This window comes from Lycium barbarum, chromosome 5 (genome assembly GCF_019175385.1).
Source record: "Lycium barbarum isolate Lr01 chromosome 5, ASM1917538v2, whole genome shotgun sequence".
NCBI classification, from domain to species: Eukaryota; Viridiplantae; Streptophyta; class Magnoliopsida; order Solanales; family Solanaceae; genus Lycium; species Lycium barbarum.
In genome coordinates this window covers 111144630-111216718 of record NC_083341.1, presented here as the reverse complement: position 1 = coordinate 111216718, position 72089 = coordinate 111144630, and the positions used below count along the sequence as shown (strand labels likewise).

The following is a 72089-nucleotide window of genomic DNA, read 5'->3' as shown; positions in this document are numbered from 1 at the left end:
GGGGTTCTCACCGGCACCACCCTGGGAGACCCGAGGAGTCCATTTACTATCAACGATTCCAAAACTAACATCCGATATCGGCCATGAAATCCACGATTCAGGGATGAACATCGGACTCTCATGTCACTCAAGCAAAAGAGTTCTCTCAAATATCAATTTTACTCAGTCAACGATTCTGGGATGAATATCAGACATCAGACTCTCATGTCACCCAAGTAAAACTGAGCCCAGCTCATCAAGTGGTTCATCAGTGTCATCAATACCACAACAATGTATCATGAAAATGAGAGTGCGTGCAATGCATGAATCACACCAATAATCATGATCCATATCACAAGTACCAACAATGGGTACACCAGCAATATATTCGAATCACAAATATCGACAGTGAGTATGCCAATAATATAACCGAATCACAAATACCAACAGAGGGTACGCCAACAATATATCCAAGTACAAATACCAATAATGGGTATGCCAACTATATCATAATCAAGATGATAAAACAGAATCAGCATCTACCAACGGCTCATAGCATCAAGCCGGCAAAATAGAAAAATCAAATCACACATAATGGGATGTCTAGCCCCAAACACGCAACAGGGCCCAACCTAAGGCAATATCCAACCCGACTTCATACCCGAAGGTTCACATGCTGTCTCTGACAATATAATCTAAATATATGCTTTGTTATACGAAGTCTCACTAAGGGTAAGCCATAACCTACCTGGATAGCCAAACCGCAACACCAATAACTCACTCATTTGCCTTGCCTTTCCGCTAAACCTCAGAACCAAAGTAGTTTAAGCATAATCGAATTCTAGATTAGAAATCATGAAGAATGATACTAATATTGCTACTATTTAAATTAGGTCAATTCTAGCCTTAGAAATTGGGGAAATGGGCCCACAAGGGCAAAACGGGAAATTCGAAAGCAAAATGCCAAATTAAGTACTAGATGATCATAACCCAATCACTAATTGCTGATTTAACTCAAGGATTAGCCTAATTTCTGATTTCAAGCAAAACCCCCAAATTGGATATAAACCCTAACTCTTTGATTCAGAAATTCAACACTAAAAAAGAAGGATATATGATGAACAAGCTTAGATTCATTAAAATCTAACATGAGCATCACCAATTTATCATTAATAAGCCTAGGGACAATGTTCTTGAAACCCCTCTTTCAACTCCCATCACCATGGGTTTATTAAGGGAAGGGGAAAATCTAAGATGATTATGGTTAAAGGAAGAGTAAAGGAACAAGTAAGATTTATCTCCAAGAATGTCTCCAAATTATCTCCAAGAATTGTTCCCCATGGCTCTAATTTTGAAAATCGAAAATAATGAGGGTCTAAGGGATTTTAACACTCTATTAATTTTACTAACTACCCGTCACCCGCTTCAGCGGTCAAGCCTAAAATGCTTGGACCACTAGCGGCAGGGTTACCGCTGTTGTGATGCTGGTGTCGCCAAAGCAGGCACAAGACACCAGAAAACTTCCCAAGTTCCACAATTCGGTCCGATTTTTTGACTAGTTCCCGAGGCCATCTGCTCACATACCATACACATAGACACACATAAAAACGTGCTAGGAACGCGCCCATGGCCTCGAAATTCCCAACGAAAATAGGGGTCTCATTGACCGAGTCAACCCCCGATGCCAAAATTCTAATTTCCCAACCCAAGTCCCGAAATGCATCTGAGTGCATTGGGAAACAAACTAAATACACACCCAAGTACTAAACGACTATCCGGACCTCTCAAAATTGATGGAATTCCGAAAAGGGTCCGTTTACGCAAAAGTCAACTTTGGGTCAACCATTGTTCACTTTCAGCCTATATTTTACCAAAGTTGCCTGAATTCGGTCTAGACACCTCGGAAAGTATGCCAAAAGTCCCCATGGGTCAAAATTGAGCTATTCAATGCTGTAGAGAGGGCAAAAATGTCGAAAAGAATATAACGACCAAGCGGGTCGTTACATCAGATACCAATTTAACCGCCGCTCGTCCTCGAGCGAAGAAAGAAAAGGAGCGGGAAAATACCTGAATCAGCGAACAACTGAGGGTATCGGCTACGCACGTCAAACTTGGTCTCCCACGTTGCCTCCTCAACAGGACGGTGCTTCCATTGCACCTTCATCGAAGCAATCTATTTCGACCTCAACTTTCGAACCTGCCTATCCAAGATCACGATATGCTCCCCCTCATAAGTCAAATTCTCATCAAGAAATATAGAATCCCAACGAACAATGTGGGTACCGTCGGCATGGTACTTCTTCAGCATCGAGACATGAAAAATCGGATGAACTCCGGCCAATCCTGGCGGCAATGCCAACTCATAAGCTACATCGTCGATACAGTCCACAATCTCAAACGAACCAATATACTTGTGGATCAACTTGCCCCTCTTACCAAACTCATTATACCCTTCATGGGTGAAACCTTTAACAGAACCTGGGCACCAATAGCAAACTTCAAATCCCGGACCTTCTGGTCCGCATACATCTTTTGCCGACTTTGAGCTGCCAAAAGCTTGGCCTGAATGACTCTCACTCAATCAAGGGACTCTCTCAACAAATCCATACTGCAAGGCCGAGCCTCGATCCCATGAAACCAACCAATCGGAGATCTACATATCCTACCATATAAGGCCTCAAAAGGCCCCATACAAATACTCGAATGGTAACTGTTATTGTACGCAAACTCTACCAAGGGCAAGTGCTAATCCCAATGACTTCCAAAATTAATAATACACGCTCTCAACCTGACCTCGAGCACCTGAATGGCCCGCTCAGACTGGCCATCAGTCTGGGGATGAAAAATTATACTAAGATCCAATCGGGTACCCAACTCCTCATGAAACGGCCTCCAGAAACGGGAAGTGAAAATCACACCCCGATCAGATATAACAAAAATAGGAACCCCATGCAATCTCACAATACCCTGAATGTACATCTTGGCTAACATCTTCGTGGTATAGGAAACTTGAACTGGAACAAAGTGAGCGGACTTAGTCAACCGATCAACTATCACCCAAATAGAATCAAACTTGCCAAGGGTCTTCGGAAGACCCGTGACAAAATCCATAGTAATCCTCACCCCCTTTCACTCGGGAATGGGCATCCTCTGAAGCACCCCACCGGGTCGCTGGTGCTCATACTTTACTTGCTGACAATTTCCACACTTAGCCACAAAATCAACTATATCTCTCTTCATCCGACGCCATCAGTAGTGTTGTCTCAAGTCACGGTACATCTTAGTCACCACCGAATGAATGGAATAGCGAGAGTTATGAGCCTCAGACAAGATCAACTGGACCAAATCACCAACACGAGGAACACATATGCGTCCTTTAATCCTCAGAATGCCCTCAGAATCAATCACGGCCTCCTTGGCTTCACTAACAATTCCAAATCATGGGTAGGGTAATTCTTCTCGTGAACCTTTAACTGACGGGAAGTATAAGCTATCACTCTACCCTTCTGCATCAACACCGCACCCAAACCCATATGAGAAGCATCACAATAGACAGTGAAATCCTTACCCTCTACGGGTAATGCTAAGATCGGGGCTGTAGTCAAAAGAAGCTTGAGCTTTTGAAAGCTCTTCTCACAATCATCCGTCCACTGGAAGGGAATATTCTTCGGGCTCAATCTGGTCAAGGACGAAGAAATGGCAGCAAAGCCCTTCATAAAGCGACGGTAATAACTGGCTAAACCCACAAACTACAAATCTTAGTAACAGTAGTGGGCCTCGCCCAACCCCTCACAGCTTCAATCTTCTTTGGATCAACCCTAATCCCGTCCTTGGACACTACATGACCAAAGCATGCTATAGATTCCAACCAGAACTCACACTTAGAAAACTTAGCTAACAGGTTATGTTTCTTCAACAAACCAAGAACAGAACGAAGATGGCTCTCATGGACCTCTCTACTCTTGGAATACCCCAAGATGTCATCAATGAACACAATCACAAAAGAATCAAGAAATGGTCTAAAGATGCCATTCATAAAGGTCATAAGTGCAGCCGGGGCATTGGTAAGCCCAAAAGGCATCACTAGAAACTCATAGTGGCCATATCTCGTCCGAAATGCTGTCTCCGGAATATCCTCCGCCTTGATCTTCAACTGGTGATAGCCAGAACGCAAATCAATCTTCAAAAACACCGAAGCACCTTGAAGCTGGTCAAACAGATCATCAATACAAGGTATAGGGCAATTGTTTCTGAATAGTGACCTTGTTCAACTGACGGTAATCAAGACACATCCTCATGGTTCCATCTTTCTTCTTCACAAATAACATCGGGGCACCTCAAAGGGAGACTCTCGGTCTAATGAACCCCTTTCTTAACTAATCCTGTAACTGCTCCTTAAGCTCCCTTAACTCAGCAGGTGCCATCTGATACGGTGGAATGGAAATAGGACGAGTGTCCAGATCCACGTCGATACAAAAATCAATATCACGATCGGGTGGCATACCCGACCAATCTAACGGGAATACCTCTAAGAACTCGCTCACAATAGGGATAGACTCAAGGGGTGGAGATGCAACCATCGTATCACGAACATGAGTTAAATAAGCAAGACACCCCTTACTTACTAACTTCTTCACCCGAATGAAGGAAATGGTCTTCTTCGGAGCGAGACTAGGAGTACCTCTCCACTCAAGTCTAGGAATGCCCGGCATGGCTAAGGTGACTATGTTGGCATGACAGTCTAAGATCGCATGATAAGGAGAAAGCCAGGATATCCCCAATATAATATCAAAGTCGACCATATCAAGAATCATCAAATCTACCTAAGTGTCATACCCTATAAAAGTAAACAAACAAGACCGATAGAGTCGATCAACAATCACAGAATCTCCAACCGGAGTAGACACATGAGCAAGTATATCTATGATATCACAAGGAAAATCCCAACCAACGGCATAAAATGCAGATACATACGAATAGGTGGATCCAGTATCAAATAACACAGATGCTGCTCTATGACGAACATAAATAGTACATGAAATCACAACATCTGAGGCCTCTGCCTCCGGCCTACCAAGAATTAAGTAACAATGGGCTCCACCACGCCCAGCCTGAGATCCCCCTCTCTTACCCTGAGTACCACCTCTAGCTGGTTGGGAATCACCTCTAGAACCATGGGAAGTACCACGGCCTGACTGAGCACCGCCTCTCTAAGAAGTCCCACCTCGACCACTAGATAATACATGAGTCCTCGGCGGCTGATAATCTCACCTGGGTCGAGGAAATTTCCTAGGAACATGCCTAACCTCTCCATAGGAAAAATACGTAAGAGGAGTCGAGTGCTGAAACACGGAACCTGAAGACCCGGATGAAGCAGCCCTTTCTGCTGGTCTGGAGAACGAACTCTCAGAAGCTCTTTGCCTGGGTGGTTCACTAGCGGAAGCCTATAACGCAGAATGCACAGGGCAGCCGGAATATGGCTGAGGTGGCCTCCAAAAGCGTCTGGCACGCCTCGAAACATGACCTCCAAAATTGCAGTCTGTCATGGCCTCTTGTCAGTACCACCAAAAGCACGGGCTTTAGCACCCTTAACCATAAAAGTATGCTCGATAATGGATTGGAAGGAAGCCCCCATAGACTCCATCCAAAGATAAGGAATTTGTAGAGAGCCCACTAGTCCTCCCACGAAATGCCTGATCCTATCAGCCTCAGTAGGGATGAACGGAAACATGCCACATAGGACTCCAAAGATGTGCCCCTATGCTCGAGGTGTTAAAATTTCTCCCTACGCGCCTCTCTCAAGGAAGGTCCGGGGCATATACTTCTCAGGGAAGGCCCGGTAGAACTGAGTCCAAGTCAGAGGAGGAGAACCTTTAGGTCTACACGCCACGAAATACCTCAACCATATCTTCGCGTCGCCGCCAAATTGGTAGGACACATAATCAACTCTATAGGTCTCCACTATCCCCATACGATGCAACAACTCATGCATATAAAGAATAAACTCATAGGCATCCTTAGACGAAGTACCAGAGAACCTCGGTGGCTCTAACTTCCTAAATCTCCCAACTAGGCCCTGATCAGCAGCACTCATAACAGCGCCCTCCGTGGGCCTAATTTTCTTACCAGAGGCGGGTATCACATCAATACGAGGAGCCATAGTTGCGGCAGGATGTGCTGCCCGTGTAGGCCCCTGCTTAGGGGTCTACGCCCCAACCCTAGTCTGTGAACGCCCCGCCGAGCGTAGTAGCACCGGCTATCGCCTTGTCGGCTTCCACCCTTTTGATGTACAGTATGTAGCAGTCGTGTCAGCTTGTACTGTTATTTTATATATATATATATGGTTATATATATATATATATATATATATATATATATATATGGTTATATGCATAGATGATTGATAGTCCTTAAAGTTGTTCTGATATGAGTCAGCATGGTTCAGCTATGAGTCTTATGGGCCACCCACATATCCAGTAAGGTACATGTATGAGAGTAGGGGTGTTTGGTCAGTAGTGGCCAGGCACTCATCACGACTCAGCGGATGGGTCGTGACAGAAATGGTATCAGAGAAGTTCCGTCCTAGGGTTATCTACAGACCGTATCTAGTAGAGTCTTTTTTATGGGTGTGTTGTGCATCACACTTATAAGCAGGAGGCTACAGAACATTTAGAATGTTACCGTTCTTTCTATTCTAGATCGTGCGATAAAGCTATGAGATAAGAAATGCCCTTCTAATGATTTGTTCTGATTTCAGCAATGCCTCCCAAGAAGGCTACAGCCGCCCAGAAGGACAAGAGAGTGGCTGGTGAGGCCACTAGCCGCACACAGCGAGCTACCAGAGCTCGAAGTGAGTCTTAGAGTGAGAGCCCGTCTCAGACCTCACATACCCCCGCCTCCAGCACCTGCCCCAGTGCCCCCAATTCCTCAGCCAAATGCACCGGGCAAGGATGTGCGGGATGTTGTACAGCTATTGACTAGATTGGTAGCCGCGCAGCTCAACGGCAAGGAGTTGGCGTCGACCAGGCAGATCGAGCTGGCGGTGCGAGGGTTAATACTTTCCTCGGTTTAGACCCTTAGGAGTTCTCAGTATTAAAGCAGAATATGGTCCCTCAGGACTTTATTGACGGTATACAGAGGACCTTGAGGGTTATGCACGCTGATGAGGTCAAGTCCATGGAATTGGCTTCTTATAGGTTGCGTGACATCGCAATGCAATGGTACCAGACATGGGAGCTATATAGGGAAGAGAATGCCCCTCCAGCAGTATGGCAGGAGTTTTCATATGCTTTTATTTGTCATTATTTACCCCCAGAAGTGCGACGAGCTCGAGCAGACAGATTCTTGCATCGTGAGCAGGGTAATATGAATGTTCAGGAGTACTGTATATACTTCGATTCATTGGCCAAGTATGCCCCCGCCATGGTGGCCGATATGGAGGATAGAGTCCATCATTTTGTGGCTGGTCTAGGGCCGCATCTGATTGATCAATGCACGACAGCTGCATTACAGCTAGGCATGGATATTTCCCGCATACAGGCGTATGCGCAGAATTTAGAGGATCGCAAGCGCTAGCGGAGAATGGTCCATGAGCATGATCGGTGCCATAGCAAGAGGACCAGATCTTTAGAGATGGCTGGTGAGTTTTGGGGAGGACAGAGGCAGCAACATTCTCAGTATCTCTTTCATTCAGCAGAGAGTGCACCTTCGTGATTTTCAGGTCAGACGTTTGATCGGTCTTCTTATTATGGAGTGGGCCAGAGTTCTAGGGCATTAGGTTCCCAGCATAGACCAGATTCAGGCCAGATGAGGCCACCTTTACCGCGGTGTGCTCAGTGCGGTAGACCACACTTGGGGCAGTGACGATTTGGATCAGATGGCAGTTATACTTGTGGCCAACCAAGCCATAAGATGCGGGAGTGCCCGATGAGGGATGGTATAGGTATTGTTCAGCCTACAGGGTCTGTAGCTAGTTCTTCTTCATCTGTATGCCCTTCAGGGCAAGGTTCTCAGACCCCAGCCGGGCGAGGTAGAGAAAGAGGTGGAGCATCTAGCTCGAATGGTCCTCAGAACCGCATTTATGCACTAACTGGTAGACAGGATCGTGAGTCGTCTCCTGACATTGTTACAGGTATAATATTAGTTTCCTTCTATGATGTATACACATTGATTGACCCCGGCTCTACTTTATCTTATATTACTCTGTTTGTTGCTAGCAAATTCGGGATAGAGCTTGAGTCTATTAAACTTTTTGAGGTGTCTACGCCTGTTGGTGACCCAGTAATAGCTAGGCGAGTATATCAGGGTTGTGTAGTTATAGTGTGTAATCGTCATACCATAGCAGATTTGATCGAGTTGGATATGATCAATTTTGATGTCATTATGGGTGTGGATTGGTTAGCTTCCTGCTATGCTAATGTCGATTGTAGAACGAAGGTGGTCCGGTTCCAATTTCCCAGCAAACCAGTTTTAGAGTGGCAAGGCAACGCTGCTTCGCCGAGGGGTAGGTTTATTTCCTACCTTAAGGCAAGGAAGATGATCAGAAAATGGTACATTAATCACTTAGTCCGGGTCCAGGATGTACAAGAAGCGCCCCCGACCTTTCAGTTTGTCCCTATGGTTAATGAGTTTCCAGAGGTATTTCCAGATGAGCTTTCAGGTATCCTGCCGGAGCGGGAGACCGATTTTTCTAATGATCTATTGCTAGATACTCAACCAATATCCATTCCTCTTTATAGAATGGCACCCGCTAAGTTGAAGGAATTGAAGGAGAAACTGAGGGATTTACTCGAGAAGGGCTTTATTAGGCCCAGTACATCGCCGTGGGGAGCGCTAGTATTATTTGTAAGGAAGAAGGATGGCTCTTTGCGAATGTGCATTGATTATAGATAGTTGAATAAAGTGACCATAAAGAATAAGTATCCACTTCCAAGCATTGATGACTTATTTGATCAGCTGCGGGGTGCCAGGTATTTTTTGAAGATAGATTTGAGATCGAGATATCATCAGGTTAGGGTTAAGGAGGAGGACATTCCGAAGACAGCATTCAAGACTAGATATGGGCATTATGAGTTCCGTATTATGTCATTCGGATTGACTAATGCTCTAGCTTTGTTTACGGACTTGATGAATCGTGTATTCTTACCCTTTCTAGATTTGTTTGTGATCGTATTCATAGATGATATTCTGGTTTATTCATCGTCAGAAGCCGAACATGCAAACCACCTACGAGCGGTGCTTAGAGTCCTTCAAGATAAAGAACTATATGCGAAGTTTTCTAAGTGTGAGTTCTGGTTGAACTCTGTGGCTTTTTTTGGTCACATTATCTCAGATGAAGGTATTAAGGTTGATACTCAAAAGATAGAAGTTGTGAAGAATTGGCCGAGACCCACGACACCAATGAAAGTATGTAGTTTCTTAGGTCTGGCAGGATATTAGAGGAGGTTCGTAGAGGGAATTTCCTCTCTTTCAGCCCCACTTACCAAGCTGACCCAGAAATCAGCTAAGTTTCAGTAGAAGGATGCATGTGAGAGGAGTTTTCAGACATTGAAGGATAAGATGACCTCAGCACCGGTCTTGACTCTTCCAGAAGGAACAGACGGTTATGTGATTTATTGTAATGCCTCAAGTGTTGGGCTAAGCTGTGTATTAATGCAGCATGGCAAGGTTATTGCTTATGCTTCTAGGCAGCTGAAAAAGTATGAGCAGAATTATCCAACTCATGATCTTGAGTTAGCTGTGGTGATCCACGCCTTGAAAATTTGGAGGCACTACTTATACGGTGTTCATATTGATATTTATACCGATCATAAGAGCCTCCATTATATCTTTAGGCAGAAGGATCTGAATTTATGACAGAGGCGATGGCTAGAGTTGCTGAAAGATTATGACATTGATATTCTGTACCATCCTGGAAAGGCCAACGTAGTTGCAGATGCTCTCAATCGTAAATCCATGGGTATTTTATCATATGTGCGGCCAGAGAAAAAAAAGATAGCCTGTGACGTTAGTCAGCTAGCCAGTTTGGGAGTTCGGGTGATAGACACATGTGATGGAGGATTTACAGTTTAAGATACAGCGATGTCATCTTTGATATCCGAGATAAAGGAGCAGCAATACGAAGATCTTGTTTTAGTGCATTACCGGGATACATCTTTTCAGAAAGAAAAGACACCCTTTGTGATTACAGAAGATGGAGTACTCAGGTATCAAGATAGGTTATGTGTCCCTAATATTGTGGGTCTCCGTCAGCAAGTTATGGGGGAAGATCACTATTTTCGCTATTCTATTCACCCAGGCTAGACAAAAATGTACCATGATCTCAAGGAAGTTTATTGGTGGGATGGTATGAAAAGAGACATAGCAGAATTTTTCACTCAGTGTCCAAATTGTCAACAACTCAAAATAGAGCACCAGAAGCCCGGAGGATTGTTGCAGGCTATAGAGATTCCGACATGGAAGTGGGAGGTCATTAATATGGATTTTATTACAAGTTTGCCCCATACTCAGCAGAAGTACATTTCAATATGGGTCATAGTTGATAGGCTTACAAAGTCAACCCACTTTTTTCCTGTCAGAACTACCTATTCGGCCTGAAGACTATGCGAGGCTCTATCTTAAGGAGATTATACGACTTCATGGTGTTCCTACAACTATTATTTCAGATAGAGGAGCGCAATATACAGCTAACTTCTGAAAATCTTTCTAGAGTGGATTAGGGACTCAGGTGAGTCTTAGTACTGCATTTCATCCGCAGACAGATGGGCAAGCGGAGCATACTATGCAGACACTTAAGGACATGCTGAGAGCTTGTGTAATTGACTTTCGAGGTAGCTGGGATGATCATTTACCTCTTATCGAGTTGCATATAATAATAGTTATCATTCCAGTATCTAGATGGATCTTTACGAGGCTTTATACAGGCGGAGATGTAGGTCACCTATAGGATGGTTTGATGTTAGAGAGAATCATCTAGTCAGCCCGAATTTGATACAGCAAGCAGTCGACAAAGTGAAAACCATCCAAGAAAGATTATTAGCAGCGCAGAGTCCACAAAAATCCTATGCAGATAACCGACGTCGCAAGCTAGAGTTCGAGGTAGGAGATTGGGTTTTCTTGAAGGTATCTCCTATGAAAGGGGTGATGAGGTTTGGCAAGAAAGGTAAGCTAAGCCCTCGGTACATCGGACCATATAAGATTATTCGTACAGTGGGTAAAGTAGAATATGAGTTAGAATTACCTTCTGAGTTAGAGTCCGCACATCCAGTGTTTCGTGTGTCCATGCTCCGTAAATGCAAGGAGATCCCTAAAGAGTTGTACCAGGGGAGGATATCCAGGTGACTGAGAAATTATCGTATGAGGAGATCCCTGTGGCTATATTAGATAGACAAGTCTGTCAGTTATGAACTAAGGATGTGGCTTCTATTAAAGCACTCTGGAGAAATAATAATGTCGAGGAGATGACTTGGGAGGTGGAAGAGGAGATGAAGACTAAGTACCCGCACTTGTTTCCGTTGTCCCAGGAGGCCTAGGTTGAGACATCATAACCCCCAGGTATTGAATTTACCTATAGCTATTGTGATTGGTCGTGTGGGGCCATATTGTCGAATATATATTAGTATACGGCCCTGTGTTTGGCATCATCTTGGTTTGTTGTGTATAGGTTGGATTAATATATTTACAAAGGAAACTCAGGCAAAATTTTCGTAGAATTACTAAGAGTTTTAACATTCGAGGACGAATGTTTCTAGCGGGGGATGTTACACCTCGTGGTTTGGCCGTTGAGTACCGTAGGTGTCAACTGCTTAATTGTGAACACTGGAGTGACATACGTCTATTTCATGGTTACAAGGTTTTATGATCATGTATGAGAAGTATTAGAAGGATTGGAGGTCAAACGGGCGGAAGATGAAAAAATTAGGCGAACTGGGCAGAATTGCCCTTCGCGTTCGCGAGATGGCCTTGCGTTCACGATGGCCATGGAAATTCTAGACCATCGCATTCGTGAAGGTCCATTATTAAGTCGGTTCCACCGACTTTGATCTCCTATATAAAGGGGAAAACCCCTATTTTTCACCAGATTTTTCCCCAAAAAACTTAGAAATAAGAAGAGGGTGTGAGGATATCATAAATTGTTTGATTTTCAAGTGGCGGAATATTAGTTTGGGTTCGGATAACGCGTAGTTGTGATTTGTAGTATTGTTTTGCGGTGGATTCGGTTTGGATTCTAGACGAACACTGAAGATATTGCTGTCCTAGTAACAATAAGGTATGAATCTCTCCTTATTAATTTTACTTTAGGTTTATTTACAGAGATAGAGGGATGAAATGGTCGTATAATAAAGTAGTTGGTTGAGAAATCGGATGAACATCTTATGGGACGTTTTATGGAGTATTTTAGTATCGATGATGATGTTGTGATATTAGTATTATTGTTGTTGTTGTTGGTTATTGTGATTTCGGGCAAGGGGTATAAACAGGGGAAATGCTGCCCGAATTTCAGTAGATTCTAAATAGGTTTCATTTGAAGGCTTAAGACAAGTATATAAAGATAAGCCTAACAATAGTATAAATTCCCTTGATTGTAGATTTGCGAGTTCGAGAAGTAAAAGTTGGGCGAATAGATAAGCTTCAAGATATGTTAAGGCTTTCCCTTTCTTTCTTTTTGGCATGATCTTATGATACGAGCGAACATAGAGTAATCGAGTCTCCATATTACTCTACTCTTAGAAGTACTAGGAGTATCTCAGTTATTGATGATCTTGTACACTTGGTTATGATTGTTCCTTCTGTTCATGGGTCCTGAGTTTTGTATCATGATAATGTTAGTTCATATTTATGCATTACATTCATTACATACATGTATATTGACCCGTGACCAGAAGGCGATATATATGCGTATATCATATATATATATAGGGTATGGAAAAAGGGCGAGGTGTTATATACGCATTACCACCTGATCAACTGGTGCACAGTGATGATGATTAAGATGCCCGAAGGGGCCATTATGCTATTATGCCCAAAGGGGCCATTATGCTATTATGCCCGAAGGGGCCTATATGATATATGGATCGGGCCGTACGTTCCTTGGCATTATGACCTATGCATATCATACGCCCGCAGAGCCATTTTCAGTAAGCAGAGATATACAGATATGTTCAGATAGTCAGACATATAGATGCATTCATACAAATATGTTCGGTCAGTCAGATTAGCTTATGAGTTTCATATTCTCTTTATGACTCCTAAATGTATGTTACTCTTATGCCTTACATACTCAGTACATTATCCGTACTGACTCCCCTATTGGTCGGGGGGCTGCGTTTATGCCCGCAGGTACAGATAGACAGAGAGACGATCCAGCTCAGCAGAGCCTCTTCCCAGCTTTTGTTGGAGCGCTCCACTCGATCATGAGTTGCGGTATGTTTTGGTATGTTATGTTTGATGTATCTGTATATAGGTACGGCGAGGCCCCGTCCCGTCCCTTCTACAGTTGATGCTTCAGTAGAGGTCTGTAGACAGTTGAGTACAGTTAGTTAGACTTGATGTAGCCTTGTCGGCTTCCACCCTTTTGATGTATAGCATGTAGTAGTCGTGTCGGCTTGCACTGTTATTTTCTATATATATATATGCACAAATAATTGATAGTCCTTAAAGTTGTTCGGATATGAGTCAACATGCTTTAGCTATGAGTCTTATGGGCCGCCACCCATTTGTCCAATAAGGTACTAGTATGAAAGTAGGGGTGTTTGGTCAGTAGTGGCAAGGCACTCGTCACGACTCAGCGGATGGGTCGTGATACTTACCTTCCTACCTTGGTAAGCAAACCCTTAACCCAACAATGTATAAATACGTAAAAGAAGGAAATGAAGTAGCAGAATAGTACAAATATGTAAGTCTCGCGATATAGATATATAAGTAGTAGAATAGTCAGGAATAACAACAACACCTCCAGGGTCTAGTCTGAATAACACAAGAGCATCTAACAGGGAAATAATACAATCCGAAATACTAATACATAAGGTGTCTATGTCTCTGAATAGAATAGGACACAACGATAGAAAAGTCTTTAAGGCAGCGGACGACCATGCTCACCCTGGAGACTCGAAAAGGAAGCTAAAGTGACTATCAGCCACGCGTCACAAAAGTGGATCCAACCTGATACTCTGCATTCATAAAAGAATGCAGTAAGTGCAGGTCAGTACAAACAACAATACTGGTAGGCATTATTGGCCGATAAGCATAGCTAACACAACTCCGATAATAAAGCAGATAAGCAAATAAACCAACAAGTATAAGTAAAAAAAAATCAGAATCAAGTACCCGTCTTCGCCTATGTAAAGCATCTGATCCCAAGTGTGCCAAGTCTAAACATACACAATCCAATCCAATCATCGCAATACACAACAAACATCTCAACCAAGTCATAATGTAGTGCAATGTAGTAGTGTATGAATGCAATGCAATGCTATGCAAAGGAGGTGTACACATGTACTCCAGACGGAAATATTAACATCTCGGTAGCACAACCCAGTGTGACTCGTGAAGTCTAAGTGTCACCCGTCCTGGATATTTGCCCAACAGACAAATGGGACCCTGAATCTTTGCCCACGGGGGGTTCTCACCGGCACCACCCTGGGGGGCCCGCAGAGTCCATGCACTATCAACGATTCCAAAACTAACATCGAATATCGGCTATGCAATCCACGATTCCGGGATGAACATCAGACATCAGACTCTCACGTCACTCAAGTGAAAGAGTTCTCTCAAATATCAATTTCACTCAATCAACGATTCCGGGATGAACATCGGACATCAGACTCTCACGTCACTCAAGTAAAACTGAGCCTAGCTCATCAAGTGTTTCATCAATGTCATCAATACCACAACAATGTATCATGAAAATGAGAGTGTGTGCAATGCATGAATCACATCAATAATCATGCTCAATATCACAAGTACCAACAATGGGTACACTAATAATATATCTGAATCACAAATACCGACTGTGGGTATGCCAATAATATAACCGAATCACAAGTACCAATAGAGGGTACGCCAATAATATATCCGAGTATAAATACCAACAATGGGTATGCCAACTATATCATAATCAAGATTATAAAACAGAATCAACATCTACCAATGGCTCATGGCATCAAGCCGGCATAATAGAACAATCAAATCACACATAACGAGGTGGCTAGCCCCAAACACGCTACAGGGCCCAAACTAAGGCAATATCTAACCCGACTTCATACCCGAAGGTTCACATGCTGTCTCCGACAATATAATCTAAATATGCGCTTCGCTATACGAAGTCTCACCAAGGGTAATTCATAACCTACCTGGATGGCCGAACCGCAACACCAACAACTCACTCTTTTGCCTTGCCTTTCCGCTGAACCTCAGAACCAAAGTAGTCTAAGCATAATCGAATTCTGGATTAGAAATCATGAAAATGATACTTCAACAACAACATTTACGAACACGCGTTTTTATATTAGACATCTCTAAAAACGCGCTACGAACGCGCTCGTAGCCTCGGAATTTCCATCGGGGGTCTCGTTGATCGAGTCAACCCTCGATGCCTTAATTTTAATTTTCCAACCCAAGTCCCGAAATGCATCCAAATGCATTGGGAAAAGAACCAAATACATACCCAAGTACTAAACTACCATCCGGACCTCTCGGAATCGATGAAATTTTGAAAAGGGTTCGTTTATCCAAAAGTCAACTTTGGGTCATATCAGTTTTTGGTCTAGACACCTCGGGAAGCGTGTCAACGGTCTCCTCGGGTCAAAATTAAGTTATTCAATGCTTGGGAGAGGGCGTAAATATCGAAAAGACTATAACAATTAAGGGGGTCGTTGCAAAAAACTAACCCATTTCTGATGCAAGTCCCCAGGACATTGGAAAACGATCCATTTTCTAACCTTGCTTCATGTGCAGGAAACGCTTCGCTAAAGAAGGACCAGACCACTGTTGAGATTCGGCTTTCGGAGTATATGACCAGCCACGAGGGCTGTGAAAGATTTTTTAACTGTTACCGAGGACAAAAACCATGAAGGCTAAGAAGATCAGAATACCATAAGAGTGAATATCCAGCCAAAAGGGCTATCAAAGGATCGAAACGCCATAAGGGCAAACACATGGCCATAAGGGCCCACAAAGAATCAAAAAGCCATAATGGAAAAATTACTGGCCAATGGGGTCGCAGTAAAACAACACGACATACCTAACCAAGAGGGTCGCAGCCGACATAAAGGACGAAAGAAATACATATCAGGCCAAAAGAGTCATGACAAAGACAAAAGGTGTTACACCTCGTGGTTTTGTACTTTGAGAATCGATGTGTGTCTGTGGTTCTAGTCTTGGATATGGGGGTTATCAAGGTTAAATGAGATTAGACGGGTTTATCATATATTTATAAAGGGTTAATTTCATGTTTAGTAAGTATTGGAGGGATTAAGGGTTGGACAAATCGACGAGAATATGTTTCGGGGAAAAGTTGGTTTTACGGTTGGATATGCGGACCGTATATCTGGCCGACCTCCACCGTAAATTGATTCCAGAAAGGGTGAACCACTGGTGGGATTCTACAATCTAATTATACGGACCGTATAATTTTCACGGTCCGTAAATTTGGCCGTAAATCCGGGTCGGCCCAGATTTTTTTTAAGTTATATATATCCGACCCTTGTCCATTTTATTTCATTTTCAACATTTCCAAAATTCTTGAGAGCTCTAGAACCTTCTCCCAAATATATTCAACCAAACCCAAGTGAAATCAAAGATCAAGAGGCAAAAATCAAGGGATTCAAGTGTTGGGATGCTTACAAAGGTTTGTAGAATCCAAGAATTCCTTTGATGTTGAAGTTGGGGTTTCGTTTAAGTGGGTAACTTGATCCAAAGCTCATACTTATATGATAAAAGGTTAGTTTTCATATTTATTTCATGTTATTAAGAATGCTTGGTTGTTGAACAACTTGAGTGAGGGAAGAAAGTGGAAGAGGAAGTTCAAATATGGATTTGATGATATTTTGAGTAGTAAATTAACTTGAGTTATAATTGTTAGAATGTTTTGAGTATAATATTTTTATGAAGAGTAATAACAATGACAAGGGAGTGTTGTATACAAGTGTAGAATGGGTTGGGTTGAAGTTGTTGATATAAATTGATTATGAGAATGAGTTTTGAGACATAATTGAATATAACTACTTGATTATGATATTGTGGATGTTGTTATTGTTGTTTGGGAGTTGTTTTGTAATATGGTGGAAGTCGATAAAATAGAGGAAGTGCTGCCCAAATTTCGTTAGGTCGTCAATCATTCTAGTTTGAACTTAGAAGTGTTTTTAAGACTTAACCTTGGTATGAATCCTATTAAATGTAGATTTTCTGGACTTGTGAGAAGAACGTTAAGTAGTTAAGAAGATGTAAAGGTATGTAAGGATAACCTTTCTTTCTAAAGGCATGATTTCCTTATTGTGAGCCTTTACATGATATCCACAATATTCCTATTTCTATAAATGCTAGAAGCTCATAATTCTCAAAATTCTCATGACATTGTTGACAATGTTCAGTGTGATGATAATGATAACAATTATGATGATGATTTCAATTCTAGAGATACCATTTAGGATATCTGCAATGTCTTATTCCTAGAAATGCTAGAGGTTCATGATTTTCAAGATTCTTCAAAATACTATTAATAAAAGCTCTTTATAGTGATGATGATGATGATGATAGTGATTCCACAATAGAAATCGGGGGTTTACTGACTTTATGTCACCTTGATAGAGTTGTGATGTTTCTCTCAGATACTAATGTAAGTCATGTATGTATGTAGCTATTATGTGACACCGAGCTTATATAGCCGGGTATGCTATCTATTGCGGGCGCACCACTGCATTTGGGTATGAACAACACCGAGCCTTGTTATGGCCGGGTACGGATGACACCGAACCTACATGGTCGGGTATGGTATCATTATATTAACATGTATATGTGTGGAAGGTTTCCTTTAGAGAAAGATTAAGTAAGTATTATGAACGTCTCAAGAGGTACAAGTGGCTCTTCTATCTTATGTTATACTTCTTATTTTTATCATGTTACTACAATTGCCTTACATACTCGGTACATTGTTCGTACTGACGACTTTTTGTTTATGGACGCTGCGTTCAAGCCTGTAGGTGAACAAGGAGACAGACTCGACCCTTAGGCCGCTTCATCAGAGATTGCCTAGAAGAGCTCCATTTGATTCGGAGCTGCAATAGTTGGTATTATTCTTTTGATGTACATATATGGGCATAGCGGGGTCCTGTCCCATCTTTATGATTTTTCATACTCTTTGTACAGGCTTGTAGACAGATGTGTACAGCTAGATGTCTCTCAGCTTTGTCGATTCGTATTTTGTATATCATTTTGATAGCCTTATCGGCTTGTATATATATGGGCATAGTTAATGATGTTTATATAGATGTGCCTAAGTTCGATGGATCTTATGTCATTTGGTTCCTGATAATTATGAGTTAGCTATGTGGCTCACCTAAATATAATTATGAAAGTATGAAAAGAGGTGCTCGGTTGGCTAGCTCCGGGTGCCCGTCATGGCCCTCCGGTTAGATCGTAACAAAAGTGGTATCAGAGCAGTTCGTCCTAGGATGTGTCTACGAGTTGTGTCCAGTAGAGTCTTTTTTATAGGTGTGAAGCACGCCACACTTATAAACAGGAGGCTGCGGTAATTTAGGAATGAATGACCTTCTTCTTCATCATAGATTGTGCGCTAGAGCCATGATATAAGAATTTTCCTTTTCTTAACCGTGCGTTATGTTTTCAGCGATGCCCGTAAAGAGAAAATCTACAGCAGCCCAAAAGGGCAAGACAGTGGCAGGTAGAAGAACCGAGCGGGTACTACTGACAGATATAGAGGAGGGTGAGTCTCATAATGAGGTTCGGTCCTCTTACTCACCACTTGCTTCAAAGGAGCATGAAGGAGCCTCAGCTCCAGCTCCAACACCCCCAATTCCTCCACCAGATACCTCAGGCCAAGAGGTGAGAGAGGCCATCCAATTGCTGACTCAGTTAGTTGCTGCTCAGGCCCAGCGGCAAGGTATGGGACATGGTGATAGGGTTGTCTGTGCCAGAGCCCATGATTTTATTAATTTGAACCCTCTAGAATATTTTGGGTTGGTAAAAATCGGATAAGGATCCGCAGAGCTTCATAGATGGAATGTTGAGAACATTACGGTTGATGCATGCTTCGGATGTTGAATCGGTAGAGTTGGCCTCTTATAGACTATGGGATGTTGCGGTTCATTGGTATACTGTTTAGATATCTTCTAGAGGAGTCAACGTACCTCCACCGGTATGGCAAGAGTTTGTAGGTGCTTTTCTCTGACACTATTTACCGCCAGAGGTGTGTCAGGCCATAGCTGACACGTTCTTGAATCTTAGACAGGGAAGTATGAGTGCTCTAGAGTATAGCCTCCGTTTTAATTCTTTGGCCAGGTATGCTCCATCCATGGTAGCCGATATGGGAGATCGTGTTCATCAGTTTGTGAATGGTTTAGGACCACATTTGATGGATAAGTGCTTGACAGCCTCACTGCAGCAAGGTATGGATATTTCTCGCATTCAGGCCCATGCCCAGAATTTGGAAGAACGACAACAATAGAAAAAGAGTGAGCGTGAGCATGATAGGGTTATAGTAAGAGGGATAGATCCTCGGGTTAGGCTAGTGAGTTTAGAAGAGGACAGAGGCAGCAGTATTCTAGGCACTCCGGCCATTCAGTGACTAGTGCACCTCCACGATTTACGGGCCAGAGATTTGATAGACCTATTCACTTCGGACCTATTCACTTCGGACCTGGTCAGAGTTCTAAAACTTTGGGTTCTCAGTACCGGGGTGAGTCAGGCCAGGAAAGACCACCCTTACTGCGATGTACCCAATGTAGTAAGCTACATTAGGGACAGTGCCGATTGGGTTCAGATGTTTGCTATGCCTGCAGTCAGCCAGGCCATATCATGCGTGACTGTCCGTCGATAGATGGCAGGGGTAAAGTCCAGCCCGAAGGGTCAGCAGCTGGTTCTTCATCATCTATATGCCCTCTGGGGCAAGGCTTATATACACCATCTATTCATGGTAGAGGTAGAAGAGGAGCGCCCAGTTCTAGTGGTCCTCAGCACCGTATTTATGCTCTGGCTGGGGACATGATCTTGAGTCTTCCCCCGATGTTGTCACAGGTATATTATCGGTGTTTTCTCATGATGTTTATGCGTTGATTAATCCAGGTTCTACATTGTCATATATTACTCCTTATATTGCTGATCCTATTGGGGTGAAACCTGAGCCAATTAAGCCTTTTGAAGTGTCTACACCCATCGGTGACCCAGTGATAGCTAGTCGGGTATATAGAAATTGTGTGGTTGTGATTTGTGACCATCATACTATGGTTGACCTACATGAGTTGAAAATGGTAGATTTTAATGTCATTATGGCATGGATTGGTTGGCTTCTTGCTATGCCAATGTTGATTGTAGAACAAAAATTGTTCGTTTTCAATTTTTGGGAGAACCAGTTTTAGAGTGGAAGGGTAATACAACTTCTCCGAGAGGTAGGTTTATTTCCTATCTCAAAGCAAGGAAGATGATTGCTAAAGGCTATATTTATCACTTAGTCCGGGTTCAGGATATATTGCCAGAGTCGACAACTCTCCAATCTGTCCCTGTGATAATTGAGTTTCCGGATGTATTCCCAGATGAGCTTCCAGGCCTTCCACCAGAGTGAGAGATTGATTTTGCTATTGATGTGCTACCGGATACTAAACCCATATATATTCCTCCTTATAGACTGGCTCCTGCAGAATTGAAGGAGTTAAAGGATCAATTGAAGGGTTTTCTTGAAAAAGGCTTTATTAGGCCTAGTTCGTCGCCGTGGGGAGCACCTGTATTGTTTGTAAGAAAGAAGGATGGCTCCTTGCGAATGTGTATTGATTACTGGCAGCTGAATAAGGTAACGATCAAGAATAAATATCTGCTCCAAACAATTGATGATTTATTTGACCAGTTGCAGGGTGCCAAATGGTTCTCGAAGATAGACTTGAGATCGGGATTCCACCAGGTGAGGGTTAGGGAGAACCATATTCCTAAGACAGCCTTTAGAACTAGAAATGGTCATTTCAAGTTTCGGGTAATGTTGTTTGGATTGACTAATGCACCGGCAGTGTTCATGGATTTAATGAACAATGTGTTCAGGCCTTTCCTGGGCTTGTTTGTGATTGTGTTCATCGATGACATTCTGGTATACTCACGATCCGAGGCGGAAAATGCAGATCATTTACGTACTGTTCTTAGAATTCTTCAGGCTCGGAATCTATATGCAAAATTTTCAAAATGTGAGTTTTGGATGAATTCTGTGACTTTTCTGGGGCATGTTATTTCAGTTGATGGTATTTGGGTGGATATCCAGAAGATTGAAGCTGTAAAGACTTGGCCGAGACCTACAACACCTACGGAGGTTCGTAGCTCAATGTCCAAACTTTCAGCAGCTAAAGATTGAGCATCAAAAGCCCAGTGGATTGCTGCAAGCTATGGAAATCCCGACCTGAAAATGGGAAGTGATTAATATGGATTTTATTGCAGGCTTGCCTCATTCTCACCGTAAGTATGATTCTATATGGGTAATTGTGGATAGACTGACCAAGTCAGCTCATTTTCTACCAGTCAAAACTACCTACGCAGTCGATGGTTACGCAAAGCTTTATATTAGAGAAATAGTACGACTCCATGGTGTTCCAGTATCTATTATTCTGATAGAGGGACACAGTTTACGGCTAATTTCTGGAAATCCTTCCAAGAAGGTTTGGGGACTCAGGTGAGTCTTAGTACAACATTTCATCCACAGACTGATGGACAAGCTGAGTGCACCATTTAGACCCTTGAGGATATGTTACGGGCATGTGTGTTAAGATTTTGGAGGTGGTTGGGATGATCACTTACCGCTTATAGAGTTCGCATATAACAATAGTTATTATTCCAACATCCAAATGGCTCTGTATGAGGCTTTATATGGGCAAAAGTGTAGATCACCAGTTGGGTGGTTTGAAGTGGGAGAAACTAAGTTAACAGGGCCAGACTTGATCCAACAAGCCATGGAAAAGATCAAGCTTATTTAGGCTCGATTATTGGCAGCTCAGAGTCGTCAAAAATCTTATGCAGATAATCGCCGACGAGACCTAGAGTTCCAAGTAAATGATTGGGTATTCTTGAAGGTGTCACCTATGAAAGGTGTGATGAGATTTGGTAAAAAGGGGAAGCTTAGTCCCTGGTATTTTAGGCCTTACAAGATTGTATGCAAGATAGGCCAGGTAGCTTATAAGTTAGATCTACCATCGGACTTGGAGTCAGTCCACCCAGTGTTTCATGTATCGATGCTTCGAAAATGCATTGAAGATCCTTCCAGAATTATGTCTGTGGATGATGTCCATGTCACCAAGAAACTATCTTACAAAGAAATTCCTATTGCAATTCTAGATAGGCAAGTTCAGAGACTCAGAACTAAGGATGTAGCTTCAATCAAAGTTCTATGGAGAAATAATAATAGAGAAGAAATGACTTGGGAAACTGAGGAAGATATGAAGTTCAGATATCTGTAGCGGGTCGTATTTTTTCTGATTCGTATTTGCACTTTCCTCATTTAAAAAGCAAAGTGTCCCAGAGAAGTACGGTTGTCAATCGTACCGGGAAAAAGGAAAAAATATGTTAATCGTAGCAGAAAAAAGGAAAAAATATACTTCTACGTGGATGGTGCTATAAATGGACTTTATTTTAGAGTCGCCGCCTAATTTTTAGGAAATTAAGAAAACCAGTTCGAAAAGGGTTCATTCAAAACGGTTAGACTTTAAAAGAATTCTAATCTAACCAAAGTTCGGGTAAGGGTTCGGGTGATCCCCCGAGGAAGGTGTTAGGCACCCCGATATTAAAGATCCGTAAAATACGATTGACCTATGGGTTCTAATAATATGCCTTTGTAGATATGAATTGTTTATAGTGAAAAGATTATTTCAGCTTATATTTCCACAAAACATTGGTCATTAATGTGAGTTATATCATGTTTCAAGAAACGAACGTGGTAAAACTTTGTCCAAAATTGGGCGTTTGGGGTGTCAGACCAGACCACTTAGGTTAATACCCAAAGGCTCTTAGCCTAAGTAGAACCCTACGTAAGTCCACCCAAAATAGTTTTGAAAATATTTTTTAAGTATGGAAAATAGTTTTAGGCATACTATTATAGTCCATATACTAATCGTATTATATATATATATATATATATATATATATATATATATATATATATATATATATATATATATATAGTCCATTTTATTATCTTTTTTGTCAAGTTTTATTTTTTTAGTCTAAGTCTAAATAATCACGATTAGTCCCTTAAGTTCTGAACATTAGTCCAAATAAGTCCATATGTCACAAGTCCATAGGTTTCATACATGTTCAATTTGGTCCTTAATTTCACAAACATGGGCAGTTTTTAGTCCTTCTAATCGAATCAGTCCCAAAGTTTATTTTATTAAACTTTCACTCCCCAATAACCCCCCCCCCCCCCCCCCCCTCCCAAACCTCAAAGTTTTTAAAACATTTAAATGGACCCCCCTTTCCCCAATTTAAAATAAAGACTAAGTATTATAAATACACATATAACTAAATAAAATAATTATTTAGGCTAGTTAAAGTTTAAAACCCGTAAATTTAACTATTAGCTTCAAAATAAACCTAATATTGATATAGTTCCGGGGAATATTTAAAAATGTAAAAATGCGGTTAAAAATGAGGCGCAATTCATACGTCGTCTTAATCAATAATTTTTCCGAGTTAGACGAAGCAAGATATGTATTTTCTTTTTGAATTATATTTATGAAAGTAACTAACTCGTAATTTTCTTGCAAGTATCAATTTTTACAGAATAATAATCAAATGTCAATTTTTTTTAGCAATTTTCTTAGGATTTTTGAAATTTAAATTTTTAGGAGCATCCTTGCTCCGTCTTTGACTCGGGAATTTTGAAAATTAAAATACGTGTCTTGTGAGGTAAAAATTAGGTGTCAACAATTGCCCCTTCGGAGTTCGAGGATGGCAAGGCCATCCTTGAGTTACGAATTTTGACAAACCTAATTTTTACCGAATAATAGAAATTACAGCTCTCTTTGCGCAAAATTATGGTCGGACCCCGGTTTCTAGGTTTCCTACATATCTCAGGTTACATGAGAATTCATGCCATTTGTAGTTCTGACTCTATGAGGACTATAAAGGAAGGAATTTTCGTTAAACTACCTCGAGGTGTTTCGAGATAATTATAGGAATATGGCCGATCTTCGAAACTTGAGTAGCCTACATATCCTTGGCTTTGGAATCAGGCCAATTGTAGTTCGACTCGATAGCCCGAAAAAGTAATATCCCTTTATGTGGGAATCCTTTTGGTTATTTCCGGTTGAAAAATATGAACCGAAGGCGGTTTTTGGAAAGGATCTATTAGCTTTGATGCTTGAAGTGATTTCCAATCCCGGGTGTAGAAAGCTTGACTTTCGTACATGATTTCTGACCAGTTGCCCAAGAAAAAGTTCCACGTATAGTCCACATGTTTTGAATCTGGCTTTTGCTTCCATCTTCGGTAGCTTCTAGCTCATTTCCAAATGCTGAGTCCTGTGTGTTGAAAATCTTGATTTATATGTAGTCATACCTGAGTGACATTTTACCATGTTGTTGACATTGAAGCCATTCTTCGATATTATGTTCGCCTTTTTGCAAATGCTTGTCCGTCTTCTTTCTTTTCTCTTGTAAGTGTGTGTTTTTTGTGTATATTTTGAAAAAATGATCTACTATGGATAATAATCACGATACTTTGACCGGCTCTTTTCTCGTCATTTTCAGATGTTTTCATTGTTCAATGATAACTTCCGTTGGGATCTGGGTCTAGCTATACCGCACTTTTGCAAAACCTACACACCCCAGTCCGGTTGTCGTTTTCTTAAGCAAGATGCTACTAATGAAAATTATGTTTTCAAGTGCAGGGTCATTTTTTATTCTCATGACATCTGCCACCCCTGAAAATTTGGACTCACAACATTTTCACATACTGCGATAACTATCGCAAATCTGGTGTCGACTGTATTGTTATCCTCATACGAAGTCTGCGGTATACCAGTTCAGGACTACGTCAGTTATAGTAAAAATACCCAAATGTAGACTACAAAAAGGGAAAGGAATATTCTATCTTATTGAAAGCAGTAAAGGGATACTTATGTTTTTCTACCCAATCATATTAAGCAAGTCTTCATTGTCTTCTTCATCTTTATCTTCTATCATTGTCTTCCCGCGACAATCCAAACATGGCATTCATTCACGAGGTATTCCAATTCAAGATTGAAATCCACACATTCCTCAATGTCGTGGCCAGGGCATCCATGATAATATACGCAAACCCTCTCTCTTAGAGATCCTGGGCGACCCTGATAGGTTTGTGGCACTGCTCTTATCTTCTTCACGCTACACAGTAGGGAGTGAATCCTGACATATGGCTCCTCGAATTTAGAGAAGTCTCTCCTCTAGAACCTAACCTTTGATATCTTTTCTGGATAATTTCTTCCTTGGTTATGGGTCAGGAAAGGGTGGGTCCCCCATAGTTGGATAATTTTTCCTTGGTCAATCCATTGGATAAGCTTTCTTTCCAATGCTCCACACTCATTGGCTGTATGTCCTGACTGACTTGGTAGAGGCATCTCCTGCAGATCATAGAAGGAGCACACGGTGGCAACAGATTTGGGTTTTGTGCATATATTCCAAAACTCCCCAAGGTCTCCAAGATTTCTTGTTTGGACATTTCTACTGGCGTACCCCAATTGTGTGATCTTGTGCCCTTAAGAACAATCGTGCACGAAACTGGAGGTTACTCGAACTGAGATTCGCGCGGGTCTTCATAGACTTTCAGATTGGGGATAAGCAGTTCATCATTTCCATAAGGTATGGGGTCAAGCCCTTCTTGTTGACTGAGCGGGACATAATCCCCAAGTGGTGCTTCTGGTGCCTTTCCCCATTTTATCCAATTGGCAGGGTGTTGCTTTGTTAGTTCCTCAACATAAGCTAGGAGAGTTTCTACTTCTTTCATTTTCTCAATGGCCGCCTTAGCGGTTTGGACAGCTTTTTTCATTCTATCGTCCCGTTTTCGGTTTCTCTCACTTGTAGCTTCCACGTTCTCATCATCACTGATTAGGTTGACGTAAGGAGAAGTCGCACTCATGCTGTCTGGAGTCTCCATTTCCTATTAGCAAATCAACCTTTTAAAAGTGAAGCTAAATTTGGTTTTAGGGATTATTTTCTTGGTTTTCCTTTTAGGTAGTGACCGGAATATGGACCAATCAAGAGTTTCGACAATATATATGATTTTCACACAGAGCAGTTATATCAAATAAGAATTTAGGCAATACATAATTCGCTTTCCTATACCCCGTTGCTCCGAGGCTACTAGCGTATGAAGCAGAATTGTGTCATATGTAAAACAAATGTATTGTTCCAAAAAATAAAAAAACCTAGTGCTTTTCATTAATAATATTTTCCCAAGTGGGATTACAAGGCTTTTAAGGTAAATGCAATAATCAGAAAAAGTCCCTCCTCGGACAGAAATCTCCTCTCTATTACCTCGTGCCTTCTTGGCCCTTCGAAGGGCGGTTAGAATGGATACATGGGATGGCATCAATGCTGTCCCAATCCATTGACCCCTCTGATCGTCGGTCAACGACGTTCCTGTATCTATGGCTCCTTTAACAAAAGTGTCAAGCCATTCTAAGCTTTTCAATGAGGCGTCTGCCTCGTCTGTCAAACTCTTAATTATCTATTGGTCATATTTTATTTTTGCTTGATGATCCATTTCTCTTTCTTCCATTCGTCGTTTCATTCTTCTAACCTGAATTGCATTCGCGGCTTCCTATCCCCGGGAAATTTATACTGATATGGTTCTGGAGTAGCAGTACCAGCTTGCTCATCCCTAAGCTTCTCGTAGTAGTTTTCATCATGACTTGGATTGTTTGAATCCTCATCCAACTTATCTTCCCTTATCATATTCTTCCAATCTTTCTGGGCATCTTTTATACCTTCGATACGACCTTCTTCATAATCTCGTACAAACTCTCCCATATTACCCACATTTGGAATAACTTGTCTCATACCAAACTGTATAAGTACTCTCAATGGTTGATAGGACCCGATTCCCCTAATGTCCATAAGCGGTAAATAAGGACGCCTATGGCTCTTAACACAAACAGTCCTGGAATGAAAATCAGGTACTGTCCACCTGATATGTTGTTCTCCAAGTCTGTAAAAGATGTGAGCCCATCCTCTTTTATCTTGAACCCCACAAGGCAAAGTGGCGACTCCCAAATCATCCTCTCTCAGGGTCGGATCTCGGCAGGAAGATAAACCACTACTATCTAAATGCTTAAGTATCCACCATTGAACTAAGAAGTTGTAACCTTGGAAGTAGTAATAATGGTTGCGGCACTTTCTGTTACACCTTGGAAAATTCCCCGTTAATGTACAGTGAATAGGATAGGGAATAGCACGACGTATACGATGAGTTGATAAGTACGAGATAGAATTTGATGATACAAATCGAGATTCAAAGACATTTGACCAAAAGGAAGAAGTTTGACAAAGAAAGTAAAGGATATGTTATGTGTCGGGTAGGAATTTTAAGCGACGAGTTAATGATGGCGTAATGACGTCTTAGAGAAGAGTAATAATGTCCCTTAGATTGGTATTGAGGTGTTAAACAAGTGTCAAGAAGGTTCCATAAGGATCGGAGATCAAACGAGTCGACGAGAACAAGTCTCGGATAGCTGGACATTATACGGCCAGACATACTAGCCGTATAAAATACACAGACCGTATGTCCAGCCGTAGGTTCAGCCCAGAATGGAACACTTCACTGGACCAAACATACGGTCAGTGAAAAATATACGGACCGTATGTTGGTCCGTATGTTCTGGTCGGGACAGATTGTGAATTAATATAAGGGACCTCTCTCTCATTTCATTTTCATTTCATTTTCATTCCACAAGTCAAGAAACCTCTAGAATATTCTCTCCACTCTTCATCCACAAGAATACAAAGGAAATTGATGATCAACTTCATCAAACCAACAAGAATCAAGAGTGTGAAACCCATTAAAGTCATCCAAGCCAACAAATCCCAAGAGAAGTGAAATAGGGTTTTGGTGCTAGAAGAGTATTTCCATTCAAGGCTTGTTTATACACTATCTAAGGTAAGTTTCATGGTATTTTCATGATGTTTGAAGTATTGATAAGTTGAAACACTTGGATTGTAGAAGAGTATAGAAAATGGGTCATAAATGAGTGAATAGTGTCATTGTTGAACAATAGTTGGATTGAATTATGAATATTGGTATGTGGTGATTGTAAACATGTTATGAATGACCTATAGACCATGGAATAAGTATTATATATGAGACAACGCGATAATTATCTATGACCATAATTGTGGAGAAATTGAAGGGAAATGGTGAATTGTGGTAAATGTAAATAAATGATGAATGTTGTTATGAACGTTTGGGAGTTGATATAGAATATGGGGAAAGTAGTATAAACAAGGGAAATGCTGCTCAATTTTCTCTAGAAATAGTAACACGTTCTTATAGTCGATTAACTAACGTTAATGTGAATTCTCTTGAAGGTAGAAGCATACATATTGGAGAGGAACGTTCAAGCGATAGAGTAGCTAGACGAAAAGGTATGTGAGGCTAGTCCTTTCTTTCTATGGCATGAATCTTATGGTATGAATTTCCTCCTTCTCCAAGAATTTCCTATCTTCAAGAAAACTAATAGTCTATGTTCATGAATAGCTATATGAGATGAGAGATACATTATGAGTCCAATGATGATGATGATAAACTTGAGTCTAAAGACTCTAGAGTTCATGATATGACGTTCCTATAGCGCTAATGATGTCGTATGTTGTATACACTCACCTCATACATTATTCCCTTCGAGGTGAGGCAGAATACCATTAAGTTAAGTATGTCATGTATTGTATACACTCACCTTATGTATTGTTCCTTTAAGGTGAGGCAGAGTACCATAAAGTCGATGATGTTATGCATTGTACACACTCACCTTATATACTACTTCCTTCAAGGTGAGGCAAAATTCTTGTGAATGCTTCATAATGAAATCAGGGGATCACGACCTTACGTCACCCCGATAAAGATAGTTGTCCTGGAGTCTTCATGCATGTATTATGATGAGCATATTATGATAAGCATACTATGATGAGCATAATATAATGAGCATATGATGATGATATTACACCGTACCTATATAGTCGGGCAGATATACACACCACTATAGTGGGCAGCTTATACCCCGGACGCGGGAGGCCTGGACGCAGGTTTCTTATTATTACACCGTACCTACATGGACGGGCAGCTTATACTTATACATTTATGCATATATGATATGATGATGAGTGTAAGTAAGACAGCATGATTTATTTCTTTTATGATTCACAGTCAGTTACAGATTGCTCCTCGTTTGATGCATCCTCATTTCATTAATGTTTCATTATTGTTTATGCCTCTCATACTCAGTACAATGTTCGTACTGACATCCGTTTTCTTTGGACGCTGTGTTCATGCCCACATGTAGGCAGGGAGGTGATCCTGATCCAGACTCATAGGAGCTAGAAGCTGATTTGAGAGCACTCCATTGTCCGGAGGTGATTATGATTATTCTTTTGTGTATATGTATTTTGGGAAAGATGGGGTCTTGTCCCGTCCTTATGTCTAGCACTCCAGTAGAGGCTCGTAGATACGCAGTGTGGGTTATATGGTCTCACGAGATTGCTACTTTGTATATATATTATTTTGATGGCCGAGAGGCATATGTATATGAAAGTATTTATGTTTTCAAATGAAAGATGTTTTTCTTATAATTTGAGTGTGAATTTGATAAAAGAGCGTTTAATGAGCATGATAAGTAGTAGAACGAGTGGTGCTCGGTGGTTAGCCCCGGGTACCCGTCACGGCCCCTAGTCGGGTCGTGACACTTTCCCAAAGCCCAATATATATCTGATAGGATAATAGGGATAATGTCAAAATATTTGGTAAGCCCATTTATTGTAACTCCTCTAAGAACAGCGTGGGCAGCAAAGGAAACCCGGGTGTCAATAGCTAGGGAGGCATTTTGTGGAAATACCATGGTTCCCAATAGGCAGGTGATAAAGGCTAATGTTTGGTTAGCTTCCCAGGACTAGAGTGAAGAAAACTCAAGGATGTGGTTTTCATACCCTTGTTTGGATGAATACCTCCCATATAACTCTCTAAAGGCTATAGTGGGTCCCTGTGCCCAATCGACTTTGTTGACAACAAACATGTCTATGATTTCTTTTGGGGTAGGTTTGTGAGGGATAAGCATATTTTGAGCCAACTCCTTTTTGAGTCTATTAGCACTTCCTACGCTTTCCAAGACATCTTTAATCTCTTCTAAAGTGGGAGTCATCTGTATTTCTCCAAATCTGAACACCATTCTGTTGTTGTCCCAATAACCAGTAATAATCTCTAGCAAACCCGGATCCCCAGTCATATCCATCAACGAAGGTAGATGCCCTATACAACCCTTTATCTCTTTCTCCTGATCATTATTCAAACCTTCCCACCACATCACTAAACCTGGTGGTGGACCCACAACCATATCAAACTGCATATCAGGAGACATCTACAAGACAAAACACTGTTAGTTCCCCGCCTCCAGGAATAGTAATTTATTTCACACATGGCATAATAATGCTTCCAAATAGAAAATAGTGGGATGCAGTGTCTTCAGGTTTTTACACCATCTGCACACAGTAAGGTGTCTTTCCTGTCCGATTCAGGTAGGTCTGAGATACCCAAATCGGTCTATGATTAGCATGCGCTATATCAGTAAGGATTTGGCTTCGCTCTACGCTAATTATTCTAAAGTGGTTTTCCAAGCGAATGACACTAGTTACCCAAGCGGACAAGTTGGGGGTGGGCTCTCTAAGGCTGTGGGATGACCGTATGCCCACTCGACCTTAGAGACCTCCAAAGAATATAGTTAAAGGTTTTTTAGTGAAGGTATGACCGCAGCTCATCCCGCGTCGTCACCCTTAGAAAAAAAAAAGTAAAATAAATGCCAGTAGTGGTGGAGTATGCATGCATAAATGACAGTTATATTTTGCGAAAATTTAAACACATAAACAATTTATATCACTTAAACAATTTATATCATACAAACACATAAATTATTGGAACCCTTATGGTTAGAACCTTAAATTACCCCCAGCAGAGTTACCATCTGCAGCGGGTCATATTTTTTCCTATTCGTATTTGCACTTGCCTCATTTAAAAAGGAAAGTGTCCCGGAGAAGTACGATTGTCAATTGTACCGGGAAAAAGGAAAAAATATACTTCTATATGGATGGTGCTCTAAATGGACTTTATTTTAGAGTCGCCACCTAATTTTTAGGAAATTAGGAAAACCATTTCGAAAAGGGTTCATTCAAAATGGTTAAATTTTAAAAGAATCCTAATCTAACCAAAGTTCTGGTAAGGGTTTTGGTGATCCCCTAGGGAAGGTGTTAGGCACCCCAGTATTAAAGATCCATAAAATACGGTTGACCTACGGGTTCTAATATTATGCCTTTGTAGATATGAATTGTTTATAGTGAAAAAATTATTTCAGCTTATATTTCCACAAAAATTTGGTCATTCATGCGAGTTATATCATGTTTCAAGAAACGAAAGTGGTAAAACTTTGCCCAAATTTGAGCGTTTGGGGTGTCAGACCAGAACACTTAGGCTAATACCCGAAGGCTCTTAGCCTAAGTAGAACCCTACGTAAGTCCACCCAAAATAGTTTTGAAAATATTTTTTAAGCATGGAAAATATTTTTTGGAAAAAATAGTTTTAAGCATACTATTATAGTCCACATACTAATCGTATTCTATATATATAGTCCATTTTATTATATTTTTTGTCAAGTTTTATTTTTTTAGTCTAAATATAAATAATCACAATTAGCCCCAAAAGTTCTGAACATTAGTCCAAATCAGTCCATATGTCACAAGTCCACAGGTTTCATACATGTTCAATTTGGTCCTTAATTTTAAAAAAAATCGGCAGTTTTAATCCTTCTAATCAAATCAGTCCCAAATTTGCATTAATGCCTCAAAATTAGTCTTAAATTTTATAGAAAATTAATTTTTCGGCGACTTTAAAATACGCGATAATCCTATAAGGGCTCCAATTTGCATATTTCATCAATTTTCCAAATAAATAATAAAAGATATGGAGTGGGCCTACTAAGCCCAACAGAATAAATGCATATAAAATTTATTCGCTCCAAGTTATGCTCCATTTTTGCTCCAAATTGGGTTGACTCGATCTAGATACATTAGTGGGCCTCAACGAACGGGTTTGGATGGACAAGGATACAAACAGGTATACATAACATTAGTATACGCCCACAAATTAAACTAAGTACAAAATTAAAAGGCTATAATAATTATTACAATGCAAAAATGAACTACAACTTTATTGGGCCAAGCCCGTATGAATATAACTCAAAACTTTCACAAATATCACAAAGGAAGGCCCAAAACAGTGATAACAGCTCAGGTATGAAAATCGCAAGTAACAGGCCCAAGCAACAGGCCCAAACTCGTTTTCTCCTCAAATTTTCTAAGTGTCAAAGTGTGATATACATAATACACCTGTGATATACTACTCAATTTCTTCTCAATTTTTTTCTAAGTGTCAAACCTATGATATACGCGATATACTATTAGTATACCATTGAAGAGCAAAACCCTTTAAGGGGCATACCCTCCATATACACTTGATATACGCTACATTTTCTATTAACATTAACTCTAATACACCACATTCGGGTCACTTAACAAGTTCAAATCTCTTAAAAGAAATTCCTCACTTTTTAAAGCCAAGAATTTAACTATCCGTCAAGGCTAACAAACAAGCAAGAGTTCTATAATATGCAACCTCAATGCCACAGGAAAATTCAACTAATCACAGAAACAAGGAAATCAAGCAGTCTCAAGCAATGTAGATGTTTGGCAATGCAAGGCACATCCAGAGTCAAAATTCATAAAACAGTCTTAGCATAATCAAGGGGAGCATGACACACTTTTAGGTGATAAAGCAATCAGTATTAACAATGAGAGGATAAAGAAGAAAAGCAGCACATGTTTAAGAGGTGTAGAAGAAAGAAAACAGGCTAAGACCATAATCATACACTCATGATCTTAGTTCTTAAATTTTTAGAGGGGAATCAACCACTCTGTGTGTTAGGGTCACAAAAGCAAGTTTTAGGACCCAAAGTCATTTTGCACCAATTTCAAGCTTAAGCAAGTCGAAATATCCAGTGTTACAGGGTGCAAATTTACCATAGTTCCTCAGGTCGCTATGCCCTAGTTTAAGTTCATTCATAGGTCAGAAAGGTTCAGCTAATTACAAAACATTATCTCAGCATATAAGTAGTCCCATAGAAAACTTTGTAGAGCTTTTAAAAATAACAATTTTAACTTAGCTTTATGCCCATAACTAAGCAGATAGGTCCAAACACATATGTAAGATCAAGCAGGATCCTAATAGGACCTAAAGAGTAATCAAAACAGGACCAACAGGTCCACCAGAAAGTAAAAGGGAGCATGAAGCTACCTTAGGTGTAAACATAACTCAACTGCAACCACAACAAGTCTCAAACAGTAGGAAACGCACATGGGAACCATCACAGGTCTATGGGAGCCTAAACTATGACTAAAGAAGGTTCATGACACTGTCCTAAATTCAAAACACCCTATTAAACATGTCTAGGTTACAAGCAACCAAATAGAGGTGGGGAGACATATATATGAACCCTAGAAATCTATAAACAAACTACCAAGACAAGTGCAAATAGACAGATGCTACACTTATTTTTTTAAAGCAGTCTTTTGTTTCAGTTTTAGCATTGCACTAAGTTCAACAAGATCCAATTTTATCAGGTTCATCAAGCTTAGTTAAACTCCACATGGCCATAGTATAATCTCAACTGGTCATAGTAGTCCTCTCAGTTCATAGCCAGTTTCAAAAATCATTAGCAAATTCTCAAAACAATTTTAACTTAGTCTAGTTCACAGAGAAGTTAAAGGAACCATTATAGGATCAATAGGATCACATCAAGTAGACAACAAGGAATTCTAGGCAAAGGATAACCAAAACAAGGTGAAACAATCCAAAAGAAAGAGATAAGAGCATGGTATTGTCCCATGTGCAAGCTATAAGTCAACTTAGGGTCATATTGAATATAACAACTGGACAGTTTTAAATAAGAGCAATGGCAGATTCAATGAGTCTAAAATAAGATAGGATCAAAAGGGGTACATAATACTATCTTAGGTCTTTGATGGAGTTCAAAATATTATATGGTCCAAACAGTGAGCCAAGATCACAAGTAGAGGTCAAATAGGTACAGACAGTAGTTATAATCAAACATTATCAAAGGGGAAAACTCAAAAAGAGGCACTTAGTATTTCAGGGGTTCCAAGGCTATTAAAGAGGGCATGGCACTATCCTAGGTCATTCCATAGCATTTTGGTCATGGTTTTGTTTCAAACAAGCAAATAGGGACATGGGAAGAATATGAGGCAATCTCAAGTTTTACAAGTGAACAACAAAGAAGTGTATTATAAGAGCAAGTATCACATCAGTTTTCTAAAACAGCTTTAGTCATAGTTTAGAATCCCTATACTTAGTCTATTAGGTGATAATGTTAGGCAAAGGGAAACAAGTAGACTGTAAGCAATGCAAGTATCAAATGCAAGTCACAAGTGACAAACCAACATGAAAATTACAAGCAAATAGCCAATATGAGACAAGAAGTGATCTATAAATCACTAGCCAATCAAGACTATCTTCATGCTAGCCACCCCCAGACCCTATTATTCCAGTTGCAAGTCAAGAAAAGAAACAATTTATTTCAAATACTAGACCCTCCTTCTTTAACAGTTTGCAAGTCAATCACCAAGTGCACATAAAGAGTAAACCAACTGAGAGTTAACAGACAAGCCACAGCCTCTTTCAAACATTTTCACTAAACAAATAACCAAGTTACAATCTCAAAATCTGTTTATCCAATTTTTTAAAAAAATCATTTTTTATCTCTTTTAGACAGTCACACAAAGTTCAAATAGGGTAGAATAACACATTGATCAATAAATAGGTTTAAGAAACATAAAATCCAAATCCTCTCATTTTAACACAACTAGCTAAACAAAATAGAGAAAATCTGAATCATTCTGAGGGTTTTAAACTTGACAAAGCTCTTTTCTTTCCAAAATAGCACAGAAACTTCAAAACACATCATGCTTGGTATAAAACAAGAAGAGCAAATATTCAAGATCATTTTTTAGAACAGCTTTTCACTCAAGGGATATTCAAAACCATTTTAAAACTAGTTTGCAAGTAATAAGCATATGGAAAGCACAAAGGCAAATTCTCAAATCCATTTTTTGAATTTTAAAGACAGTCATAATAGACTAGCAAGAGGTCAAACAAACAGGCCACAAAGAAACACTTTGAAAGCCATTATTTATCTCAGTTTTACCTCCAAAGCCTCCTTCAAGTCCTAAACCTTATTTTAAGTTGGAATCTCATGAGAACAGTCACAAATAAAGAGAAAAAAAATAGAACTAGTTTTATTCTTAACTTAATTTTAAAACAGCATGACAGCCTCCTAAACCTTCAAATCCTCAAAACAAGATCCATAACATAACCAGTAACAATTAAGATATTAACTTCAAAACAAACCTAATATTCAAAACAAGACTAATTTTGGGTCGTAGGGTTAAGTTAGAAATTGGGTCAATACTTATAAATTTTTGGGCAAAGAGTTGGATTCTTTTGATAAAAAAATGGACTGAAAAAAAAAAACGGATGCAAATTTCAGTTTGGTGTAAACTTGGTTTTGATAAATGGCTCTGGACCAACTCAGATTCAGATTTGGGGAAAATTTTGGGCCAGAACCCGAATTTGAAAGGACAAAAAGTTAAAAGGAATTTTATTTGGGCCATGGTAAGGAAAGTGGTTTTGGACATGAATAGGACTTGATTTATATGAGCTTCAAATAAAAAATAAAAAATGGATTAAGAGATATATATATATATATATATATATATATATATATATATATATACACACACACACATACATACAAATCGAAGATATACTCCATATTTTCATTATATATGTGTAAAAACCTGTAAATACTAAACTCATTTTGTTAGGACTAGACTAGTAGCGACTCTATTTGGGAGAAATCTCGGGTGTGTCCTAGTTCGGCAACAAAGTGAGTTGAACATTTACGTGGATATATATATATATATATATATATATATATATATATATATACACACACACACATACATACAAATCGAAGATATACTCCATATTTTCATTATATATGTGTAAAAACCTGTAAATACTAAACTCATTTTGTTAGGACTAGACTAGTAGCGACTCTATTTGGGAGAAATCTCGGGTGTGTCCTAGTTCGGCAACAAAGTGAGTTGAACATTTACGTGGACTTTTTTGAAACCAAAACCCCTTTTATAAGGGAATTTTTTGTTTTGTGTTTTCCTTCTCCTTTTGTTTTGTGTTTTCTCTGCTTTTTTGTTCTTTATTTATCGGCTTGGGGATAGTTTGATATATGTTTTCGTGTTCGGCTTCATTTTCTGAGCTTCTTCGTGTCTCTATTGAGTGTTGAATTTATTGTTACTATTGCTTTTTGCTAATTAATTTTAATAGACAATGTGATGCTACTTCGCTGTTAGATTGAAACCAATATTTCACAATTTTGAAATAGATAAATGGGATTAACTGAGTTCTCTTCACATATTTGTTACCATGAAGGTGCTTAGTGATGTGCCTTAAACAACTCAAAATTGCCATTTTGGGAATTCAATTTACCTTTTTGTATACAACTTAATATATTCAATCAGTTATTAGACAATGCCATGTGTTGTAAGCTGATTATCCCTCTCATATAGTTAATGAGATCAGAACTTTTAGCTTCATTTCCATTGGAAGAAGTTGCAAATTCATTTTAGTAGTTTCTGTAGAATAGACCGTGTATACTTTTTGATTTTTATCTATTTGGTGTTCGTGAAGTTATATATGCCACTGAAGAATCCGTAATTCTGAAATTTGAGTGGACTCTTCAGTAATTGTTGCGAAGTTTTTGCCATTTGTCGCGCTATTTATTGTACTAAAAATTATTTAAATGAGAAAAAAACATGCCTTTCTGGAATGTGTAGCAGTGGAACCTGCTTTTGTCTTGTTGTTTTTCTACTTGGCAATGTTTTCCGTGAGAGGCTTTTAATAAGTTCATTAGAAGTAAATTGAAAATAAGAGAGGGAGTAAGGTAGCAGCTCAAGAGAGCATAAGATGTTGCAAGTTGCAACTGCAATAAAGTTTTATTTGAAGCAAACCATTGGCGTTATACAGTAACTCGTCCTTATCAGGCTAAGATTTTTCTTAAAATGTTCTAACTTAGGAATATAGTTTCTAAAAACTGTTGAATGTAGGTATAAATGTGTACAGGAGAAATGGGATGGGAAGAGGAGTATATTTTAAAAACTTATTGCTTCACTGGTCAAAGTTTTTATTACCAAGCAAGAACCCATGTACAACAACTCATGGAAAAAAAAACTGATAGTTCAATATTTGTGCATTTAATCATCCACTCTTTACATTGTAGAATCACAAATAGTCTATTAAACTACTTGCATTGGCAGTAATGTCCTGTTTATTTCATCCCTTAGTTTAATACACCAACTAATTTAAACAATGGTTTAGACACCAGCAAGTTTAGTTTATTGCAAGTTGTGTAAAACACCACCTGATTTAGACAATGGTTTTTCAAAATTTTAAAAACTTCATTAACCAACAACCCTTGGATTCATGTTAATTTCCTGGAACTTACTTGTTACAACCCATTTAGCCTAGGCCGTGCGGACACTTACCTTCCCACCTCGGTAAGCGAACCCTCACCCAACAATGAACCAATACATAAAAGGATGAAAATTAAGTAGCCAAATAGAATATATACGTAAGTCTCACGATATATGTATATATAAGTAGTAGAAAATGCGGAAGACAATAAACACCCTCAGGGTCTAGTCTGAATAATACGAGAGCATCTAAAGGGAAATAATACAATCTGGAATACTAATACATAAAATATCTATGTCTCTAGAATAAATAAGACATATGATAAGAAAGTCTTCAAGGTCAGCGAACGCCATGCTCACCCTGGAAACTCGAGAGAAAGCTGCAGCGTCGATCAGCCACGGGTCACGCAAGTGGATCCGACCTGATACTCTGCATTCATAAAATAATTCAACAAGTGCAGGTCAGTACAAAAAATAGCGACTAAGCATAGCTAACACAATTCAGATAATAAAGCAGATAAGCAATATAAACCAACTAAGCATAAGACAATATAATCACAACCGAGTATCCGCCATTGCCTATGTGAAGCATCTAATCCCAATACGTCAAGTCTGAATATATCCGATCCGATCCAACATCACAATCCGATCACCAAACATCTCAATCAAATCATAGTGCAATGCAATGCAATAATGGTATGAATGCAATGCCATGCAAATGAGGTGTACACCTATACTCCAGACGGAAATATCGACGTCTCGTAGCTCAACCCAGAGTGACTAGCGAAGTCTAAGTGCCACCCGTCCCGGATCTTTGCCCAACAAACAGACGGGACTCCGGATCTTTTCGCACGGGGGTTCTCACCGGCACCACCCTGGGGGACCGGCGGAATCCACGCACTAATAACGATTCCGGAAATATCATCGGAATAGACCATGCAACAACGATGCCGGAATAGATCATCGGCCATCGGCTATCTCACAATCACTCAAGTAAAAGAGTCTGTCAAATATCAGTTTCGCACAATCAACGATTCTGGAATTGAACCTCGGACATCGGCCTTCTCACAATCACTCAAGTAAAAAGTTTGTCAAATATCAGTTTCACACAATCAACCATACCGGATCATCACCGGGTATGGGTCATGCATCATGAATGAGTGAAAATACGTGCAATGCGTATATCAACATCAATAGTCAAGTTCAATATCACAAGTACCAACAATGGGGTACGCCAACAATGTATCATATCACAATACCAACAGTGGGTATGCCAACAATATATCAATATCACAATACCAATGATGGGTATGCCAACAATATATCAATAGCACAATACCAATGGTGGGTATGCCAACAATATATCAATATCACAATACCAATAGTGGGTATGCCAACAATATATCCAAATCAAGATGAATAACAGGATCTAATATCTACCAACAACTCATGGCTTTAAGCCAATACAATAGAACAGTCAAGCACAACACAACGGGGTGGCTAGTCCCAACACACAACAGGGCCCAACCTAAGGCAATATCCAAATCAACTTCACACCCGAAGGTTCACATGCTATCTCCGACAATATAATCTAAATATGCGCTTCGCTATACAAAGTCTCACCAAGGATAAGCCATAACCTACCTGGATGGCCGAACCGTAACACCAATAACTCACTCTTTCGCCTTGCCCTTCCACTGAACCTCAGAACCAAAGTAGTCTAAGCATAATCGAATTCTAGATTAGAAATCATGAAAAATGATACTAATATTGCTGCTATTTCAATTAGGTCAATTCTAACCCTAGAAATTAGGGAAACGGGCCCACAAGGGTAAAACGGGGAAATTCGAAAAAAAAAATTAAGTGTTAGATAATCATAACCCAACCACTAATTGTTGATTTAACTCAAGAGTTAACCTAATTTCTAATTTCAAGCAAAACCCCCAAATTGGGTATAAATCCTAAGTCTTTGATTTCGAAATTCAACGCTAAAAGTGAAAGATATGTGATTAATAAACTTAGATTAGTCAATATCTAACATAAACATCACCAATTTATCATTATTAAGCCTAGGAATAATGTTCTTCCACAAACCTCTTTCAACTCCCATCACCATGGGTTTATTAAGGGAAAAAGAGAATCTAATATGATTATGGTTAAAGGAAGAGTGAAGAAATAAGCAAGATTTACCTCCAAGACTCTCCTCAAAATATCCTTAAGAACAGTTCCTTCAAGCTCAAATATCGAAATAGGACATAATAAAGGCCTAAGGCTTTTTAGCACTTTATTAATGTTACCAACTGCTCGTCACCCGCTTTAGTGGTCAAGGCTAAAACGCTTGGACCGCTTCAGCGGCAGGGTTACCGCCCCAGCAGTACCGCTGCTACAGTGCTGGTGCCGCCAAAGAGGGCACCAGACACCAAAAAGCTTCCCAAATTCCGCAATTCGATCTGATTTTTTGACCAGTTCCCGAGGCCATCTGCTCACATACCATACACATATACACACATAAAAACGTGCTACGAACGCGCCTGTGGCCTCGGAATTTCCAACGAGGGTCTTGTTGACTGAGTCAACCCCTGATGCCTTAATTCCAATTTCCCAACCCAAGTCCCGAAATGCATTCAAGTGCATTGGGAACCGAACCAAATACACACACAAGTTCTAAATGACCATTCGGACCTCTCGGAATCGTCGGAATTCCGAAAAAGGTTTGTTTGCCCAAAAGTCAACTTTGGGTCAACTATTTTCCACTTTAAGCCTATATTTCCCAAAAGATGCCGGAATCCGGTCTAGACGCCTCGGGAAGCATGTCAACGGTCCCCTCGGGTCAAAAGTGAGCTAATCAATATTCAGGAACGAGAGAAAATACCGAAAAGACTATAACGACTAAACGGGTAGTTACATTACTGAATCATTGAACATACAAAATTATATTTTTACCACTATGCTATATTCCTCAACAACTACATCCATATTATGCTATTGTTGTCTCTGTTTCTCTGCGCACGTAGGTAGATTTTCACCTTTTTAATCCATGATAACAAATAGAGACAGTGATGATGATGATTTATTCGGATTAATTATAGGCTAACCGTATCTTGGCTTGGCAAATCACGATGGTGATTTTGCAGCCATGGCATGGTCACCTCTCTTTTGCCTCGAACACTTTGTAGATATGAGCCTCTAATTACTGGAAAACTCCAGCAAGTTTGTGTAGAACACCAGCAAGTTTAGACAATTTTTTTTTCTTTTGAACTATAAATCTAGCAATATAAGTCAACTGCTACATGCATGTTTTACTTCTTTGCCAGCTATTTCATCAAATTTGATCATATGCTACTAAAATAACTTCTGTTTCCATTAGAAGTTGTCTAGAAATCTAAAATTAAACTATATGAAGGTCTATTTGTTGAAATTTCGCATAGGTGAAAGAGATGTATCTTTCAAGCTATCTCACTGTTATCTCTATTTATGCATTCCTCTCAATTTCAACTTCCTGAGTTGATGATTGGTATTTTACCTTTTTTTGAAGGTACTTCAAAAAATCTCTCTGCTATGTAGTTTTTGGAATAGCAAAGGTTGACTATTAAGATTAGGGGATTGTAGCTCCTGCTCATATGAAATGATAAATGAAGGGTGTATTTGAAGATGTTACTAATGCTAAACAATGTACTTATCTTTTGTTATGATATACGGTCAAATCATGACTTCCTCATAATGTCCACTGCAGAAGTGTGAAGGTTGTTGCTACCATTTTCAGTTTTCCCCCAAATTAACTATCACTACTTTGCTACCTAACGAGTCGATATATATTGGATTATGCACTGACCATCAATTGCTACATTAACAGCAATCAGGCGCTACTGTAATGCAAATTGTAAAGACCACTTCCAAAACTTAGACCTATATATATACTAGACGGCCTATGCCCGTGCTGCGCATGAGCCCAACACTTTAGATTATAGTGCATCTATGTGTATGTAGTTGTCTTTGAATAGTGATTATATATATATATATATATATATATATATATATATATATATATATATATATATATATATATATATATATATTATGTTCAAAACACGAAAATTAATTAAATTCTATCTTATTTTAAAATATAAATATTTTAAGTATATTTATTTTAGTAAACATAACAAATAAATGACATGACGGAATAACAAATACAACAGTTTAATATCTAGATTAGATCTCAGGCTAATATAAAAAAAAGAAAGAAAATTGTATGGTTTGACTACTTAATCTTTTGAAGAAAAGCAATTTCATTTGCTCCCACTAATGGATTGATACGCACGTGGCAATGAATCCATCATTATTGAATTAATGAGACATTTTGGAAATTATATGAATATTGTTTGATTTTTTAATATAGAGTGCACTTTTTTTTTTACATTATTAATTTGCACTATTTTTATGCATATATATATATATATATATATATATATATATATATATATATATATATACTATGTTCAAAACACGATTAATATAACATTGTAGTTTGTACTCTATATCTAAAACTTTATTATATTAGTGTTTACTACGAATACAAAGTCTGCACTTTTATTTTTTTACATTATTATTTTTTTTTAATATGGGGTTCACCTTTTTTTTTTTTGATATTGCTTGATTTTGTTAATATGGGGTCCACTTTTTTTTACCGTGAGTTTGGAGATGGTGGGTTCTACTTTTTTTTTAATATTGTTTGATGTTGTTTAGTACGAGGTCCACCCTTTATGGGGTCCACTTTTTTTACCGTGAGTTTAGATATGGTGGGTTCCACTTTTTTTTTTTTTTTTTAATATTGCTTGATGTTGTTTAGTATGAGGTCCACCCTTTATGGGGTCCACTTTTGTTTTTTTTTTTACATTATTAGTTTGTACTATTTTTATGCATATAATATATATACATATACTATATTCAAAACACGATTAATATAACATTATAGTTTGTGCTCCGTATCTAAAACTTTATTATATTAGTGTTTGCTACGAATACAAAATCAACACTTTTTTTTAACATTATATTTTTTTTAATATGGGGTTCAGTTTTTTTTTTTTTTTTATATTGCTTGATTTTGATAATATGGGGTCCACTTTTTTTTCCCATGAGTTTGGAGATGGTGAGTTCCACTTTTTTTTCTTCCTTTTTTTTTATTGTTCAGTGTTATTTAGTATGGGGCCCACCCCTTTTTTTAAGGGACAACGGACGACGAAGCATGGGTCTAAACCCATGCTTTATATAGTTTTTTTTTTATTATTTTTTATTTATTTTTATATTGCTTGGTGTTGTTTAATATGGGGCCCACCCTTTTGGAAATTACATGAATATTTTTTGATTTTTTTAATATGGGGTGCAGTTTTTTTTTTTTTTTTGACATTATTAATTTGCACTATTTTTATGCATATATATATATATATATATATATATATATATATATATATATATATATATACTATGTTCAAAACACGATTAATATAACATTGTAGTTTGTACTCCGTATCTAAAACTTTATTATATTAGTGTTTACTACGAATACAAAGTCTGCACTTTTTTTTTTACATTATTTTTTTTTAATATGGGGTTCACTTTTTTTTTTTGATATTGCTTGATTTTGTTAATATGGGGCCCACTTTTTTTTACCGTGAGTTTAGAGATGGTGAGTTCCACTTTTTTTTTTTTATATATATTGCTTGATGTTGTTTAGTATGGGGTCCACCCTTTATGGGGTGTCCCTTTTTTTTTTTTTTGGACATTATTAGTTTGTATTATTTTTATGCATATAATATATATACATATACTATGTTCAAAACACGATTAATATAACATTGTAGTTTGTGCTCCGTATCTAAAAAAATTTATTATATTAGTGTTTGCTACGAATACAAAGTCTGCACTCTTTTTTTTAACATTATACTATTTAGAATAAATGTGGATTAAGTTTGTTATTTTATTTATTTTAGTTCTTTGTCCAAGGGGTAATTTGGTAATTTCAGTTAAAATGGAACAACATAATTGGCCAAAACAGAATGTTACTGTAGCTATTGTATTGACTTTTGTATGTCTTGACAAAATTGCCCTTCTGCTTATGTCATATTTCATCACTCATTCATTAATCACAAGGCCCACAAGTGACCACGTATTCCCTCTATTCATTGCCTTTCACTGACAACATATTCATTTTTTCTCTCTCTTTGCTATTTATACACGCACACAAATGTTTCAAATTAATCTTATGTTGCATATATTGTTTTATTTTTCTTTACCTTTTTTTCATAAAAGTTTAAATATTGGTTGGTGGGGCCACACTTTTTTTTTAAAAATGGAATAGACGACGAAAATGGAACGGACGACGATATATACAAACTGACGTTTCTATATAGTACAAATATATTAATTTGTATCTTCGACAGTAAGCTTTACCTACCGACACTAACCACACGTAATATTGGTGCCTAAGAGTTGAGCCCGTGCACGGGCCTTTCCCATCTAATTTAAAAATATCGGAGATAAGTTGTGGGGGTGGAATGGGTTAAGTAATGAGTTGTTGTAATAGTTATTAATTAGATGTAAAAGACTATCTTAAATAAAAGGTAGAAAGTAGAAAAATAATAATTTAACACAATTAGATATAAAGGTTAAAAACAACGTGTTATTGAAAAGCTAAGATAAACTATAAACATTACGGTTGTTTAATAAACTGAGTTGTATGACATGACAAGTGATGTTAATTTTTTATATCATTAATGTATAAAATTACTTCCGTTGAGAACAAGACCTTATATAAGCTGATAGGAAAGTCAAAAGTATTAGGATAGAAGGTTATGGAGTTGGGGTGGGGGGGGGGAGGGAGGCTAGCATCCTCCCTAGTCATTTATTTCTTCGATGTGTATTAATGTCTATTGTTGCTTTTAAATCATACTATTTTATTGTCTATTTTCTTACAACCTGCATTGGATACCGTTCGATTGAGCCAAAAGTCTTTTGGAAACAGTGTCACTATCTCGAAAGTAGAGGCAAGATCTATGCCTTTCTCAAATTCCACTTATGAATTATACATGATATATTATTGTTGTTGTTGTATTAGTATATAAAAATTTTAAAATTGAAATTAACTTATGCAATTAAATAATTAGTACTCCCTCCGGATTAAAAAAAAATTCACTTAACCATTTACACACCCCTTAAGAAAATACTAACGCCTAGATAAAAATAAGTAATTTGACTAAAATACCCCTAATTAAATAGACATTGAGATTTGATCAGGTAACATTTAATAGGGGCAAATATGAAAAAATAAGATTAATTATTTCTTATTTGCTAAGTGAATTCTTTTTTTTATCCGGAGGGAGTAATATATGTCACGAATCTTCAAATTTCACATTAAAGCTCCAAAATATCACCATCTTTGAAAATTGAAATTCAACGAATATAAACTAAACAAACAATACGAGCCCAAGGGAACGAGTTGCTTTTTAGAAGTTGCAATCTTTGAGGGGTCATCGTGTTTCATTCTCTGCCGTCGATAGTGTTCTCCTCTGCCACGTCGACGGTGTAGAACGACTGGATCACCCGTGAAACCAGAAAATTCTTAGATCCAATTGCACTCAATGCCACACGGCTCTTGTTAATGACGGGCCACGTCTCCATTTTCTTTCACCCATTATTACCCTCACAATTCCTCAATATTTAAAACAAATGAAAGGTCTTTTTCGAGATTTCATCACTGACATCCTAAAATATCTAGCTTCCCCACTCCGCAGTTTGAATATTCTAACTCCATTTTTCCTCCTTCACTCATTTGAACAGTCCATCATCGGGCATGGCAGTAGTGGTCGGAAACATAACACTATTACTCGACGGAACTCACGTGACCACTCCACGTGCTGTCGTGTTACCAGACCGTAAAACACGTGATGTTCTTTTGAACTTCTTTGTCAAGAAAGACCCCCCATGCAATCAAAGCATGCATGCTTCTTCTAGTGGATTCGATAGTGAAAGAGAAAGAGTACTAAATCCCAAAGTGGGGTTTAGAGGAAAAGTGAATGGGAAAGTAGGTGAGGTTGATTATGAGAATACAAGTGATGATGAGAATGGAAATGAAGGAGGAGAAAGTGGTGGAGGAGAAGAGTTTGATTGGGAGAAAGAAATGAGGAAGAGAGTGAAAGATATAGAGGAGATGAAGGACTTGGAGAAGAAAGCTGAGGAATTGCAGAATAGTGTTGATGAGGAGTATGATGATGAAGAAGGTGAAAGTAGTGAAGAGACTGAAGAGGAGAAGCGCGAAAGAGTAAGAAGAGAGCTCGAAAAGGTGAGGCCTTCTTCCTTTATTGTTGTAGTTAAATCTTTAGGGGTCGTTTGATTGCTGGTTACAGTTATGTGGGGATTTGAGTTTAGTTATTCATGTACTCCCTCCGTTTTCAATGATTTTGAATTGGTACGAAGTTTAAGTAAGTATAGAAGGTTTTAAATTAAAGTTACGTGGAAGGTACCAAAATGCTCTTTAATCTTGAGGTCTTAAACATATTTCGTGCAAAGTTAGAATTAAAGAGTTGCTAAAAAAAAGAAAAGAGACAATTTTTTTTAAACGGATTAAAAAGGAAGTAAGACAAACAAATTGAAACAGAGGGAGGACATAGATTCTCTCATAAGTTATACATACATTCCTTCATAAGCTATACATGTATTAGTTATGCGGTATTGTAAACTAATAACCAAATACCGTACTTGGTGTGCTGGATTTTATGCACAACAACTAAAATGCTACCAAATGTGGTACTGGTTATGTTGGTTCTGATACATGAATAACTCACTTCCTAACCAACAACCACACGATCCTTAGAGCTCATCTAGTTTGCTGGAGAAAAAGAAGTTATCATAGCCTTAAACTTTGGTTTATAGTATATCATTCCCTGTATTATTATGGATGTTATAACAATCCATGCCTTGTTATTCATGTACTTACTATGTTCCAATTGATGTGAAGGTGTTTGAGCACGAGGGTCAAAACACTTTAACTTTGACTATTTCTGGTATGGATTTTTAAAATATTTTAAAATAAAATTAACATACTTGAATACTACAAAGTCAACATAACTAATGATTTGAAATATTTCTAGGAAGTTTGAGAAAATTATAGTCAAAGGAAAAATTGTTTGACTCCCCAAATAGTAATACCTTTCTCATAAATTGTGATATCTTGTGTGACAACACTACATAGCGAGTTGCTCTTCTAGGTAGACAGCTGTGTGACAACACTATAGAGAAAGCGGTGCTTTCATGTAACATGCTATGGTCTCAACACCGTTAGATGAACCAAAGGAACCTGAAAGTTTATATTTATGTACCCATGAGATTCTTTTTTTCTTCATAGTATATCACCTGTTTTAAGTATTAGCACTTGGAGATAAATAGCTGCTGCTGCTGCTACCTAAGAAAGGATCAATGTGGCCTTTTCCAGTGTACTATTAATAATTTATTCATCTTTCGTCTAGGTTTAACTAACTGCTATTAATAGCATCACTTTTGAAACTGTAGTCGGGGTGGATTTTGGATTTAGTGACTATTAAGTAGTTAGTAAGTTAACTTTGAAGCGTGGTAGCCAGTGAGCAAACTATAGTGGGTAACATGCAACTGCAAAATTGTATATGAAATTGCAGAAATGGGAGAACTATTTCAGAGTACTCTGTAGCACCAGATTTTTTAGTGCATCAACAGTTAAAACCTACGAAATTTTCCAGTAGTTGCAAATGGTATTCTAATTTGAGTAATATGTATTTGCAAGCAAGAAACCGTCGAAGAGCTGTTTTCACAGAGTAGAAATTTGCTGAAAACTAATCCTAACAACTATTATTGCATATATTTCACTTGCATGCTCCGTATTATACTTACTGTGTTATAAGGATTTCGTTTTGATGAGAGATTTCAGATCCTTTAATCTCAAAATCATCATTTTTTAAATTCTGGTCTGAAATTTAGGTGGCAAAGGAGCAAGCAGAACGCAGGAAAACTGCTCAATTAATGTTTGATTTGGGCCAGAAGGCTTATGGGAAGGGCATGTATGGACGTGCTATAGAGTTCCTTGAAGGTGCTCTCACTATCATTCCTAGACCAACCTTGTTTGGTGGAGAGGTTAGTGGTGAGCTACTTCCTGAGTAACCACACACAAGATGTGCTGTTTTTTGTTACTAATTGCATTTGCAAATTGAACTTTCAGATACAAATATGGCTTGCTATGGCTTATGAAGCAAATAACCGCCACGCAGACTGCATTGATTTGTATAAGCAACTAGAAAGGAAACATCCCAGTATCAGCATCCGACGTCAAGCTGCAGAGCTTCGCTATATATTGCAAGCACCTAAGCTGAAGATATCTCAAGAAGAAATGGTTACCATACCACTAATTGGTTCTAGCTATGATAGGTAAGTTCCATTCGTCTAATATTATATTGGGTATGTTAAATAAAACAGTACCAATTACTTGCTTCTATGCGGCGGGCATGATATGCAAGTGCCTGGGGCAATCAATATTGTTCTTTAGTGGTTAGTTCGTTTTTTTAATAGGATAGTGACTTGAGCACGATATTACTAGCTCATTATAGTTGTAACGATAATTTAATGAAAGTCCTTTGTATTGGCACCTAAGGGTGTGACTTAGGGGTAAACCTTCAAAATCAGGGTTCAAGTTTCGGCAGAGACAAAAAACACTAGGTGATTTCTTCTCATCTGCCAAAACCTTAATGCGCACTGGCAGAGGTAATTGGGCAGAGTTACTGGTACCTATGCTGGTGGGAGGTAGGTGAGGAAAGGCCCAAAATCATCCTCTAAATTTGGATATCCACTCAAAATAGTCAGTATTATTTAAGGTGGAGCACAAATAGTCCTTCATTTTTTTATAATTGGTGCACTTTTAGTCTTAGGTAACTGCTTCCGTCTCTAACTAACAGATACTTCATGTCAGAAACAAAATACTACTGAACTACTTCACGTTCCTTTTACTTTCTACTTTCTACTTACCCCAAAAAAATCATGTTCTTCTCAGTTCTCCCCTAATTAAACAATTTTGACTACGTACCATCTAGTGAAAGGTGATCGGTTTTCAGACTCGCTCCACAAAATCAGTTGGCGCTCGGAGGAAGTTTTCATGTGCGGGAGTTTGATTCTAGAGAAAGGAAAGATACTCCTATAGGCTATAAGCGTAACTATTTTGCTATAAGTACACAGAACACTTTGTTGAAGGGTATAAGAAACAATATGTAGCAACTCAATTCTTGCCTGAGGTTTAACTGCATTCTAACTTTGGATCAGATATCCATCATACAGATTCCATTGTTTCTGTCATGTCCTAGTAGCTATCTTGTTAGATACATCAAGAGTAACTCACGCGTTAATAAGAAGCAAACAACAAAAAGAGGCAGGATCGAATCCACGATGCATATTACTTGTTTGGTAGAATTAATAGCTTTGACCCAAATCCTGTATTAGTGTTGAGAAATAGACTTGATATGCATAAATAATCCGTGTCAAGCCCGTTAAGCAAGAGCTGGAAATCGAGTTCCTGCATTTGGACTTTGGAGCTATACGAAAGCACAATAATAATAACTGAGGCTGTGTGATTCTTCACCACAAGAGATGTTACGGCTTAGTGGAAATACAAATAACTGTTTGTCCACCAATTCTTTTTTAATGCCCTTAATCTTTATTTGATTCGGAGTAGATTTGATTGATAGCAATTCTTAGTTATGCCTTCAAACAGAGAATGATAGACTATTGCAGGAACAAAGCAATCTCTTACTTTGTATTTTGGAGAAGGTGAAGGCACATGAAGTATCCGTTTGTTATAGACGACAGTCAGTTAGGTAGACTAAAATTGCATCAGTTATAAAAAGATGAATGACTATTAGTGCTCCACCTTAAACAATAAGGACTGTTTCGAGTGGATGTCTGAATTTAGTGGATGATTTTGGGCTTTTTCTCAAGTAGGTAGCAGATATGCGGCGAAGAAAAAAAATTAAAGCTGTTTGCATTCCTTTGTGTGCTAATTTTCGCATCCGTGAATTATTGGAAACTAGTGTAGTATATGCCTCCAAGACATGTATAGGTTAAAGCATAGAAGTAGCAGGGTAGTTGAACGATTATTGAAATTATCTTTTTTGATGAAGTAGGTAGTTTCATTAAAAGACATCAACAAGATGCAAGGATTACAAAAGATGGAACTGCATACGATTCCACTATGCTCCCTCTCTCTTCCCTCTTTTGCCATCAAATGCAAATTTCTAAACAGAAGTGGATAGCGGAGGTCCACTGTTTAGGAATGTGTCTTCAGATAATCAACAGAGGATTCTTTCTTGTGTTGACGCTCTCGATGAATAAATTGTTGAGGGCTTGTTTTCTCTTCGTTTCTTTTCTCAGTTATTTCTTTTTTCTTTTGTCATTTTGAAGTATTTGGCTTCATGGATGGGAGTACCTTCTCTCTTTTGTACTTTGTTTTCTTTTTAACTTGTAATGTGCCAATTTTAAGGGGTATGAAATATAAGACCTTTATAAAGGGCTGAAGCTTGTTACTTCTTGGGTAATCCAATTATTTGCATTAGAGACAAACCTTCTGAAGTTAGAAATTGATTGAATTAAACTCATTTTGACTCATTTACCCATTCAAGTAGATTAGCAGTAACTGAATGACAACATGTGTGTAGTACCCGAGGCCACGATCTGGTGTAATATGCATCAACAGTTATAACACATTAGTATGGAGTTCTCAGCATTTTGATTTAACATATACAAATGATGAATAGGTGAATCACATTGTTTTCTTCTTCTTCTTTACAAAATATTAGGCTGTTTGCTCGTTTTCGCAACTTTACGGAGAACTCTTTATTCACGATAATATTCTTACAAAGCAATTCTTTAAAGAATCATGTGGCTACAAGGACTCTTGCTTCCTATGGCTGAGTGATTCCAAACATCTGTGCTAAATTCCCTTCCTTCTCTTCTTCCTTTTTTGATGTAGTTATGCTGGATCATGGACCGATAAAAACAAGGACAGTAATGAAAGACAAAGTCAGTCTACAACGAATCAGCTTCCAAACAGGGACTGGGTGGGGGACTTTCTGGTCTGGAAGCGGCCAGTTGGTTTCGAGAAAAGCCAATCATTCTGGGCAATTTTAACAGTATGGATAGCTTTGGTTGGAGCTGCACTATTTTTGCAAAAATGAAGCATATACATACCTGTAAAGATGTTTGTTGTTTAGCTTACTATTCTTTATTATTGGTATAGGCTGATGTGTATTACCGTTCTAATGCCTGTTGTATATTACTACCATGCTTTAATATGATTAGCAAATATCAATTCTACTATGCCCTGTACTTTGCATTTGTTTTCTGTTTGCATTTTCATGGTTTTTCTTTCTATTAAATCCTAGCGAACCAGTACTATTTAGAGTAATGATAAAATCCATTCCTTTTCCCTTTTCTTTTAATTTTTCCCCGTACACTGGGGGATACGGAAAAGGGGAATGGAAATAATGAGATAATTAAACGCACACATTATAAAAGAGATTTTCTTTCTTTCAATATGCTTTGATGTTTACCTATTTCCAGAAAATGAGGCATACAAATGAACCGCCTGAAAATTTCTTTTCTGATCCTCTGATCTAGTAGACAAGTATTTGTATGCCAATGTGAGGTCTCAAAAGTGAAGGAGCAGTCAGATTGATCAGTATGTTGGACCTTTCAAATGAAATACTATTGATTTGTATTTTGGATTTACGTTGCTAATGTCGATATACTGATTATAGAGGTCTGAAATGTTTTACCGTCAATTATTGGACATTTCTAAGAGTAAAATGAGTAAGTATCCATTGTGTCAGTTAAAGCAAGAAATTAGTTGATTCCTTTTGGCAGACACTGCACAATGAACGTAGTTACTGGTAAATACAAAGATGTTGAGAACTTAAAAGACTAATGCAAAGCAAAGGAGCATTCTCGATTTGTGCGTGTCATTCTGGCAATGCAAAAGAAAAGAAGAATTTACTCATCTTATTCATGCCTCAACCAACACATGCCCTGGATAATTTTCTCATTGAAAGAATTGACATACATTACATGCAAGCTATTATACTTTGTATAATCTTTTGTGGCATCCAGACTAAACAGGCAGTATAATTTCAATTTGGCTGGCACTCAGCTAACAAGGTTTTCACCATTTTCTTTGGCCTTTGCGTCTCCTCCCCATTGTTTTATCCTGTCTCCGGCTAGGGAAGCCTGTATCAGAAGACCAAAGCGAAAAACTGTGAGATTTGTATTATGCACTCATGGGGTAACAAATATTAAGAAAATAACAAAAATGGTCATGGTATTCTAAATTTGTTAGAAGTCACTTTTGGTTTACTTGAAGTAGTTAACTAACTCCGGGTGTTAGATTTTATGAGAACTGTGAAAAGAAAAGATATAAGAAAGACCGGCGCCACATCTCAAAAACCGCAACATCAAAAGTTGAACTAGACATTAAAAATAGATAAAAAGCAGTAAAAACTATAACTCAAAAAGCTGAATCAGACTCCAAGACTAGACCAAATATAACAGAAACTACAAACATGCACCTTCAAATGTGAGCTTATGTTATATCCTTTTTATTTTCCACAGTTTCTATTAGATGTATCAATCGGAGTTTATTAAAGATTTGACAGGAGACAGAAAATAATCAGTTTTGGCAAATTTAAATGGCCAAAACTGTTTAGGAGTATATTTAAGAAACCAATTTGAACCGATATCCCCAAATGTAAGGGACTTTTTTTTCCAAATATTTATACAGTTAGTTCTCTTATAAGGTGTAACAAGTAATTAATTTACTCCTAGTAAGAAAGGACAACTAAGTTATGATCATATATTAAACTAGGCCAATGGTGTAAAGAATCATTACAATTGCCAGTTATCGAATGAGCTGGCAGATCTAATCACAATCTGCTCTGTGAATGAGCTGGCAGATTTGATTATAATCTGCTACTATAAATATGTGATATGATGTATTTTAGGAAAAGATATTAGGAGTTATTCTAGGAAAATAGTTAAGAGGAAATCCCTTGATTTAAGGCTCCTATGAATTAAGGATTGATTAGTTTTTTCTGATCTTTTTGTTCTAGTATAAATACTGTACATTTTTGTGAATAAAGTAAGCTTTGCATTCTCTGAAAACTTTCATGGTATCAGAGCGTGAGTTTTATCCCTAATATCATATGGGCAAAACAGATTCTTCTGAAACAGAAGACAAAAGTTCTTCTTCGACAGAAAATCTGATGGCACAAGGAGGCAATGCTTCTCACATGCCCTTCCAGTTAACTTCTCATAGATTAAATGGGAAGAACTATCTGGAATGGGCACAGTCCGTAAAGCTTGCAATCGATGGCCGTGGAAAGTTGGGACATCTGACCGGAGAGACGAAAAAGCCAGAAGTCGGAGACCCAAAGTTGAAAACTTGGAGATCAGAGAACTCACTCGTGATTGCCTGGCTAATAAATTCCATGGAACCAGTCATAGGTAAACCTTATCTTTTTCTACCCACTGCTAAAGATGTGTGGGAAGCTGTTAGGGAGACATATTCTGATGTAGAAAATGCCTCTCAAATTTTTGAGTTAAAAATTAAACTATGGCAAGCTAAGCAGGGTGAGAGGGAAGTCACTGCTTATTATAATGAAATGGTGTCTCTGTGGCAGGAATTAGACCAGTGTTACACTGATGAATGGGAGTGTCCGGTGGATAGTGTGAAAGCAAAAAGAAGGGAAGAAAATGAGAGAGTTTACCTTTTTTTAGCAGGACTAAACCGGGAGTTTGACGAGGTTAGGTCACGAATCCTAGGAAATAATCCTTTGCCCTCACTTCGTGAAACCTTTTCTGAAGTTAGGAGAGAGGAAACTAGGAGGAAAGTTATGCTAAAATCTGATTTTAACCATGAACTAAAACCTGCCATAGACTCTTCAGCTCTTGTAACAGTGAAAAATGAAGACAACAAAAAGAAAAAGCCATGGTTCGATCATTGTAAAAAACACTGGCACACCCGTGAAACATGTTGGAAGATTCATGGGAAACCACCAAACTGGAAGAAGAAAGGAGTTGATAATCGTGGCTCTCAATATCAACATGGTCAGGCTTTCTAAACTTGTTTTGATCAGGGACAACAATCTTCTCTAGAAACATCTCCATTCACAAAGGAACAACTGGAAATTCTACACAAACTCCTTCAATCTCCACAATTTCGTCCTAGTGCACCAAATCCTTCTAATCCTTCTTGTTCTTTTGCTGAAACAGGTACTGTACCGTACGCTTTTCTTAGTGCCAAATCTAACCAAATAAATCTTTGGATCATAGATTCAGGAGCTAGTGATCACATGACAGGAAGTTCCCATTTTTTCTCTACTTACACTCCTTGTGCAGGGAATAATAAAGTCAAGATAGCTGATGGTTCCTTCTCTGCAATTGCTGGAAAAGGAACTGTTAAACTATCACCATCTCTTGCACTTCATGATATCCTTCATGTTCCAAAACTTTCTTGCAACCTGGGTTCTGTTAGTAAATTAACCCGTTCTCTTAATTGTCGTGCTATTTTTTACTCTGATTTGTGTGAATTTCAGGACAAGGTCTCGGGGAAGACGATTGGCAGTGCTAGAGAATCTGGAGGTCTTTATTTTCTTGAGAATGGGAACAACTCACTACAACTAAATCCAATTTGTTTGAACTCTACTTCTGTTTTGAATGAAGTCATGCTTTGGCACTATAGGCTTGGACATCCTAGTTTTTATTATTTAAGACATTTGTTACCTCAACTATTTAGAAATAAAAATCCGTCTTTGTTCCAATGTGAATTCTGTGAAATGGCTAAGCATCACCAATCTTTTTTTCCCTCTCAAAAGTATCAGGCTTCAAAGCCTTTTACGATGATTCATAGTGATGTTTGGGGACCATCTAGGATTTCAACAATGTCTGGAAAGCGATGGTTTGTAACTTTTATTGACGATCATACTAGACTGAGTTGGTTTATTTATTGAAGGACAAAACAGAGGTAAAAAATGTGTTTGAAACTTTCTATGTCATGGTAGAAACACAATTTAATGAAAAAATCAAGATTTTTCGAAGTGATAATGGTCGTGAATTTTTTAATGAACAATTAGGAAGTTTTTTCAGAAAAAATGGGGTAGTACACCAAAGCTCTTGTCCAGATACACCTCAACAAAATGGCATCGCAGAAAGGAAGAATAGGCACCTTTTAGAGGTAACGAGGGCTTTAATGTTTACTAGTAAAGCTCCACAGTACCTTTGGGGAGAGGCTCTCTTGACTGCTACTTACCTTATTAATAGGATGCCATCCCGACCTCTCAAATTTAGAACACCTTTTAATGTATTCAGAGAGAGTTTTCCTAGTTCTAGACTAACTGCAGATCTGCCACTGAAGGTTTTTGGGTGTACAGCGTTTGTTCATATTCATCCTCATAATCGTAGTAAACTTGAACCGCGAGCTAAGAAGTGTGTTTTTGTAGGATATGCTCCAAGTCAAAAGGGATATAAGTGTTATGATCCACATGCTAGAAGGATAATTGTCACAATGGATCTAACTTTTTTTGAGTCCCTACTCCATTTTACTACTCATCTTCAGGGGGAGTATCATGTAGGTGAAGATTCGTCTTTTTGGGATATTGAGGAAACTAGACATCAGACAAATACGGAGCTAGACTTTACAATAAATGCTAATGTGAGGGATATAGGAGAAGATATGAATAAGTGTGATCCAAGAGATAATAGGGACCCAAGTGACTTAAATGATAAGAACTCTGATAATGAACCTGTAGAGCCTTCAGATGACAAAATTAAAAATGGAAACAGAGAACAAACAAAAGAAATACAGGTGTATTCGAGAAGGAACCGAACTCAAGGAAAAAAGACCGAAAATTCTCAACACTATCAACAGTCAGTTCCGCGGGACCTTACTGGAATCCAAGGTAATCTTCCAGCTGATTCTAATTCTAATTCCTTCTCAGATCTGGATCTTCCTATTGCAAAACGCAAAGGTGTTAGAAATCCCTCTAAATATCCTATTTCTATGTTTGTGTCCTATAAAAAGTTGTCTCATAGTTATTCAGCCTTTACTTCACAACTTTCTAGTGTGGAGATTCCAAAAAATGTGCAGGATGCTCTACGAGTTCCCGAGTGGAAGGAGGCTATTTTGGAGGAAATGCGAGCTCTTGAAAAAAATGAGACATGGGAGTTGGTGGATCTACCAAAAGGAAAAAAACCAGTGGGGTGAAAATGGGTGTTCACCACCAAATTCAAATCAGACGGGTCCTTGGAGAGGTATAAGGCCCGCCTAGTAGCAAAGGGATTTATGCAAACATATGGCATTGACTATGTCGAGACGTTTGCTCCAGTAGCTAAGCTAAACTCAATTAGAGTTCTCTTGACAATCGCGGTAAATCTTGATTGGTCTCTTCAACAGTTAGATGTGAAGAATGCTTTCTTGAATGGGCAATTAGAGGAAGAAGTCTATATGGACACCCCGCCAGGTTTTGAAGAGAAGTACAAGTTAAAGATATGTAGACTTAGAAAATCTCTTTATGGCCTCAAACAGTCTCCATGGGCTTGGTTCGAAAGATTTACTCAATTCGTGAAGAAGCAAGGGTATGTGCAAGGACAAGCAGATCACACATTGTTTACTCGACATTCACTAGAAGGAAAAACAACAGTTCTTATAGTGTACGTCGATGATATCATCCTCACAGGAGATGATGTGGTTGAAATAAAAAATTTAAAGGAACGTCTTGCCTCAGAATTTGAGATAAAGGACTTAGGCCCACTGAAGTATTTTCTTGGCATGGAGGTTGCACAATCAAAGAAAGGGATTATAGTCTCACAAAGGAAGTATGTTCTTGATCTGTTAAAAGAAACAGGAATAAGTGATTGTAGACCAGCTGAAACTCCAATTGACCCAAATGTAAAGTTTGCAAAGGAAGGAAAATTGATTGATAAGGGCCAATATCAGAGATTGGTAGGCAAGTTGATTTACTTGTCTCATACTAGACCTGATATCGCCTTTGCTGTGAGTCTAGTCAGTCAATTCATGCATTCTCCACGAGAAGAACACCGAGAAGCTGTTTATCGAATCCTAAGGTATCTAAAGAGTTCCCTTGGGAAAGGGTTGTTCTTCAGAAAGAATGAGCAAAGAAGTGTTGAGGCTTATACGGATGCGGACTGGGCTGGTTCATCTACAGATAGAAGGTCTACATCTGGATATTGCACATTTGTATGGGGAAATTTAGTGACATGGAGAAGTAAGAAGCAAAACGTGGTGGCTCGAAGTAGCGCTGAGGCTGAGTATCGATCCATGGCACATGGAATTTGTGAAATGTTATGGCTCAACAGATTATTGCAAGAACTAAGAAGACCTATGAGTCTGCCAATGAAGTTATATTGCGACAATAAGGCTGCCATAAGCATTGCTCATAATCCAGTTCAACATGACAGAACAAAGCATGTTGAAGTGGACAGACAATTCATTAAAGAGAAGATTGAAGATGGAAGCGTGTGTATCCCTTTTGTACCAACAAAAGAACAAGTTGCAGATATTTTCACAAAAGGTCTTTTCAGAACTACCTTTGAGACCTTTGTCAGCAAGTTAGGCATGTTCGACATGTACATGCCAACTTGAGGGGGAGTGTCGAATGAGCTGACAGATCTAATCACAATCTGCTCTGTGAATGAGCTGGCAGATTTGATTATAATCTGCTCCTATAAATATGTGATATGATGTATTTTAGGAAAAGATATTAGGAGTTATTTTAGGAAAATAGTTAAGAGGAAATCCCTTGATTTAAGGCTCCTATGAATTAGGGATTGATTAGTTTTTTCTGATCTTTTTGTTCTAGTATAAATATTGTACAGTTCCGTGAATAAAGTAAGCTTTGCATTCTCTGAAAACTTTCACCAGTGTATATAACTACAACAGTTTGATTCTTGATGTGTGTCTTACCTCTTTGTTCCAATTAGTTCGAAAGACCACCATGATTAAGACACCAGTTTGAACAGTCGTACCTGCCAGCATCCCATACCAAATTCCCTGAAAAATCATGAAAAAACATGTACGAGCAGTAAATAATAATGTCTTAAATAAGATGCTTGGAGTTGATCTTCGTATGAAAACAAAAGAAAACTATTTTATTTTTAATTAAGTGAAGACAAAGAAAAGCATACCTTAACGCCAATGTCAAGGAGGAAGCCAAGTATGAGACCAACAGGAATACCAAACAAATAGTAACAAGTTATGTTCACATATGCAACATAAGCTTGCCACCCTGCTCCAATGGCCACCCCTGCAATTGCAACAAATCTACCAGTGATCAAACTTCAGTTTAGGCCATCCAGCATATAGATATCAATCAAATCAAGCAGCAACGTCTTAATTCTAAACTAGTTGGATTCGATTAATGTATGAATCCTTTAAGGTTAATTTTTGCGAATGGACATCTAATTTTTGATTTATTACATTAAAGTGCCTCATCAACAACTCTCCTTACGTAATATCAGTATGACATTACTTAAGATAACTCATTTTCTAAACCACATGAAAAGCAAAGGTCAACGATGAGCCACACGTACGTGAGAGACCGTACGGGATATTAGAGTGGATTGAAAATTAGTACTCCCTCTATTTCTATTTATGTAAACCTATTTTTTTTTAATTCGTGTCAAAATAAATGACTTCTTTCCTAATTTGAAAACAAATTCACTTTATAAAATGATTTACAGTCACACAAATATTCAAGATTTATTTTGAACTACAAGTTTCGAAAGTCTTCACTCTTTCTTAAATGTCGTGTCTAGTCACATGAGTTCACATAAATTAAAATGGAGGGAGTAGTATTTTTGTTAAATGGCACCAGTTGGATACTATGTAAGTTGAGTTGTTGACGTGACTATACTTGAATGTTAGTTTTACACATGTGACAACTTACTTGTGTTTTTTCGAGAATGACTTTAGTGCTATAAAATAAGGGTGGGCGTTCGGTTTTTCGGTTCGGTTTTATCAAACTTCGGTTTGGCTATTTCGGGTTCGGTTTTTTGAAGGTGGACACCGAATACCGAACCAAACTAGTTCGGTTCGGTTCTTTCGGTTTCGGTTTTTTAAAATTCGGTTCGGTTTTGATTTTTTCAATTCGGTTTTTTTGATATGATATTAGAAGCGATTCCATTGACACTAATTCGTATTCTTAAAAGCAATAAAACATAAAACTGATAAATTGAAATCAAAATCAAACAAACAGGATACAGAAGAACAGAAAACTATAATCATGATATAAGATTACTAGGTGTTATATACATACCGTAAGAATAATTAAGAAAACACATAAATGACATACATTAATCCTAAAGACATATCCTAGTTATCTTGCTTTGGTAAGGATATTTGATTTTCTTAACTGAAGTGGAAAATTAGGGATACAAATGCAAAAGAGGACTTGTTACAATTGGGTTTTTTCTGGCTTTAAACTTAATGGGTCTGGACTATTTTAATTTTTTTGGCTAATGTATTAAATTTCGGTGCGCATTCGGTTTTTCGGTTCGGTTTTATCAAACTTCGGTTCGGCTATTTCGGTTTTAGTTTTTTGACGGTGGACACCAAACATCGAACCAAACTAGTTCGGTTAGGTTTTTCGATTTTCGGTATTTATGCCCAGCCCTACATTAAACTGAAAGTAAATGACAAACCCAAATCTTCTATATTCTTTCCACTCGATCTGTCAATAGAACAAATGTACGAAAAAGATTAAATTGAAGATTTAAAGAGCAGCTGGTAAGAATTAAGTACCAGAAAGAGTAGGTTGCAGACAGCCAACAACAATGGTGGCTGCTAACAATGGAGTGAGGTCATATACAATCTGCTGTACTTGTTCATTGTTTGAAAACAATGGAAGATACCAACTCCGACAAATAAGCAGAACCACTGAGAGGAAAATGCCGGCTAAAAGAGAAGTGATGGACGCAACCATTACTGAGAATTTTGCAGTTCTTGGATGTCCTGCTCCTAGTTCATTTGACACCCTCACGCTGTAAACATTTCAATTAAGGTTGTTGCTTGGCTAGCTATAATAACAACATTAAGATTAGCTAACTGGGATAATTGATAGTATTACCTTATTGCAGCGTTGAATCCAATTGCCACCATGAATGTCCAGCCTTGGATATTCATGCTGCAATCAAATAACACCATCGTGAAAATAAACGAATTTTTCATTGTTAAATTATCACCCCTTTCTTGCAGGACTGCTAACGCACAATCTTATGTTTTCTTCCGCTTGCTCTGCAGTACAAGCCTCATACAGAGCCGCGCTTCTTTAATATGATGAGAAGAAGGGGGGCCGGGTTTGAGAACTTCGGATTCAATATCAATAACTGTGGATTCAATTTCTATTTTTATATATGCAACCTAAAGAGCTACTTTTCCCCTATGAAATATAAAAGGTCATTCATATGTAACATAGTCCAAGCTAACCTCTTCTCGTACTCCTTCTCTTCCCGCTTCAGTAGATGGAAAAGCATTAAATGGGGTAAGGAAGGAGAAGAGACAGTGTTAGCTACAATCTCTGCCGTTAGCTAAGATAAATGCAGGTAATTAATCAAGGAAAATTAGTTACTTAATTAAAAAATTCACAGTGTCATGTATATAAGTTTAATCTAAGTTATTTACATTTTCAGCGTACTCCTTAACTATCATGAGTAGATCACAACTCTTAAACAGAGAATTATAATTTGAGATTCGAATATGGAAAACGTGCTTGTACATTTTATTTTAGTACATTATACAGTAAGTTTATATATGTAATTTTGTCTGTCACATTTGTAAAAGTTCCCAAATAAGAGTTTAAATCTTAGGCCTCTGGTAGAAGTTCGTCCTTACAAATGTATATGAGAGCGCGTGCAGAGACACACACATGACACATATATATGCGCTAATTCCTTTGCTCCATTTTACTTGTCATGATTAATAAAAATAATTTGTTCAAAATATTTTTAGAAAATCAAGATATATTTAATTAGTTTTTTTCGCGTTTACCCTTACTTTAACAAATGTAGAGAGAGATTATTAATATTGTAAAAGGAAGACTAACTAAATTCAAATCAAAGAATAAATAGGAGTAATCTAATTATTCTATATTATCCTTATCAGGGGCGGATCTAGTAAGGCGGGTGGGGATGCCACGCCACCCGCACACCTCGAGCAAAACCTTGTATATATATGTGAGTATATATGGGAAATAGTATGTAAAATGGCACCATGACTAACAAATAGTTGTTTGGTGCCACTGGTGAAGGGCTGAAAGGTGTGCCCACAGCACTTGGGATCAAGTCCAACTTGCACCAATTCTTTTAAAGACTTCTCTTTGCTAAGAAGCTTACAGAAGATTCGTTCTCCTTTTTTCTTATTTTCTTTTTCTATTTTGCTTCTTCTTTACTTTATTTTCCTTGTTTCTTCTTTTCTTTCTTATTTTCTTTTTCTATTTTGCTTCTTCTTTACTTTATTTTCCTTGTTTCTTCTTTTCTTTCTTATTTTCTTTTTCTATTTTGCTTCTTCTTTACTTTATTTTCCTTGTTTCTTCTTTTCTTTTTATTTACTTGCTGATGGTTTTTTTTTTGTTCCCTAATGAGTCACATTGACTTTTTAAAATTTTATAAATCCTTGCTTCTCTTTATAGTTCATAGTGTTTATCATTTTTTATTTTGATACCTAAATGTGCATCTAAGTTGAGTTCTAGTTATAGTTGATTAGTCTTGAGTTAACTGATAGCTTCAAAAAATAACTCTCAATTATAAATGAATAATATATTTTTGTTGATATTAGTAATACTATTGAATTTTTATGCTCTGTTTAAAATTATCATAATTATTAAATTATTTCGTTTAATCGATGTCTATATAAATCGAAAAGATGAATAACCCGAATTGCGGCAGTAGAAAAAATAAATCAAGTTGAAATCCAAAATAGTGTGACAATCGGTTTGTCTATATAAACGGACGGAAGATGCTTCGTTCCCCAACTCGTTTAAGTCAACTGATGCATTGGATCATTCCCTTGTTTGCGGAACTGGGCTATGGAACGCGTTGAGAAAGCTGACGCTTCTGCCTTTCCACGAGTTAAAACTTGTAACAATAGAAATACTTGAAGCTAAGATGAATAACTCGAACCGAAGCTCAAAATAAATCAATTCAAAAGCCAAAATAGTGTGATAATCGGTCGGTCTATATAAACTGAAAGGCTGAATAACCAGAATCGAAGCCCAAAATGGACCAAATCGAAGCCCAAAATAGTGTGGCACCCGGAATCTCAAATTCCTGAATCCGCCTCTGATCCTTATAGATACAACTTTAAAGAACATGTAAAAGTAAAGCATGGCATGTAAAATGGACTGGAGAGAGCAGTAATATAACATTATGAAAATACGACAAAAGCCTAGCTAGGTAATGGTTTCAACTTTGCATGTAGCAATTAAAAATGATTCTGAAAAATTAATAAGTTGCACTTCCCTGAGAACTATTCGATCGAGACTATAAAACCCAAGTTTACACTTAGAAAATTGCTTTCATTCAACGGGTCTTACTAATTAATGGCTATGGTATAATTAATTGAATAGAAAACAGATTTTATCATCTTTCGGTCCATAGTTCTAGGGAGTTAAGGATTCGTGCCAAATTAAATAAAACCCGGTCAATATCACGTAGGAGTAAAAGATTATGAACTCACCAAATTGAAATTGCATCCACTGCCACTTCAGCATTCTTGAGGTATCCAGCAACGAGAATTAATGCCATGAAGTACCACATCTCTAAGCTGCAAATAGATCTTGAGATAAACAAATTAGATTCCATATTTTTAGCCGGTTGACTTGGAATTAAGTCTAAACAAAAACGAAAATTATAGTTTAACTTCTACTCCATCCATTCACTTCTACTTGTCCACTATAGACTTTACACACTTCTTAAGATATAAGAAATGAAGTGCATATTTTACCTTGATATTCATATTAATTGATGTATAATTGCATTGGATTTGAAAAATAATTTGGAATAAGTAATTAATGTTAAGGGCAAAACAGAAAAAATAAATTATTTTCTCTTGATATGCGAAAGTGGACAAGTAAAATTGAAAATCTATTTATAGAATAGTGGAGGAATTTCATGTATTTTCACATCTAGGATTTTCATATACAACATATACCACTATCAAGGGGAAGTTCTTATTATTTAGGTTAGTTAGGTATTTCGATTTCTAGGTTTCGTCGTAAATCTAATTGGTTATTTCCAATTACGTAAATCAATAGTTCAAACCGCACTCAAAGGTAGGGCATTTCCCATTTTTATAGGAACTTCTGTACCAGAAACAATGGTATCTCCAATTTATAGTATAATAGCAGTAGAAGTTTTACACTATTAGTTAACATAAATTATGACTACACCTAACCATTCATTAAAAATGTGATTAGTCCTGAAATATAAGACAAGTTATCTACAACAATAGGTTAGAGTACACCAACTTTATTTTTTCCTTTCAGTGTAACAAATTAAACACTCAGGGTCATTTGGTTGGTGGAACGAGGGATTATAATCTTTGGATAAATTGTGGGATAGTTTTATCCTCGTTTATTCCCTTGTTAACTCGAACCAAACATCTACAAAGTGATCTCATCATTATGATTTCTTAGAATAACTTGTTCCTCAACCAAACTATCCTTAAAATTGTATTAAGGATCCTGAAATATAGGAGAAAGGGATAACTTTAATCTTGAATTTGTCATCATAGTATTGAAAGTAAGTTATCTTATTTTCTTTATTTGGCTCTTGAACGTGGATTTGGATGAGTTGAGCCATAATTTATGCTCACTTCTGACATAGAAATAATCTTTAATAAACCACAATGCAGAAGCATCGTATGATCATATATTCCAAAGACCTAGGTGTCATTTGTTTTCATTAAGATTAAGTCGTCTGAATCTGAATGCACATCTGAATGATTAAGACGTTGTTTTTAGATTCGAACATTGAATGATTAAGACTGTTTGTCTTTCCACATCTGAATGTGCATAATATATTTATTTAAACATAATAAATATACAATTCAAATAAAAATGTAACTAAATATTAGAAATAAATACAAATTTAATAAATTAAAAAATATTATTTGATAAAAAAATGAAACATTTATGTTTGCTAGTAATGATGGAGTGTTTGTAGTGGTGGTGGTGCAGTGTGTCTGGGGTAGGTAGGTGGGGGGGGGGGGGTTGGGGTAGAGTTGGTGGTGGTGGTGGTGGTGAGTGGGGGTGGGGTAGTAGAGGGTTGGGGTGGGGTGACGTGGGTAGTGTTAGGTGGGGGATTGGGGCGGAGTTGATGGTGGTGGTGAGTGGGGGTGCGTAGTGGAAGATTGGGGTGGGTGGTGGCGGGTAGTGTTGGGTAGGTGGGGTTGGGGTGAGGTTGGTGCTAGTATTGGGGGGGGGGGGAGGGAGAGGGGTTGGGGTGGGTAGTGGAGGTTTGGGGTGGGTAGGGTGGAGCCGGTGGTAAAATTATTAATACAAAATACCTCTTAATGATATTAAGATTTTGTTTCAGATCTTAATGATTAATATCTATTCAGACCAAATAAGTGATTAGATCTTAATGTAAACAAATACACTTAATGACCTAAGATCTGAACCATTTAGATTCAGACCTTCATTAAGTGCAATCAAATGAGGCCCAAGTTAACTAAGAAGATCTTCATCGACAAAATAAAATTTGAATCACATGATTATCTATTCTTTCTTGGGCACAAGAATTCAGAAACCTTAAATAGGTTTTGAGATGCACAACACTCAGCTCAAATGGCGCCGTGAGTCGAGAAGCTTTTTCTTTTTAATTCATTTTGTTGTAGATGAAGGGTGCTTCTGGTATGGAAGAAAATATTTTCCACCAAAAATAAGTGATTTTTTTGTTTAATTTCTGATATTTGGTAAGCAAGCAGAAAATATTTGTACATTATCTAGGAAAGTGCTATCAGAATGGGGTGGGGTAGAGGTGTGGGGGTGGGGTAGAGAGGTGGGCAATGAGGTTTGGAGGATGGGGAGGAGCAGACTTTGTCTTCCTTCCTTCTATTTTTCTAGTTTTTAAGAAATTTGTGTCTAAAAGGAATATTTTTTAAAAATTTTGATCAATAAAATAGGACACCGAAGAGAGAACTTATATCGAATAAAGCGGGTCACAGTTGGCTACAATTTTTCATTCATATTTTTCTTTTTCATCAGCAGTTTGCAGCAGCCTCATTTATTCGGCATTGAATAGCGAATTAAAATTGTGGATCTTGTGACGTGGTTACAATATTTCCCACTACTATTCTTTTATTTTTATAAGTTTATTACCACAGAACATGGGCATAGTTTAAAGTCATTAAATTATCTTCATCTTTCTTCATCCCCCGAAGGTCCCACCAGGGTAAGAATTACTGATTGAGTTGAGTGAAGCATAAATAAAAGATGTATAGCTGATAACATAATATGACAACATATATAATATATAAACATGTCTTACGTTTCATAATTATATTTTTAAAATTATCATCAACAGAGTGAAGCATAAATAAAAGATGTATAGTTGATAACATAATATGACAACATATATAATACATAAACATGTCTTACGTTTCATAATTGTATTCTTAAAATTATCATCAACAGAAATGTAATTCCTATAAATAGGAGTAGGTTGGACAGTCATGGATTTTTAAGCAATGCTATAGTAAAAGCTGCAAGAATTGGGTAAGCAAGCATATAGCTTACGTGTGTCATGTATGTTATTTCATTTTATTTTTTATATATTTGTTCTTCTAGTAACTTCTAACCAACTTTAGGAAGTAAGTCATTTTTGGGTCTTTCCTATTAGATGAGGACATCAATATCTTTACGTAATTATAGTAAAATATTGTTCTAAGTTATCAGGAATGCATTAGCATTGACTAAGAATTACTAAATAATCGCTAGGTCAACGATCCAGTTAGGGGAGCAGTGAATAATAACGCATGAGTTATTGCAATAGTAATAATACAGAGCTTTTTATTCAATGAATAATAATATATGAACTGTCATATACTTTTATTCACATGATACTAATATATGTATCCTTATTCTACATGCATTTTATCCCAAGTAATATATTCACGTATAAGTTATACCGAATTAGAGTAGTAATATAGTGTTTGATTGGTGTTAAATTCTACATGACTCATGCAAAGTTTAGTACTAAAACTAGACTTTGTAATAGTTATACGTAATTATAATTACGCAGCAAAATAAAAAGCTGTATACTTAATTAGACTTTTTATTTTTGTACTTACAAACGAAAGGACCCCAAAAGAATTTCAATCAAGAAACTTACCAGAGCATGACAGCAGATGCAAAAGATAGTTTAACGAAATCCCAAAGATTTTGAAAAGCCCTTAAAGAAAATCCAGACCAAGCTTGTCCACAAGTCCCACTGAAAATATACACTAGCTGAGCCACCACTAAGAACAACCATGAACCGTTCAGCACCACTGCAGCACCCACCAATCCCCACCCTAACTTGAGCATCAACAGCCAACTGAAAAAAGTGTGTCCTATAAGACCAACCGCCGCTATGGCAGCTATCACTATAATCTTGCTCTGAGCTTGCAAGAATTTTTGTATTGGAAAGTTCAGTGCATAGGCGAACAACTGTGGAATCATCCACACAGCAAATGTGCCTGTAGAAGCGAATTCAGGATATAGAGTCAATACGTTCAGATATTATATTGAGAATAGTTCTATTATATTATACATTTTTTTTCCGCATAAGTATGCATAAATCGAGCGATAGTCAACGAGTTAATTTGAATGGACAGAATCCGTCGTAGATTCGTCTTTGTATACCTGCCCATTTTGATATATCTACCGTCTGACCGATGAGTCTGAGAAGTGGTGTAGCAAAAATGTAAGGGAACATTAGAACTAAAGCGGTAGTGATGAGGATTATCCAAGATCGTTGCATGTAAGTTCCTAACATTTCTAGCTGTTTTGCTCCAAATGCTTGTCCGCACAGTGTCTCCAGTGCACTTCCCATGCCCAACTGTGGTCACAATAAACCCCGTTAATAATAAAGACGAATTCAGAAGATTCAGATAGCGATCAAGTTCAGAATGAGTGTGATTTATATATGTATACGTAATTCGAGCTCAAGTTAGATAGTCTTCTATTACTAGGCTCACCAATATATCAACCAGTACTTTTTTTTATATTATACCTAGTACCGGATATTAAATCAAACCACAAGAATTGTTTCCAGCCATGAGTTCCTCTATGAAGTCATAACCGCTCTTGGATGGGGTGGACCATTCCATCAAATCTTTGAGAAGGGCCCAATATGGTACTTGATGGTTGGGCGTGGCGATAGGCGTCGTACTACGACTGCCTTCCCAGCCGAAAAACAATAAATTCAATTAACCCACACGAACCGTCCTAAATCTATGTCTGATTAACAATACTTATTAATCCTTCCCAAAATGATAGACAAAAGGATCAAATACAACCTACTTTTATAGCTAGATTGAAATTCTTTGCATATTTGCATTCTTATCAAATCTTAAAGAATCATTTTAAAGTCATGTATAGGGTAGAGATGTATATATTCATACCATGACACCAAAAGCAAAACCAGCAATGACGGAGTTTTCAATGGAGACAGCAGCTAGTTGAATGGTACCAACATGACCAGCAAATACTTGAGTAATAGCACCAATAGAGTATTGACAAATGGAAGTGAAAATGGCTGGAGCAGCCAGGTACCATAGTTTCGTCGACTCTGCTGAAAACTGTCGGACTAAATCATTAATTCCATGGATTTGTTGGATATCATCTGTATCTGCTTTGAATGAAGAATTTGTTGGTCTATGCAACTCATCATCATCTTCGTAATTGTTCACTCTTGGTGCTAGAAGTGGCACCACAGTATCACTGGCCATCATAAATGAGAGGAAGGAGCTATTATTTGTGTTCACTCTTGGTGTTAGAAGTGGCACCGGGACTTTAAATAGAATGAGATATTGTACTTAGATTTGTTCATTTTTCCTCATCTTATAGTCTATTTTTTTTTAATATACTTCTTCGCACCTTTCGGATTCGAGATTCAAACAAATTTTTTCTTTATTGTTTTTTTTCCACATGTCTTATAAATTTTGTATTGTATTATTATGACTTGTACTAAAACTATATTTTCCATAGTTTTCAATATAGTTAATTTATTTCTTAAACTTTTAAAATTGCATATTTGAATTCACGATCTTAATTAAAAGGTTGGACTCTTAAAATTTAAGCTGTGGCATATAAATTTAAACAAATGGAGTATATTTTTAGAAAAGACTGATAAAACTATTTTAAATATTTATAAGTGATCAAGTGTAGGTGGCCTAGACATAGATGGTTAATAGAGCACATGGCTAAATGAAAGAGAAAACCATATAAACTATCCATAAAAGACAAAGTATTTACTTGAATTTGTCCATATGCAATTTAGTTACATAGCTACCCATGCGGAAGAAAATTTTTACCCGACTACCCACTTGAATATTCATCAAACTTTGCTGTTCTTCTTTATTCCATCTGTACTTCGGCCTAATCCCAAGTATTAAAGTAGTATCCAAAATTCAAATGCTGTTCACATTGTGAGAGGAAATTTGACAAGTGCCACACATGCAAAACGATATTATATTTATAATTATAATTATAATTACAGAAAGAAATGTATTGGATGCTTGCCATTTATCATTTTCCTCAAACTACAAACCATTCAGTTTCACATGCAAACATTACACTTTTGATCTAGGGACCCCATTAAAGTAAACTTTAAGTATAAGAAACTATATTTGAATACATTGATTAAAGAGGATAAAAACAGTAGATACTTAGAAATTTATTTGTAAAGAATAGGAAACAAAATACATGATGCACATTAAATTCCTTTTTAATTTTAAATATAAAATATTGTTTTTCACAAATAGAACAAATTCTTATTTTTTTAACGGAAAAGGCTCAAATATGCCATCAAACTATCGGAAATGGTTCATTTATGTCACTCGTCAATAGTTTGGCTCATTTATGCCATCGAACTATAGGAAATGACTCATTTATGCCATCAAACTATAGGAACTGACTCATTTATGCACTCATCAATAGTTTGACTTATTTATGCAATCGCCCGATACCAAAATGACTCATTCATGCCATATTTCATTAACGCCGGTTTTATAATACCAAATATGACACGTAGCCTCCAACTAGATTATGGTTGTGGGTGAGTAAGGTGTATGGGTCAGATTTTTTTATTAATTTGGTATTTAAATTGGACTGGTTTAATTAAACGACGTAGACCTCTAATTGGAGGCCACGTGTCATATCTGGTATTATAAAATTGGCGTTAATGAAATGGCATGGATGAGTCATTTTGGTAACTGGCGATGACATAAATGAGTCAAACTATTGATGAGTGACATAAATGAGTCATTTCTTATAGTTCGATGGCATAAATGAGTCATTTCCTATAGTTCGATGGCATAAATGAGCCAAACTATTGACTAGTGACATAAATGAGCCATTTCCGATAGTTGGATGGCATATTTGAGCCTTTTCCGTTTTGCCTTTTTTTAATTCAAAATACTAGTTGATAAATTATCATCAATACTATTTAGCTGATTTTTATTCTCACTGTAATTCTTATTTTTACCAAGTAGCTGACCGAATATAGTGTTTATATTTTTAACCAATACACATAAATTATATATAATTATTTACATATTATACATGAATAAGTTTATCCAAACTCACTTTCAGATCTTTACATAAATATATATACTCTTATATTTTTGTTTTATCACATGTGACATTATTTCGAAGGACTGTGTGTTGTATAATACCTTGTCAGTATGTGATATATACCTGTGAGTATCATAAAGAAATGAGGAGTATTTTGAAGGAATGAATCAACCCTTTGTGATACTTTGCATTATGATATATATCATGTGGGTATCATAGAGAACTGAAAAGTATTTTTTAAAGAATTAATCAGTCTATGATACCTTGTCAGTACATAATATATACTTTGTGGGTATCATAGATGGCTGAGCTCTGTTTTGAAGATTTTTTTTAATTATTTGCGATATTTTATCAGTATATGATATATTATGTGGGTCAGTCATCCATGATACCCTGTCAATGTATGATATATACCATGTGGTTATCATAGAAGATTGAGTTGTCACTACAATAAAAATGGGTAATTTGTGGAGGTTAAAAGTTGCACTTCGCGGAGGTTTTGGCCTCTTCTAGCAATTAGCAGAGGCTAATGCCTACGCGAATTGCAACTTTCAACCTCTGCAAATTATCAATTTTTTTGTAGTGTGTGTTTTTCCTAAAAGAATGAACCAGTCCTCTATGATACCCTGTCAATGTATGAGTATCCTTTCTGATACCCTGTCAGTATATGATATATACCATGTGGGCATTAGAGAGGACTGAGTAGTTTTTTTTTTTTTTTTTTTTAATTTTTAAGAAATGAATCTGTCACTATGACGCTCTGTCATTATATAATATATACTAGGTTGGTATCATAGAGTACTCAGTATTTTTCTTGAAAATATGAATGACCAATCCTCTATGATACACCGTTAGTAGATATATAGCATATACCATGTGAGTATCATAAAGGACTGAGGAGTGATTTTTGAAGGAGTGAATCAGTCTTTTATGATACGCAGTCAGTATATGATATATACCATGTGAGTATCATAGTATACTGCAACTAATTCAACTGCTACTGATTTGATATACTATATGCTAGAATATATTATTTTCTTGATTATTGATACAAGAAAATAAAAATAAATAAAAAGATGTACTATATCAATGATTTTTTCATTGATTTAGAAAAAAATAAAATAAAGGAGTCAAAAGATGTGTAGAATTAGATTATGAAAAAAAATAGAAAATAAGGAAAAATAATTTAAAAATAATAAAATTATAAAAGGAGAAAAAGAAAAAAAATGAAAAAAAGAGAAAACATGTATAATGTATAATTTATTCTGATAAATGATTTTGAGAAAACAAAATGAGAAAAAGAAAGACAAAAGTAATATTAAAATAATGTTTACCATATCAGTTATCTTTTCTTATTGTATAGAAAATAAAAATAAAGAAAAAGAACAGAAAAAAAAAAGTGAATGAAATTAGATTAGGGAGAAAAAAAAGAAAGAACTAAAATGAAATTAGATAACGGACAAGAAATAAAGAAAATGAAAAAAGAAAAGAAAACAGAAGAATAAAAAAAACGAAAAGAAAGGAGCCAATTGAGTTTGGCATTAGATTATGGTGAAAAAAGAAAGAACAATAATAACAAGTATATAATAGATATATAATAAATTTATAGTCATTGCATGTGTATATGCACCGATTATACAATAATTATGTTGATTAAAATTTGCAAACAATAAAATTTCAGGTTATTTCGTGGGGAAATTACAAAGGGAACAGGATTTAAAGAGTAACTTATTACAACAATATCATTTCAGAAATTTCACACGATACCATTTATTATAATTGCGTATATTTTTAAGTTTTTAATTAAATTAAATACCACTTTATGTATTCTTTAAATATCTCATTATGGAACCTGAAAATAGGAATTGTCACAATTACAATTATCGTTATCTTAAATTCAAAATTATCTCACCTTCTCTCTAACCTAAATCATATCTTTCCTATATATTTTCCACCTGAAGCCTTCTTCTCTCTTATATCCCCCAAGATGTCTTATCCATTAAAAAGTAATGAAATAGCTTCTCAATTCCTTTTAACTCCAACATGACCCAGTGTCACACCCAAAAATCCACTCTAGGCGCAATAGACATCCGATGCTATGAACAATATTAGAGACACCTTGTAAAATCAATATAGGAAAAATGTCTAAAATAC

General features: G+C 37.5%; 2 protein-coding genes across 3 annotated transcripts; one reads left to right on the top strand and one right to left on the bottom strand.

Moving 5' to 3' along the window:
* The first annotated feature begins 45802 nt into the window (after positions 1-45802).
* Positions 45803-51411, top strand: LOC132641135 (uncharacterized). 2 transcript variants are annotated; one of them, XM_060358027.1, is made up of 4 exons: positions 45803-46366; positions 48034-48186; positions 48272-48477; positions 50220-50621. In XM_060358027.1, exons 1-4 carry the CDS (start codon positions 45878-45880, stop codon positions 50221-50223), a joined length of 852 nt encoding a protein of 283 aa, XP_060214010.1. In that variant the 5' UTR covers positions 45803-45877; the 3' UTR covers positions 50224-50621. The 2 variants fall into 2 exon arrangements, with proteins under 2 accessions (XP_060214010.1, XP_060214009.1); XM_060358026.1 differs by lacking the exon at positions 50220-50621 and adding an exon at positions 51065-51411 and having other exon boundaries at positions 45806-46366.
* A 655-nt stretch (positions 51412-52066) lies between these two features.
* Positions 52067-68347, bottom strand: LOC132642607 (protein DETOXIFICATION 29-like). Its single transcript, XM_060359705.1, has 9 exons — positions 67763-68347; positions 67002-67197; positions 66490-66835; positions 62834-62920; positions 60228-60284; positions 59903-60141; positions 58288-58406; positions 58067-58153; positions 52067-52317 (listed from the first exon to the last, which is right to left on the bottom strand). Exons 1-9 carry the CDS (start codon positions 68090-68092, stop codon positions 52237-52239), a joined length of 1542 nt encoding a protein of 513 aa, XP_060215688.1. The 5' UTR covers positions 68093-68347; the 3' UTR covers positions 52067-52236.
* Positions 68348-72089: the final 3742 nt, after the last annotated feature.

Coding starts and splice junctions, on each gene's coding strand:
- LOC132642607 (XM_060359705.1), bottom strand. CDS start 68,092: ATGATGGCCAGTGATACTGTGGTGCCACTTCTAGCACCAAGAGTGAAC. Junction 67,198..67,762: donor GTTTTGCTTTTGGTGTCATG/GTATGAATATAT, acceptor TTGTGACCACAG/TTGGGCATGGGAAGTGCACT. Junction 60,285..62,833: donor GTGGATGCAATTTCAATTTG/GTGAGTTCATAA, acceptor ATTTGATTGCAG/CATGAATATCCAAGGCTGGA.
- LOC132641135 (XM_060358026.1), top strand. CDS start 45,878: ATGGCAGTAGTGGTCGGAAACATAACACTATTACTCGACGGAACTCAC. Junction 48,187..48,271: donor CAACCTTGTTTGGTGGAGAG/GTTAGTGGTGAG, acceptor TTGAACTTTCAG/ATACAAATATGGCTTGCTAT. Junction 48,478..51,064: donor ATTGGTTCTAGCTATGATAG/GTAAGTTCCATT, acceptor TTTTTGATGTAG/TTATGCTGGATCATGGACCG.